The sequence below is a fragment of the Scyliorhinus canicula genome, chromosome 2 (assembly GCF_902713615.1).
Source record: "Scyliorhinus canicula chromosome 2, sScyCan1.1, whole genome shotgun sequence".
Lineage (NCBI taxonomy): Eukaryota > Metazoa > Chordata > Chondrichthyes > Carcharhiniformes > Scyliorhinidae > Scyliorhinus > Scyliorhinus canicula.
Genome location: NC_052147.1, coordinates 132,455,831 through 132,527,919, shown reverse-complemented (window position 1 = coordinate 132,527,919; position 72,089 = coordinate 132,455,831). Strand labels below are relative to the sequence as shown.

The window sequence follows — 72,089 nt, the reverse complement described above, 5'->3', positions numbered from 1 at the left end:
TTTCCCCCCCCCTTTTTTTGGTTTTTGTTTTTTTTTGTGGTCTCTCTTGTTTCTTATGGGGGGGGGGGGGGGGGGGGGGGGGGGGTTGGGTATATATTTATGTGCTTTTTCTCTTTTTTCTGTGGGTTTTTTTCCTGTTTGGGCTGGTTTGTGCTTTTTGTGCAGCTCGCGGAAGACACTGGAGCCGGCTTGCCCCAGTGGGTGGGGAGGAGGACGGGGAAACAAGGGGAATGGGACAGGAAGGCGCCGGAGTGTTGAGTCACCGGGCTAGCAGATTGGCTAGTGAAGGGAGTCAGATGGGGGGGGAAGTTACAGCCAGTAGATGGCAGGGGTGGGGGTATCAGGGGATAGGGTTAGGGGAGGGGGGGGGATTGTTCTGCTGATGGGAGAGGGACTTGAAATTGGCACTGGAAAGGAGGTCGAGGGTGGAGGCAGCCAAAGGGCGGGCCAGGAATGGCGCGACGCACGGGTCAGGGGCCGGCCCGAGAAAGGCTATGGCTGAACGGCGTGGTGGGGGGGTGGGATGTGCCCCCCGACCAGGCTGATCACCTGGAACGTCAAGGGACTGAATGGGCCGGTTAAGAGGGCGCAGGTGTTCGCGCACTTGCGGGCCCTGAGGGCGGACGTAATTATGTTGCAGGAGACACATCTGAAAGTGTCAGACCAGACCAGGCTAAGGAAGGGCTGGATTAGCCAGGTCTTCCACTCGGACTTGGACTCGAAGTCCAGAGGGGTGGCAATCATGATCAACCAGCGCGTGCAATTTGAGGCAGAGGGCATATCCGCAGACAGGGGGGGCAGATACCTGATGGTACGGGGCAGACTGAAGGGGAGAAGAGTGGTGCTGGTGAATATATATGCCCCGAACTGGGATGACGTGGACTTCATTAAAAGAATGCTGGGGAAGATCCCGGACCTGGACTCTCGCAGGCTAATAATGGGGGGGGGGAACTTTAACATGGTCCTTGACCCAGCTTTGGATCGGTCGTGTCCCAGAACGGGTAGACTCTCAGCAATGGCAAGGGAGCTGAAAGGGTTTATGGAGCAAATGGGGGCAGTGGACCCCTGGAGAGATAGACAGCCAACAGGAAGGGGCTACTCGTTTTACTCGCACGTCCATAAAGTATATTCCAGGATAGATTTCTTTGTACTAAGCAGGGACTGTATGGGGGAGGTAAAGAACACGGAATACTCAGCAATTACCATTTCAGACCATGCCCCGCATTGGGTGGACCTGCAGTTCGGGGGAGCGAGCTATCAACACCCTCAATGGAGGCTAGATGTGGGACTGCTGTCGGAGGAGGGGGTCTGCGAGAGGCTGCGGAAATGCATAAAAAATTACCTGCAGGTGAATGACACGGGGAGGTCTCAGCGGCGACCGTGTGGGAGGCGCTAAAGGCAGTAGTGCGGGGGGAGCTGATTTCAATTGGGGCCCACAGAGCCAAGGCAGACCGGGCAGAGATGGATAGATTGGTCAGGGAAATGGGTCGGATAGATGAAGAGCACGCGGAGTCCCCGGGGGAGATTTTGCTCAGGGAGAGGCAGAGACTACAGGCAGAACTGGGGGCACTATCCACGAGCAGGGCCGTGGAACAGCTTAGGAAGGCGAGGGGAGTGGTGTACGAGCATGGGGAAAAGGCTAGCAGACTGTTAGCGCAGCAACTCAGGAGGAGGGAGGCGGCCAGGGAAATAGGTAGAGTGAGGGACGAGGGGGGGGCGCAAAGTGGAGGACCCGGCAGAATTGAATAGGGTATTCCGGGACTTCTATCGTAAGCTGTACACTTCGGAGCCGCCGGAAGAACCGGAGGGGATGAAAAGGTTTCTGGACGGGTTAACATTCCCAAAGGTTGGTGGGGGGCGAGTGGAAGAGCTGGGGGCCCCGATTAGAGTAGAGGAGGTATTGGGGGGGCCTAAAGGCCACGCAGTCGGGGAAGTCCCCGGGGCCGGATGGATACCCAGTAGAGTTTTATAGGAAGTTCTCTGAGCTGGTGGGCCCGGTCTTGGCGAATGTTTTCAATGAGGCAAGGGACAGAGGGACCCTGCCGCCGACAATGTCGCAAGCCACCATATCACTGATATTGAAGCGGGGTAAAGACCCGGAGGCGTGCGGGTCCTACAGGCCAATCTCCCTGATTAATGTAGACGCCAAGCTCCTGGCAAAAGTACTGGCGGGTAGAATGGAGGACTGTGTACCGGAGATGATTGGGGAGGATCAAATGGGGTTCGTGAAAGGTAGGCAGCTGGCGGCCAATTTGAGGAGATTACTCAATGTGATAATGATGCCCCCAGCGGGTGGAGAGGTGGAGGTAGTGGTACAAATGGACGCCGAGAAGGCCTTTGACCGGGTGGAGTGGGACTATCTATGGGAGGTGCTCGGACGGTTTGGGTTCGGGGAGGGATTGGTGGATTGGATCAAATTATTATATCAGGCCCCGAGGGCCAGCGTCAGGACTAACAGAGAAGTGTCGGAGTACTTTAGGTTGTACCGAGGGACCAGACAGGGCTGCCCGCTCTCCCCGCTGCTGTTTGCGCTGGCCATAGAGCCGCTGGCGATTGCGCTGAGAGCCGCAGAGGGTTGGAAGGGGATGGTGAGGGGCAGGGTTGAACACAGGGTTTCTCTTTATGCAGACGACCTGCTCCTGTACGTGTCGGACCCAGTGGCCGGGATGGGAACTATACTGGGAATGCTGAGGGAGTTCGGCCAGTTCTCAGGATACAAATTAAATACAGTCAAGAGTGAAATGTCTGTGGTCCAGGCAAGGGGCCAGGAGAACAGATTGAGAAGGCTACCGTTTAGGCTGGTTGAGGAAGATTTCCGGTATTTGGGATTCCAGGTGGCACGAGACTGGGGCAGGCTGCATAAGTTAAATTTGGCCAGGGTGGTGGAGCAAATGAAGGGAGAGTTTCGGAGATGGGATGCACTCCCGCTGTCGCTGGCAGGGAGGGTGCAGACTGTAAAGGTGACAATCCTCCCTCGATTTTTGTTTATTTTTCAGTGCCTCCCGATCTTTATCCCACAGTCCTTCTTCAAAAGAGTTAACGGGCTGATCGTGAGCTTTGTCTGGGCGGGAAAATCCCCGCGGGTGAAGAAGGCGATGCTGGAGAGGAACCGCAGCGAGGGAGGGCTGGCTTTGCCGAGTCTGATTAATTATTACTGGGCGGCCAACATCGCTATGATAAGGAAGTGGATGGTGGGTACGGGGTCTATTTGGGAGTGGGTGGAGGCGGCTTCGTGCAGGGGCTCCAGCTTGGAAGCCCTGGTCACGGCTCCTCTACCGCTGCCGCCGGCCAAGTACACCACCAGCCCGGTAGTGGTGGCGACCCTGCAGATATGGGGCCAGTGGAGGAGGCATGTGGGGGAGATGGGGGCGTCTGTCTGGGCGCCAATCTGCGACAACCATCGGTTTGCCCCCGGCAGTATGGATGGGGGGTTCCAAGTATGGCGGCAAGCAGGGGCGGGAAGGGTGGGTGATATGTTCCTGGAAGGGAGCTTCGCGAGTTTGAGGAGCTTGGAGGAGAAATTTGGGTTGGTAAGGGGAAATGATTTTAGATACCTACAGTTGCGGGACTTTGTTCATAGACAGGTCCCATCTTTCCCACGCCTCCCGCCAATGGGGATCCTCGACAGAATAGTCTCTAGGAGGGAAGAAGGGGAGGGCAGAGTCTCGGGTATATATAAGGTGCTTATGAGGGAGGAAGGGTCCCAGACAGAGGAACTGAAACTTAAATGGGAGGAGGAGCTAGGCGGGGAAATGGAGGATGGGCTGTGGGCAGAGGCCCTGAGTAGGGTAAATTCGACCGCGACATGTGCTAGGCTCGGGCTGATCCAATTTAAGGTCGTTCACCGGGCCCATATGACGGTGGCTCGGATGAGCAAATTTTTCGGGATAGAGGACAAATGCGCTAGGTGCGCGGGAGGACCAGCGAACCATGTTCACATGTTTTGGGCATGTCCTGAGCTGAGGGGGTACTGGGAGGGATTTGCGGGGGTCATGTCCCAGGTGCTAAAAACAAGGGTGGTGATGAGTCCAGCGGTGGCAATTTTTGGGGTTTCGGAAGACCCGGGCGTCCAGGGGGAGAAAGAGGCCGATGTTTTGGCCTTTGCTTCCCTGATAGGCCGGTGACGAATATTATTGGCGTGGAGGGACTCAAAGCCCCCGAAGACTGAGTGGTGGCTTGCGGACATGTCGAGTTTCCTGGGGATGGAAAAAATTAAGTTTGCCTTGAGGGGATCTGTGCAGGGGTTCACCCGGAGGTGGCAACCATTTATTGACTTCTTTGCGGGAGAGTGAGCGTCAGCAGGGGGGTGGGGGGGAGGGGGGGTAGAGTAGAGTAGGAGGGAAAATATGGCGGGTAGTACCGGTAGGAGGGGAGCGGGCTTGTGCAATATGTTACGATGGAAGTATTGAAAGTACGTGGATGTTTGCACATTTTTGCCTTTTTTGCTTCCTTTCTGATGATGTCTGTAACTGTTATAAAGCCAAAAACTACCTCAATAAAATTGTTTATTAAAAAAAAAATGAGTACGGTCTCAACCGGGACCTTGGATTCATGTCACATTACATTCACTCTTTCCTTCTGGCCTGGGCCTGCAAAATCCTACCAACTGTCCTGGCTTGAGACAATTCACACCTCTTTAACCTGGGATTAGCTCTCTCTCCAGTTGCTCTGTCTGGACCTGTAAAGACTTAATTACCTGCAAAGACTCACATTCAAATTATCGACTTGGATCTTTGACATTGTCTATATATATATTTCTGGAACCCACCTCTTCATTCACCTGAGGAAGGAGCAGTGCTCCGAAAGCTAGTGATTCAAAACAAACCTGTTGGGCTTTAACCTGGTGTTATAAGGCTTCTTACTGAATTTTTATAGTTAAACATATATAAGAGATTATTGCCTGGAAGGAGTTTACTTGTGGATCTGATGAATTAGAGAGTCTTTTGGAGACTAGACTGTGTAACTGTAATTTTTGTGTGCTTAAGTTTTATTTTCTTCTTGTCAATAAACCTTTTTAATTTTTAAAATCCCCAATGTGTTACTGAATTTCATGCTGCTAAGATCAATGCGTTTTCTTCGCATTTTTAGAATGTAAGAAAAGCTGTGGCTAGTAAATCAAGTTTCACCCTGGGATTTGATTTGCTCAGCAATTAACATCTACAGTGGCCATAACACTAGCCATGCAAATACTGTAGCTACAAGAGCAGATCAGAGGTTGGGAATTCCACAGAAATTACCCACCTCTTGACTCCCCAGAAACTGTCCATAACGTCCAAGGCATAAGACAGGAGCATGATGCATTATTCTCCACTCGGCACTCAAGAAGCTTCACACCATCCAGGACAAAGCAGCCCACCTGATTTGGACCCTATTCATAAACATTCACTCTGTCCGTCATCAATGCACAGTGACAATGTTGTTGGAGCATCGTCGGGGGGAGGGTGGGTTGGCGCTGCCGAACTTCTGCAACTACTGCTATAGCGATGATTAGGAAGTGGGTAATGGGGGAGGGGTCGGCATGGGAACAGATGGAGGTGCCGTCATGCAAAGGCACCAGTTTGGGAGCACTAATAATGGCACCTCTGCCGTTCACGCCGGCCCGGTACTCCACGAGCCCGGTGGTGGTGGTGGCATTGAGGATCTGGAGGCAAAGGAGGAGGTATAAGAAGGTGGAGGGTGCGTCAGTTTGGACCCCAATTTGCAATAACCACAGGTTCGTGCCGGGCAGGATTTGGCGGGTTCCAAAGTTGGCAGAGAGCAGGAATTAGACAGATGGGAGATCTATTCATAGACGGGAGTTTTCCCAGTCTGAAGGCGCTGGAGGGCAAATTCAAGCTGCCGCCGGGGAAGGCGGGACTTTCTGAGGAAACAGGTGTTGGCTTTCTCGCTGATCCTGCCACAGGGGATACAGGACAAAGTAGTGTCTGGTACCTGGGTGGGGGAGGGGAAAGTGTCGGATATCTATCAGGAATTGTTGGAGGCGGAGGAGACCCTAGTGGAGGAACTGAAGGGCAGGTGGATGGGGAGCTAGGTGGGGAGTTAGAGGCGGGTCTGTGGGCAGACGCCCTAAGCAGGGTCAATTCCTCCTTATCATGTGCCAGGCTCAGTCTAATACAGTTTAAGGTGGTACACTAGGCATACGTGACGGCAGCGAGGATGAGTAAGTTTTTCGGGGTAGAAGATAGATGTGCGAGGTGTGCGGGGAGCCCAGCAAACCATGTCCATATGTTTTGGGCATGCCCAAAGCTTGGAAGGTTTTGGCAGGGGTTTGCCAAGGCAATGTCCAATGTGCTAGGTACGCGAGTGGTACCGAGTCCAGAGATAGTGATCTTTGGAGTGTCAAAAGACCCGGGAGTTCAGGGAGTGAAAGAGGCCAACGTTTTGGCCTTTGCCTCCCTGGTAGCCAGGAGATGGATCCTTTTAATGTGGAGGGACTCGAAGCCCCCGAGTGTGGAGACTTGGGTCAGTGACATGGCTGGGTTTCTCAAGCTGGAGAAAATAAAGTTTGCCTTGAGGGGGTCAATGCTGGGGTTCTCCCGGAGGTGGCAGCCGTTCGTCGACTTTCTCGGGGAAAATTAAAAGGTCAGCAGAAGCAGCATTCTGAAGGGGGGGGAGATGCAATTTGGTTGAGGGATGTACAGAAGGGGTTGGGTGGGAAATGTCTAGTTTACCATGTTGGTGTTTATGCTATTATTGTTTTGTTTGTTATTGTTATAAAAATTTTGCAAATGCTTCAATAAAAATATTTTCAAAATACAAAAATCAATGCACAGTGGCAGTGGGATGTACCATCTACAAGATGCAACGTAGGAACTCACCAATTCTCCTCAGACAGCACCTTCCAAAGCCACAAGCATTACTATCTAAAAGGACAAGGGCAGCATACATGTAGAAACACCACCACCTGGAATATCCCCTCCAAGCCACTCACCATCCTGACTTGGAAATATGCTGCCGTTCCTTCACTGTCGCTGGGTCAAAATCCTGAAACTCCCAACCTAACAGCGCTGTGGGTGTACCTACATCAGCAATTCAAAAAAGCAGCTCATCACCACCTTCTCAAGGGCAATTTGGGATGGGCGATAAATGCTGGCCTAGCCAGTGTCACCCACAAGCCATAAATACATTTAAACATTTTCCCCCTGGAATATTTAATGGGACAGTTGTTATGGGCCAGGGTTTAGAGAACCCCAAAGTGTATCATGCAGTTCACCTGACCCACAACTTTAAATAGATTGTGGTTACAGGGAGCACAAGGGCCCGCTCTACAGGTGTGATGCAACAGAGAGCTAAAAGTATTTTTAAAACAAAACAATGTTTATTCTATGAATCCAGTTAACATTTTATAAACACACAGTAAACATCTTACCAACTACCAACACTGATAACCCCCCCAAAAAACGTACAGTACTCTATAGACAACCCTTAGTAACTTTCCTAACCGCCATAAGTCAAAACACTTTTTAACAGTGACAGTAGGTTTGAATTCTGTAAGAGAACAGTTATCACTTTTAAATTATCAAGTGATTTGAACACCTTGTTTAACATGCAGAGAGAGAGAGACCAGTGTGCATCTGCTTGGTTTGAATGCAGCTCTCCAACTGAAAGCGAAACTGAGACTCAGAGCCAAAAAGAGCTGCCAGCTCAAAATGAAAGTAAAAAGCAGAATTACATTCCAGCTCCACCCACACAATAACATCAGCGCAGCCATTTGAAAAAACACACTTTTCTTAAAGGAACTCTCACATGTCACAGTGGAGAAGCAAATACACACAAATTAACCCATTTTATACCTGTCCTGGAAGGATTTAATGAGATACTGGGGGCATGATTCTGTGGTAGCGAGAGGGAATGGCCACAAGTTTCTCAGCGCCTAATTTCGCTTGAGGAAGAGCACGGCAAGGCCCGAGAATCAGGCCCTAGGTTCCTGAAATAGATCGAGCGGGATTCTCCGGCGGCCGACACTGGAATCGCTAAACAAGGAGCATCAGTCCTGATGCCGATATCGTGGCAGGCATCGGGTTCACGCAATTTTCTGACGCCAAAGCATTCTACTCCACAAGTACAGTAACTGCCGTTTACAGATCATTAGTGGGCCTTGATGTGTTGGGTACTCTGGATCTGTGGAGACTGCGTTTACCTCAGCAGCAACACATACAGGTTACCAACACTTGAAATAGTACAACACTATTTTACGAAGCTAGAAACTGTTGAACATACTTTCACTGTGGGTAGACACTATGTTAGATTAAACTAAAGACCTATGCCTATCCTAACCAGTCTATACTCTCAGCACATGGTAAAGATCTGTGCTACAAGCTGTGAGCTCTGTCCTTAGAGGCTGCATCCTGAATGAGCGGGAAAAGTAGTGCCCTCTGTCTTTATAGTGAGTGTGTTCTAACTGGTGATTGGCTGCGGTGTTGTGTGTGTTGATTGGTGCAGTGTGTCAATCAGTGTGTGTCTGCACCATGATATACTGATGTGTATATTATGACAGGCCTGACTCGGGGCCTCTGCGATCCTCCTCCTCCACCGGGGAGAATTCCTGACAGCTAGATTCACTTCTGCTTTTAAGAATCGAGAAGCAGATGCCGTGGCTGATGAGGGAGAGAAATGAAAATGAAAAATGAAAATTGCTTATTGTCACGAGTAGGCTTCAAATTAAGTTACTGTGAAAAGCCCCTAGTCGCCACATTTCGGGGAGGCTGTTACGGGAATCGAACCGTGCTGCTGGCTTGCCTTGGTCTGCTTTCAAAGCCAGCAATTAGCCCTGTGAGCTAAACAGAAAAGGAGGTAGGACATGCAGAGGCACGACCATGAGCTGCCGGTCCTGACACAGGCCGGGCTGGCAGGGGGAGGAGTACCCCAGGGGACCAGGGTATCCTGGCACGGACCGCCATTGCCGTGGCCTGCCAGGCAGCCATCTTTCTGTGCACCCCACTGACCACCCACTATGGCCCCTGGTCGTGCAGAGTGACACTGGCTGTTTAGGTGCCCCCATCCTCCAACCCCAACCACGCTCGCAACCCAGACCCTGCAATATCACCCACCAACTGGCCACTACCCGCCGGCGGGTCATCATGCGACACACCCAAGGGCAATGCCCACAGTAGCACCTACAATGGGCTGCCATGGAGCGTACAACTGGCATGGGTAGCACCAGCCAATGGGAAGTCTGGCAGCAGGGACAGGCGCCAGGGCCAGAGGACCATATGGTGCCAGGCACTAACAGGGCAGGGGTGCAGAGCCAGGGGAGGAGGGGAGGGGGACATGGGGGGGCAGGATCTGCAGTTCCAACCAGGGCCGCTATGTAGCCCATTGGACTTAATTGGGAACGAGGGTATACTCCACACTAACATGGCGGCCTTTCGCCCCCTGCAGACAATGGATATTGGAATTCAACCAGCAATGGTGGCCTTCCTCCTAATCACCGTAGCCCTGAGGGTGTTACTGAGGCTGGATGAGCTGGAGCTGCTCGAGGAGGACACAACAGCAGTGAAGCTTACCTCAGAAGAACAGGGGGCAGTCAGTGAGGATGAAATCCGCCCATCCAGTAGGCCGAGGAGGAGGAGGTGCAAAGGGGGAGCCCTGTGAGGCCTCATTCGAGGACCTGCCGAACTGAGCCGAGACTCCAAACTGAGCAGGGGGACAGTGCTACGTATCTACCGAATCATGGCACACCTGACACTACAGAGGAATGCCGCAACCAGGGCTGTGATCAAGCGGTGCTTCGGCATCCTGAAGATGCGGTTCAGGTGCTTGGACCACTCTGGAGGCGCCCTTCAGTATAGCGCGGGGAGGGTTTCCCACATCGTGGCGGCCTACTGCATCCTCCACAACATCACGCAGCAGAGAGGCGACGTGCTGGAGGAGGAGGATGAACACCAGACCTCGTCCAACAAGGAGGATGCGGTGGAAGGCGAGGGTGGGCGAGGAACATGGGGCCCGGGCAGACACAGGAGGCCGCATAATATGTGCGCATTGGTCAACACGCACAGAATGCTTGGATCGTCTCCAGGTTCACCGACTGAGGGGTGAGCACTGGCTGAACTGTGGTCCCTGGGCCAAGCCCACCCACAACGTCCACCTATTTCCCTCCCCCCCCACCATCCCTGTGCTCCCTCTGCAGCCAGCCCAGGCCAGTCCCTCCCTCACACCTTCTGACAGAGCACCGAGGCAGGTTGTAATGTTGTGCACAGGTGTTTAATGTTAATAAATATATACAGATCCGTGCCCAAGCCCCTATCGCTATACTGTGCCCTGCACCCATGCCAACCTAACTGGTGTCTGCCTTTCTGGCCTTAAGGGCCCTAACACTACAGCTCTGTGTATCCCAAAGTGGTACAGCAATTCTCGCCCTGTGACCTGGGCTCCCTTTGCTGATAGTCTTCTAAGGCGACCAGGCCTGGATGGGCCCGGCTGCTGCTCCGGTGTCCTAGGTGACATGATGCAGCCTTGTTCTGCCCGCTGTCCATGTGATGCACAATGGACAGGAGAAGGGGGCGGGCCTCGAGGCTCTGCAGTGTTCCGGCACCTCCCCTATGGGAGCCACCGGCACAGGCCCCATCACCTCTTCCTCCCTCAGGGTGTCTGATGCCCCCCAGGCTTCTCCATGGGATATGGATGCGAGCAGAGATGCCCCCTGGGGCCCCACCACCACCGAGCTCTGCCAGTTCTGGAGAACCGCTCTGGTCTCGACCTGGGTCCGCATGCTCGTGGCGATGGAGAACAGGGAGTGGACCATCTCCATCTGGGACTACACCATATCACCCAGTGACTGCCACCACCTTCTGATTCTGTGCCACATCAGCCAGAGACTGTGTGAAAGAGATCTACCATGTGGATCTAGTGGCAATTGCGAACACTAAAACTCAGTAGAGATTTGAGTTAAAACTTCTCCGGTGCAAATAAGAATGTTTTATTGCCTCTATTTGATTACAATTGAGAATCACTTAAATCTTATTCTCTAATAAGCAAAAAAGGACTTAAAGAGAAGCAACTTGTACACAATTTAACTTTGAAAATAATACAATATGGTTTCTTGCTTACGGCAAACAGCTTGCATTTACTTCAAGAGTCAGAGTGGAAAAATGAAAGTATAGAGATAGAAAATAGTTTAGATCAAAGTATAGAATGATCCGGATAAAAAAGGTAGTACGGACCCTCATGGTTATCTCAATCATATCAGTCTTTAGCCATCTATCTACACCCCTATGTTATCCTAATTGATTTGGGTAATATCAGATGGGTTAGCTGTCAATCTTCAATGTGCAACATTAGTTTTAATTGTTACATGTCTGAATACTTGCGCATGTTTGGAATGCGATTCTGTACTAGTATCGTGACCAGTTTAAACTGGTCTTCTGCTGACGTAGCTGTTACCTGCATTGTGAACAATGGTGCCTTCATATTACTATGGCATTGCTATGGTGTTGCTCTGCCCTTGATCTGACAGCACAAGTATAGTGTCAAACTGTCTTGCTGGGGGCACGGGGGAGGTCGGGTTATGGGTGTGTGGGATGGGGGTTGGTGCCAGGGACACAGTGCTGCCTACTCACTCTCGCCGTCCTAAGGAGGTAGTTCAGTTTCTTTCGGCACTGCTAACAGGTCCTCGCAGTGCTGCCCACGGTGCCGACAACCTCTGCCATCTGCGCCCAGGCCCGGTGAAAGAGGTACAGGGTCACCTGCCTCTCCTCCACGACATCCAGCAGGGTCTCCAGTTTGGCATTTCTAAACCTTGGTGCCACTCATCTTGCTGCCAACTTGTTGACTGGGGTGAGTTGTTTGTGGGGAGTGCAGTGTGTATGTGCAGCTGTAGATTGTCAGCCTCCCGAGTGTCAATCTCAGACCCGGCGAACCCCTCATCATTTCTCATTGGAATGGATTGTGATCCACCTGGTGCCAGTGCTAGGCCCTTAACGGTCGGTAATTTGGTCCAGGTGCGGTGTCAATTTTGTCCAAGTGTCTCAGGAACGGAGAATCCAGCCCAACATTAAAGATTAGAGGGCTGCACGGTGGCACAGTGGTTAGCACTGCTGCCTCACAGCGCTGAAGACCCGGGTTCAATCCCGGCCCCGGGCCACTGTCCGTCTGGAGTTTGCACATTCTCCCTGTGTTTTTGTGGGTTTCGCCCTCACAACCCAAAGACGTGCAGGGTAGGTGAATTGGTCACGCAAAATTGCCCCTAATTGGAAAAGAATAATTGGGTACTCTTAAAAATCCTTAAAGAGCAAAATATTCAAAAAATCTAAACTGTGGGCAGCACGGTAGCATGGTGGTTAGCATAAATGCTTCACAGCTCCAGGGTCCCAGGTTCGGTTCCCGGCTGGGTCACTGTCTGTGCGGAGTCTGCACGTCCTCCCCGTGTGTGCGTGGGTTTCCTCCGGGTGCTCCGGTTTCCTCCCACAGTCCAAAGATGTGCGGGTTAGGTGGATTGGCCATGCTAAATTGCCCGGAGTGTCCTAAAAATAAAAAAGTAGGGTTAAGGGGGTTGGGTTACGGGTATATGGTGGATATGTGGGTTTGAGTAGGGTGAATATTGCTCGGCACAACATCGAGGGACGAAGGGCCTGTTCTGTGCTGTACTATTCTATACTGTTCTATAATTCTATAGGATTTTAAAAGTACAACTGATTGATAAAGTTGTGTAAATCAGGCAGTGTGAACTCAGTCTAACTGTTCTGCTGCTTGGTAAGAATGGTGCAGCTCTGAATGTGTCAGCATCAACAAACTGGGAAGTGCTGCAAGATTGTTTTATGAACAGTCAGTTGAAAATTACCTTTGTCAGCCTCCCACATAGTATTGTTTTCTGGGTTGGGGCGTCTACTGGAAGCGACCACATCCTGTCAGCTGACAGGTTTTATCGTGACTATAATACTCATTGTGCCAGCTCCCCACAGAGCAATAGGAGCATCATGCAGCACCTGGGTCAGTTTGCCATCTTCATCATCTGCCTTCTGGAGGCCTTCAACATGCCAGGTAATTATCCTTGCTCTTTTCGACTCGTCTCCTCCTCAGTCTTGTTACCTTCCAATGTTCAGACTCCCTTGCCATAACGGGCAATCGCCCTCTTTTCTTTAAGAATTACTGCACAGTCAGCTTTTTCTGCACCCTGTGGCAAGTGTTACTTCCCATGGGCTATTGGAGAGCTGCTTAGCTGGTTTAGCTGGTGGACACAGTCAAGCCGCACAGACCTAGAAATTCCCAGACTGTCTCATGTCTGTATTGACTAAACTGATTACTGCATCAGCCTTAGCTCCATGGTAGTCAGCAATGGGACTCGAGACCCATTCCAGGGATTTAAGGCCACAATCCAGGCAGATACTCCTTAGCGCAGTACTGAATACGTGCTGCATTGTCAGAGGTACCAGCAGTCAGGTAGGGAGTTAAACTGCCCCAGCAGGCGGACGCAAGCAATTCCATGGCACCGCTTTGAAGAAGAGCAATGGCATTTTCCCCGGTCAATATTTATCCCTCAACCAACATACCAGATGCAGATTATCCAGTCATTATCACATTGCTGTTGGTGGGATCTTGCTGTGTACAAAATGGTTGCTGTGTTTCCTAGCACACTGGGCTAAATCGCTGGCTTTTAAAGCAGACCAAGGCTGGCCAGCAGCACGGTTCAATTCCCTTGCAGACCTTCCCGAACAGGCGCCGGAATGTGGCGACTAGGGGCTTTTCACAGTAACTTCATTGAAGCCCACTCGTGACAAGAAGCGATTTTCATTCATTTTCATTTTTCATTGCAACAGTGACTTCAACACCACTGAATTGAATGTAAAGCACTCTGGGATGCTCTTAAGATCTTGAAACTTGCTATATAAATATAAGTGTTTCTCATTTCATCCAGAGGAGAAAATGGGGTCCATGTGGAGGTGATGATGGTGTGTTACGGTTCACTCAGGGAGCCCGTGTTGCTGTGGCAGCTTATACATTTACAGGCATGTTATAGTCCGGAGCTACGCACGGTGTCAGTAAAGGCTCCAACTTTCTCCCCGTCTCTTGGCTGACCAGGAATCTCGCCCACTCATATCGCTCACCATTGGTGTGCGTTGGAAGGATTTACAGGTTGATACTCAACCTGTTCGGCCATGTTATGAACTCACCTATCCGGGTCATCTAGATCTGGGGCGGGACTTGAACGCAAAGCTTCTAATTCAGAGGCAGGAATGATGCCCACTGTGCCACAAGCCCTCCATATTACCCACATGGTATTGAATGTTAAATCAAGGACGTTCTGGTGCATTTGTAAGCTGTTCTATTTCTGAGCATGGCTATGTAATTGAAATATTAGAACCATGGAAAGAGGTGGAGTTCTCGAAGAATGAGAGATTAGGCTGAAGAGGAAAGACTTCATCCTTTTCCCTCATTAACAGAAAAGATTAAAGGGAGAATGGACGGGGAGTTTGAAACTGTTGAAAAGTTTTGCGCAAGTAAATAGGGAAGAGTGACTTTCAGATGGTGACATATTGTGAACATTGGGAAACAAAACACAGGACAGAGTTAGAAGAAATGTTTCCACACAAGATTATTAAAATGTGGAATTAGTAAGTATTTGGAAAGGAAGAATCTAAAAGGACACGAGGAAAGGGTAGGAAATTGGGATTAAAGCCGATAGCTCCAGATGGGGCAACAGGCAACCAGCTCAATATGCCTATGCTGCATTAACAATGATTTATCAATTAGCCTCACGTCCTGACCTCGGGTTAGGTCCCTCCACCCAAAAGTGATCAAGTGATTCCAGCTGATTGGGATTGTGAGCAGGAGACAGATTCAGAATTATGATGCTCCCCAAACCGGTTACCATTAACCCCCATTGGAAACAAAAGACTTGAATTTAGAACGGTAGAATCGTAGAAACGTTATAGTACAGAAGTACTATAGTATAGTATAGACATATAAGATAGTCAGAGGGTTAGATAGGGTGGACAGTGAGAGTCTTTTTCCTCGGATGGTGATGACCAATACGAGGGGACATAGCTTTAAATTGAGGGGTGAGAGATATAGGACAGATGTCAGAGGCAGTTTCTTTACTCAGAGAGTAGTAGGGGTGTGGAACGCCCTGCCTGCAATAGTAGTAGACTCGCCAACTTTAAGGGTATTTAAGTGGTCACTGGATAGACATATGGATGAAAATGGAATAGTGTAGGTCAGATAGGCTTCAGATGGTTTCACAGGTCGGCGCAACATCGAGGGCCGAAGGGCCCGTACTGCGCTGTAGTGTTCTATGTTCTATGTTCTAAGGAGGCCATTCGGCCCATCTTGTCCATGCCAGCCCGAGGACACCCAGGTGCTCTTTCTAAGTCCACCTTCCTGAACTCAATCCGCAGCCCTGTAGCTTACAGCACTTAAGGTGCAGATCCAGGTACTTTTTAAAAAATGTTTAGGGTTTCTGCCTTTACTACCACCTTGGGAAGTGAATTCCAGACTTCCACTACCCTCTGCGTAAAAAGGTTCTTCCTCATTTCCCTCTACATCTTCTGCTATTTATCTTGAATCTATGTTCCCAGTTCTAGAATTATTCACCAAGGGAAACAATTTTATCCTGTCCGTTCTATCGCTTCCCCTCATAGTTTTGTACACCTGAATTCAGTCACCCCTCAGCCAGCACGAGGGCGCAGTGTTTAGCACTGCTGCCTCACGGTGCCTAGGACCTGGGTTAAATCCCGGCCCTGGGTCACTGTCTGTGTGGAGTTTGCACATTCTCCCCGTATCTGCAAGGGTCTCACCCCCACAACCCAAAAAGATACGCAGAGTAGGTGGATTGGCCACGCTAAATTTCCTTAATTGGAAAAAAAAAGAATTGGGTAGGCCAAATTTATTTTCAAAAAAGTAACCGCTCAGCCTTCTTTGCTCCAAAGAAAATAAGGCCAACCTATCCAAGCTCTCCTCATAGCTGCTCTTCTCTGGCCCTGGCAGTATTCTTGTAAACTTTCTACAGCATCTTTCTCCAGTTCTAAGTGTCCCAAAGTCTTTTGAAGTCAATGAAACACAATGTAGGAAGCACAGCAGCCACTTCGCATGTAACAATATCCCACAAACAATAACTGAGATAAATGATTGAATAATCTGTTTAGTGATGTAGGTTGAGAGATGAATACTGTGCTTGCAGAGTCGAGGCCCTGGAGTGGAGAATGGGTGTGGTATTGGGGACAAGGTGATTAGCTGGTATCTCTGGAACTGGACACCCGACCATGCTTCACAAAATGGCCTAAAATACTCCAATCTGAAGAATCATCCTTTGTGACAAATGTGGCTGCTGTTTCAGCTGGGAGATCAGATTTCATTGCTGGAGAACAATTCATTGCATACAAATCGTAGGAACCACAGGAACTTTTGAGCGGGGTTCGCCAATACTGCTGTGTCTCAGCACTGTTAAGTGGCAGCACCATCTCTGTCCTCTCCTGGAACACCAGGAACACAGTTCCAGCAGTGCCTTGTCCAGATGGTCCTCCATCGTAGCTCAGCTATGAGCCATTTGCAGGCTGTAAAGTCGTGGCTGTATCAAGGATGAGGAGCCACAGTCAACCATTAATCCAAGAACCACCTCCTGTCCGGGTACAAGGAACCCTGTATGATTTTGGTCCATGTGAGATCAAGCCCAATTGTAGGGCCCCTCTGGTTTTAGATTGCAGGGTACGCACAACCTACAGATGGGGCTTCTGGTTTGACATCACATCAAAACGTATTGCACAAACTTTTCACCTCAAGTTTTAATCCCTTACTTGGAAGTAAAAAGCCAAACATAGTTACTTAAAGGTGTGATTGTAGAATTTCAAAACAAACCTTTTGTGAGGCAAGGATATTAAAGGGTTAAGGAACCAAGGCTGATAGATGGAGTTAAGATATGGATCAGCTCAGATTGAACTGAATGGCAGAGCTGCTGGGAGTATTTTAACGTATCTGAATCAGTGGAGATTATCTTTGTGAGATCAACAGAGCTTTGCATATGAGCGAGACGGCAGCAATTGAAGCAATGCAATAATTCCATTCATGTTCGAACTTATGGAGGCAGCATTTGCCATACTGAATGTGATATTTACGCCACCCACAATGAGAAGTGCTATTGGTGGACTAGAAAGGGTTTGAAATAGAAACAACAAGCATAGTTACATGATATAACTGAATATTGGAACAGAGGACGGTTTGCTTTTCATGTTTCACATGTGCAAATTGTACAGAGGCAGCTGGTCATTTAAATCACCAGCTGCTTCCACTTTAGTCTTGGTCACCGAGGAGTGTGAAACCCAAAGTCTGCAGCGTTAACCTGGTAAGAGCAGATCTGAACTTGATGTATTGCTTTGGTTACCCGGGGACCCCTTTGGCGAGGTAGAGTATTCCTGTTGGATTGCCACTCAGAAGTGGCACAAAATCAATTCCAACCAGCTTCCCTTAACCCAAGGTGGTGGGGCTGCTGCTCGCGGGGCTGCCCCATCTGGCTCCTGCATCCAGGTGCCAGAAAGATCTTTTTTGCTGGAGAAGGGTACTTTGTGCAAAGGATGGACATGGCACCCTCGCAGGAGAGGCTGTTGAAGCCAGTCACCGTGAGTAACCGGAGGCTAGAGGGAGGGAAGATGGTCAGGAGGAAGAGGCTGCTGTGTGCACACCAGGAAGGAGGGGGAAGAGAGGCAGCAAAATCAGGTGTTACCCTGCGAGGCGGGTATACACATCATTGACATCCTACCTCAATATGATGGAGAACCGCTGCAAAAGGCGACCGAGGCTAAGCCGTGAGTTGGTGACAGACGTATGCCGCATGGTCCAGCAGCATCTCAAGCCACAATCCAACAGCCTCTCTCTCCTGCAAAGATAACCATCGCTCTCAACGTCTGTACCTCAGGATCCTTCCATCAGAAGATGTGTGGGGTATATCGCAGTCACCACATACAGCTTCATTGCCCTGATTGCTTGTGTGGGGGCTCACATTAATTTCTCTAATTGAACGTCTCAGATTCAGAGAGTCACAGTTTTTGACCAATTGGGAGGCTTCCCTCAGCTGCAGGATGTTATTGATTGCACCCACATTGCCACAAAGCCCCAACTCAACATGGGGACACCTCTATCAACCAAACATCCTCCCACTCACTCAATGTCCAGGTAATTTGTGACCACATAAGGTCTTCCTTCATTGTGTGTGCAAGGTTCTCTGACAGCTACTATGACTCCTTCATACTAAGGAGTTCCCAACTTCCTGTTTCAGCAACTAATGCTGATCTCTGATTGGCTACCTTTTAATAATGTGGATAATGACACACTTTAGGAGCACACAAATAGAGACATAGCAACTACAACAATAGCCATGTAGTCACCAGGAGTACCATCAAGCAGGGACTTGGCATTTTAAAGATGCGCCTCAAAGGCTTCGATCGCTCAGAAGGAGCTCTGTAATATGCTCCAGCAAAGGAATCAAGAGCAGGAGTGGTGCACTGCAAGCTGCACAATGTTGTGCAGCAGACGGGCATATAAACTGATGACAATGAGGCCAGGAGCAGAGCTGCAACCTTTGAGGAGGAAGAAGCCCCTGTCCATTCAGAAGATTCCAGAACTGATGAGGAACAGCCAATGGCAGAGCTGTTGGGTGGCAGGACCATGTAGCCAGGGCTGACTCTGTGGAGAGGGATCACCGCCAGATGGGTTCTTGTGCAAAATAGAATCTCATTCCATCTTCCGATATCACAACTACTTTCAGCAAGTCCCTGGTGACAATTGGGGTCCAATTTAGCTCATTTGGCTGGACGGTTGGATTGTGACGCAGGAGGAGGCCAACAACGTGGGTTCAATTCCTGTAATGGCTGAGGTGATTCATGAAGGCCCTGCCTTCTCAACCTTGCCTCTCGCCTGTGGTGTGGTGACCCTCAACCCTCAGGTTAAATTACAACATGTCAGTTCTCAAAGGGGAAAGCAGTTTATGGTGAACTGTGACTATGGCTACTCTGAACTAAAAAAACTTGTAGATCGGCTCCACAACTATTCAATGGATTGCACATCTCCAACAAGGGAGAGGAAAAACATCAATGAGTTTGACTCAGTCACATCCTTATTCTGAAACTCTCGCCATCATAACCATGGACCTCATCATATTGCAAACACACATGGTAACAAGTTATTCACAAACTGACTCCCTCATATGTGCACTAATGACTATAAATGAGGGACTCATATGGCCAAATAGTGCATAGTTAAACCATGCTCACAAAGCTGAGTGAAACACAATGTCAGTTTTCAAACCTTATGCACGCTGGGTACGATCTACTGGCCGCATCATGGGAGCGTGACACGGCGAGTAGATGCCGGGAGAAGCTTTCCGCGGGCTTCCCGGTAGCCAGTAGATCTCACGAGGTCGGAATCAGGATCCCACCCACAATGGGCACGACCAAGCCTCGTCCGCCTAAGTCAGGTTTAAACCCACTTAGGCATGCTCACCGGGCCCCCGGAATCAAACAACCTCTGCAGGGGGTCACCAGCCGGGCACCACTCAGTACTGGTCCACACAAACATGGACCAGGTGAACGGCCCCGGGGGAGAGAGGGGGGGGGGGAGTCTCCCGGGCCATCACATGCCCCTGTGTAGTCAGGGACAGGGCATGGTGTTTCTCTGGCCCTCCCTCTGGATCTACCAGGCTGGCACATTGGCACTGCCACCATGGCACTGGGAAGGTGTCCAGGTGGCACTGTAAAGCCAGCAGGACCACTTCCAGTTTGGCGGTGCCTAGGTGTCAGGGTTGCACTACCAAGGGAAGCCTTGCCCATGAAAAGAGGATGGAGGGAGGGGGAGGGTTATGAAAGGTGGAGGGAGGTACAGGGTGGGTATGAAGGGGCCTTTGGAAGTTTGGGGGATGAAGGTTGGGGGTCCTAAAACGGAGGTCATGGTACCTGAAAAGGGGGGCCCTCAATGGCCCCATAGCGGGGTGTCATCACTTGGGGGGCAGGGGGTAGTGCCAATGTGTGTGAGGGTGGGTGACATTGCCCATGGGTGGGGGGTGGACCCACAAGCCCACTTCGAGATCAGGGCTACCTTCCAAAATGGTGGCCCGATCTCTGAGGAGCCGGTCTGGCCAGAGGGTTCAGCTCCCCAGTGATAAAAATCATTCTAAGTGTAGGTTTGAGCGGGAAGAACCTCCCCAAGGCCCCAAGACTAAGTGTAGTTAGACAGTGGTGAGCAACTCGCCAACAGAGCCGGAGGGACTCCCCCAGCAAAACCTGTCACAAATGACACTTGGAAACTTTTCCATTCGATCACGCCCACTGATAGGATTGTATCTTGCAGCATTCATGCAAATAAAGCATCTCGCACAAGAGGAACCAATAACATTGTGATCGTCCTGTTAACAATATGCGGCTTCTCAGGTAATCCAGGGATGTCAGTGCTCATATTCTGAACTGGCTGATCCAGGATACTGAGTGAGATTTGCATCCTTTCCTGGTCAAGTAACTGCTCTTGCATCCACTCTGAGTGCTGCTGCATGAGTCTCTCCATGAGCCTGGTCAATCTCTCATGGTCAGAGCTCATGTGGTTGAGCCCAGGGACAATGTGGAGCTGATGACAGTGATGATCTCCTCCATTTCCAGCCCTTGAGCTCTCACTGACTCACAACCGCTGATTATCTAAATACCATGTTCCAAATAGTGACCTGTGAGGCTCCAGATTCCCGCCCACTGGAGCATCATCATGACTTTCCACCGTCCTCCGAAAGGGACTGTGCACAGACGTCTCTCACTCTGACACCTCCTCCTGCACTCTGGTACAGTGACTTTCACCCTGTGCCACTAACTATACACACACTCTACATCCCTGAATAGTGTCTGTAACAGAGCTGGCAGAGTATGGGCTAGTAAGATGTGCCACTGCTTCCTCGGGCAACTCTTTCTCATCTTGATGCCTGAGGGATGTTCTGGCCCAAGGGGGATGCGTGGGTAGAGTTGGCTCCTGTGTGAGTCTCAAAAAGACTTATAGAAGTATAACTCTTCTCACTGCGAATGCACTCTCTGATTCCCTCTTGAATTGGTAACAACGATTCACCATCACCAGCAGACAGCTGTTCAGGTCTGACATAGAAACATACATAGAAAATAGAAGCAGGAGGAGGCCATTCGGCCCTTCGAGCCTGATCCACTATTCATCATGATCATGGCTGATCATCAAGTTCAATACCCTGAACCCGCCTTCCTCCTTATCCCTTGAACCCTCAGAAGGCCCAGAAGGGGTCCCTGGTCGTGCACTCAGATTCTGCGCGGACCAGCTGGCAGAGGTGTTCGTGGACATCTTCAGCCTCTCCCTTCTCTGTTCCAAGGTTCCCACCTGCTTCAAGAAAACCACCATCATACCGGTGCCAATGAAGAACCAGGCAACGTGTCTCAATGACTATCGTCCGATGGCCTTGGCATCAAACATAATGAAGAGCTTCGAGAGGTTGGTCATTAGATACATTAACTCCATACTCCCTGAATGCAATTCGCATACCGCCACAACTGGTCCACAGCAGACGCCATCTCCCTGACCCTACGCTCATCCCTGGAGCATCTCAACAACAAGGACTCCTACATCAGACTCCTATTTATTGACTACAGCTCCGCCTTCAACACCATAATCCCAGCCAAACTCGTATCAAAGCTCCAAAACCTTGGACTTGGTTCATCACTCTACAACTGGATCCTTGACTTTCTGACCCACAGACCAAAATCAGTAAGAATGAACAACAACACCTCCTCCATGATAGTCCTCAATACCGGGTGCCATGCAAGGCTGCATATTTAGCCCCCTACTATACTCCCTGTACACACACGACTGCGTGGCAACATTTGGCCACAACTCCATCTAAAAGTTTGCTGACGACACGATCATAGTGGGTCCGATCTCAAACAATGATGAGTCAGAATACAAGAGGGAGATAGAGAACCTAGTGGAGTGGTGCAGCGACAACAATCTATCCCTCAATTCAGCAAAACTAAAGAGCTTGTCATTGACTTCAGGAAGCAAAGTATTGTACACACCCCTGTCTTCATCAACAGGGCCGAGGTGGAGTTGGTTGACAGCTTCAAATTCCTACCAGCAAACTGTGACCCCTAGTTCTGGACTTCCCCACCACGGGAACATTCTTTCTGAATCTACCCTGTTTAATTCAGTTAGAATTTTACATGAGATTCCCTCTCACTCTTCTAAACTCCAATGAATATTCTGACAATCTCTATGGCCATCTGTTCCACAGAACAGATACATCTCAGCCAGGCTGGCCAACCACAAACCTCGGCCATCACTGCATCAACAACATGAATTTATGTTAACCTAATATGAAGACATTCACTGTGTTCTCGGCATTACACTGCTCATTCACTGTATCTGTGCATCACACTGCTCATTCACTGTGTCTGTGCATCACACTGCTCATTCACTGTGTTCTCTGCATCACACTGCTCATTCACTGTGTTCTCTGCATCACACTGCTCATTCACTGTGTCTGTGCATCACACTGCTCATTCACTGTGTTCTCTGCATCACACTGCTCATTCACTGTGTCTGTGCATCACACTGCTCATTCACTGTGTTCTCTGCATCACACTGCTCATTCACTGTGTTCTCTGCATTACACTGCTCATTCACTGTGTCTGTGCATCACACTGCTCATTCACTGTGTCTGTGCATCACACTGCTCATTCACTGTGTTCTCTGCATCACACTGCTCATTCACTGTGTTCTCTGCATTACACTGCTCATTCACTGTGTTCTCTGCATCACACTGCTCATTCACTGTGTCTGTGCATCACACTGCTCATTCACTGTGTTCTCTGCATCACACTGCTCATTCACTGTGTCTGTGCATTACACTGCTCATTCACTGTGTTCTCTGCATCACACTGCTCATTCACTGTGTTCTCTGCATTACACTGCTCATTCACTGTGTTCTCTGCATCACACTGCTCATTCACTGTGTCTGTGCATCACACTGCTCATTCACTGTGTTCTCTGCATCACACTGCTCATTCACTGTGTCTGTGCATCACACTGCTCATTCACTGTGTTCTCTGCATTACACTGCTCATTCACTGTGTTCTCTGCATCACACTGCTCATTCACTGTGTCTGTGCATCACACTGCTCATTCACTGTGTTCTCTGCATCACACTGCTCATTCACTGTGTTCTCTGCATCACACTGCTCATTCACTGTGTTCTCTGCATTACACTGCCCATTCACTGTGTCTGTGCATCAAACTGCTCATTCACTGTGTTCTTGGCATCACACTGCTCATTCACTGTGTCTGTGCATCGCACTGCTCATTCACTGTGTCTGTGCATCACACTGCTCATTCACTGTGTCTGTGCATCACACTGCTCATTCACTGTGTCTGTGCATCACACTGCTCATTCACTGTGTTCTCTGCATTACACTGCTCATTCACTGTGTTCCCTGCATCACACTGCTCATTCACTGTGTCTCTGCATCACACTGCTCATTCACTGTGTTCTTGGCATCACACTGCTCATTCACTGTGTCTGTGCATCGCACTGCTCATTCACTGTGTTCTCTGTATCACACTGCTCATTCACTGTGTTCTCTGTATCACACTGCTCATTCACTGTGTTCTCTGCATTACACTGCTCATTCACTGTGTCTGTGCATCACACTGCTCATTCACTGTGTTCTCTGCATCACACTGCTCATTCACTGTGTTCTCTGCATTACACTGCTCATTCACTGTGTCTCTGCATCACACTGCTCATTCACTGTGTTCCCTGCATCACACTGCTCATTCACTGTGTCTGTGCATTGCACTGCTCATTCACTGTGTCTGTGCATCACACTACTCATTCACTGGGTTCCCTGCATCACACTGCTCATTCACTCTGTCTCTGCATCACACTGCTCATTCACTGTGTTCTCTGCATCACACTGCTCATTCACTGTGTTCTCTGCATCACACTGCTCATTCACTGTGTCTGTGCATCACACTGCTCATTCACTGTGTTCTCTGCATCACACTGCTCATTCACTGTGTTCTCTGCATCACACTGCTCATTCACTGTGTCTGTGCATCACACTGCTCATTCACTGTGTTCTCTGCATCACACTGCTCATTCACTGTGTCTGTGCATCACACTGCTCATTCACTGTGTTCTCTGCATCACACTGCTCATTCACTGTGTTCTCTGCATTACACTGCTCATTCACTGTGTTCTCTGCATTACACTGCTCATTCACTGTGTCTGTGCATCACACTGCTCATTCACTGTGTCTGTGCATCACACTGCTCATTCACTGTGTTCTCTGCATCACACTGCTCATTCACTGTGTTCTCTGCATTACACTGCTCATTCACTGTGTTCTCTGCATCACACTGCTCATTCACTGTGTCTGTGCATCACACTGCTCATTCACTGTGTTCTCTGCATCACACTGCTCATTCACTGTGTTCTCTGCATTACACTGCTCATTCACTGTGTTCTCTGCATCACACTGCTCATTCACTGTGTTCTCTGCATTACACTGCTCATTCACTGTGTTCTCTGCATCACACTGCTCATTCACTGTGTCTGTGCATCACACTGCTCATTCACTGTGTTCTTGGCATCACACTGCTCATTCACTGTGTCTGTGCATCACACTGCTCATTCACTGTGTTCTCTGCATCACACTGCTCATTCACTGTGTCTGTGCATCACACTGCTCATTCACTGTGTTCTCTGCATCACACTGCTCATTCACTGTGTCTGTGCATCACACTGCTCATTCACTGTGTTCTCTGCATCACACTGCTCATTCACTGTGTCTGTGCATCACACTGCTCATTCACTGTGTTCTCTGCATCACACTGCTCATTCACTGTGTCTGTGCATCACACTGCTCATTCACTGTGTTCTCTGCATCACACTGCTTATTCACTGTGTCTGTGCATCGCACTGCTCATTTACTGTGTCTGTGCATCACACTGCTCATTCACTGTGTCTGTGCATCACACTGCTCATTCACTGTGTCTGTGCATCACACTGCTCATTCACTGTGTTCTCTGCATTACACTGCTCATTCACTGTGTCTGTGCATCACACTGCTCATTCACTGTGTTCTCTGGATCACACTGCTCATTCACTGTGCTCTCTGCATCACACTGCTCATTCACTGTGTTCTCTGCATCACACTGCTCATTCACTGTGTCTGTGCATCACACTGCTCATTCACTGTGTTCTCTGCATCACACTGCTCATTCACTGTGTTCTCTGCATTACACTGCTCATTCACTGTGTCTCTGCATCACACTGCTCATTCACTGTGTTCCCTGCATCACACTGCTCATTCACTGTGTCTGTGCATTGCACTGCTCATTCACTGTGTCTGTGCATCACACTGCTCATTCACTGGGTTCCCTGCATCACACTGCTCATTCACTCTGTCTCTGCATCACACTGCTCATTCACTGTGTTCTCTGCATCACACTGCTCATTCACTGTGTTCTCTGCATCACACTGCTCATTCACTGTGTCTGTGCATCACACTGCTCATTCACTGTGTTCTCTGAATTACACTGCTCATTCACTGTGTTCCCTGCATCACACTGCTCATTCACTGTGTTGTCTGCATCACACTGCTCATTCACTGTGTTCTCTGCATCACACGGCTCATTCACTGAGTTCCCTGCATCCCATTTTCATTCATTGTGTTCTCTGCATTACACTGCTCATTCACTGTGTTCTTGGCATCACACTGCTCATTCACTGTGTCTGTGCATCGCACTGCTCATTCACTGTGTTCTCTGCATCACACTGCTCATTCACTGTGTCTGTGCATCACACTGCTCATTCACTGTGTCTGTGCATCACACAGCTCATTCACTGTGTCTGTGCATCACACTGCTCATTCACTGTGTTCTCTGCATTACACTGCTCATTCACTGTGCTCTCTGCATCACACTGCTCATTCACTGTGTTCTCTGCATCACACTGCTCATTCACTGTGTCTGTGCATCACACTGCTCATTCACTGTGTTCTCTGCATCACACTGCTCATTCACTGTGTTCTCTGCATTACACTGCTCATTCACTGTGTTCTCTGCATTACACTGCTCATTCACTGTGTCTGTGCATCACACTGCTCATTCACTGTGTCTGTGCATCACACTGCTCATTCACTGTGTTCTCTGCATCACACTGCTCATTCACTGTGTTCTCTGCATTACACTGCTCATTCACTGTGTTCTCTGCATCACACTGCTCATTCACTGTGTCTGTGCATCACACTGCTCATTCACTGTGTTCTCTGCATCACACTGCTCATTCACTGTGTTCTCTGCATTACACTGCTCATTCACTGTGTTCTCTGCATCACACTGCTCATTCACTGTGTTCTCTGCATTACACTGCTCATTCACTGTGTTCTCTGCATCACACTGCTCATTCACTGTGTCTGTGCATCAAACTGCTCATTCACTGTGTTCTTGGCATCACACTGCTCATTCACTGTGTCTGTGCATCACACTGCTCATTCACTGTGTTCTCTGCATCACACTGCTCATTCACTGTGTCTGTGCATCACACTGCTCATTCACTGTGTTCTCTGCATCACACTGCTCATTCACTGTGTCTGTGCATCACACTGCTCATTCACTGTGTTCTCTGCATCACACTGCTCATTCACTGTGTCTGTGCATCACACTGCTCATTCACTGTGTTCTCTGCATCACACTGCTCATTCACTGTGTCTGTGCATCACACTGCTCATTCACTGTGTTCTCTGCATTACACTGCTCATTCACTGTGTCTGTGCATCGCACTGCTCATTTACTGTGTCTGTGCATCACACTGCTCATTCACTGTGTCTGTGCATCACACTGCTCATTCACTGTGTCTGTGCATCACACTGCTCATTCACTGTGTTCTCTGCATTACACTGCTCATTCACTGTGTCTGTGCATCACACTGCTCATTCACTGTGTTCTCTGTATCACACTGCTCATTCACTGTGCTCTCTGCATCACACTGCTCATTCACTGTGTTCTCTGCATCACACTGCTCATTCACTGTGTCTGTGCATCACACTGCTCATTCACTGTGTTCTCTGCATCACACTGCTCATTCACTGTGTTCTCTGCATCACACTGCTCATTCACTGTGTCTCTGCATCACACTGCTCATTCACTGTGTTCCCTGCATCACACTGCTCATTCACTGTGTCTGTGCATTGCACTGCTCATTCACTGTGTCTGTGCATCACACTGCTCATTCACTGGGTTCCCTGCATCACACTGCTCATTCACTCTGTCTCTGCATCACACTGCTCATTCACTGTGTTCTCTGCATCACACTGCTCATTCACTGTGTTCTCTGCATCACACTGCTCATTCACTGTGTCTGTGCATCACACTGCTCATTCACTGTGTTCTCTGAATTACACTGCTCATTCACTGTGTTCCCTGCATCACACTGCTCATTCACTGTGTTGTCTGCATCACACTGCTCATTCAGTGTGTTCTCTGCATCACACGGCTCATTCACTGAGTTCCCTGCATCCCATTTTCATTCATTGTGTTCTCTGCATTACACTGCTCATTCACTGTGTTCTTGGCATCACACTGCTCATTCACTGTGTCTGTGCATCGCACTGCTCATTCACTGTGTTCTCTGCATCACACTGCTCATTCACTGTGTCTGTGCATCACACTGCTCATTCACTGTGTCTGTGCATCACACAGCTCATTCACTGTGTCTGTGCATCACACTGCTCATTCACTGTGTTCTCTGCATTACACTGCTCATTCACTGTGCTCTCTGCATCACACTGCTCATTCACTGTGTTCTCTGCATCACACTGCTCATTCACTGTGTTCTTGGCATCACACTGCTCATTCACTGTGTTCCCTGCATCACACTGCTCATTCACTGTGTTCTCTGCATTACACTGCTCATTCACTGTGTCTGTGCATCACACTGTTCATTCACTGTGTTCTTGGGATCACACTGCTCATTCACTGTGTCTGTGCATCGCACTGCTCATTCACTGTGTTCTCTGCATTACACTGCTCATTCACTGTGTCTGTGCATCACACTGCTCATTCACTGTGTCTGTGCATCACACTGCTCATTCACTGTGTCTGTGCATCACACTGCTCATTCACTGTGTTCTCTGCATCACACTGCTAATTCACTGTGTTCTCTTCATCACACTGCTCATTCACTGTGTTCTCCGCATCACACTGCTCATTCACTGTGTTCTCTGCATCACACTGCTCATTCAATGTGTTCTCTGCATCACACTGCTCATTCACTGTGTCTGTGCATCACACTGCTCATTCACTGTGTCTGTGCATCACACTGCTCATTCACTGTGTTCTCTGCATTACACTGCTCATTCACTGTGTCTGCATCGCACTGCTCATTCACTGTGTTCTCCGCATCACACTGCTCATTCACTGTGTTCTCTGCATCACACTGCTCATTCACTGTGTCTGTGCATCACACTGCTCATTCACTGTGTTCTCGGCATTACACTGCTCATTCACTGTGTCTGTGCATCACACTGCTCATTCATTGTGTCTGTGCATCACACTGCTCATTCACTGTGTTCTATGCATCACACTGCTCATTCACTGTGTTCTCTGCATCACACTGCTCATTCACTGTGTCTGTGCATCACACTGCTCATTCACTGTGTTCTCTGCATCACACTGCTCATTCACTGTGTCTGTGCATCACACTGCTCATTCACTGTGTTCTCTGCATCACACTGCTCATTCACTGTGTTCTCTGCATTACACTGCTCATTCACTGTGTCTCTGCATCACACTGCTCATTCGCTGTGTCTGTGCATCACACTGCTCATTCACTGTGTCTCTGCATTACACTGCTCATTCACTGTGTTCTCTGCATCACATTGCTCATTCACTGTGTCTGTGCATCACACTGCTCATTCGCTGTGTCTGTGCATCACACTGCTCATTCACTGTGTCTCTGCATTACACTGCTCATTCACTGTGTTCTCTGCATCACACTGCTCATTCACTGTGTTCTCTGCATTACACTGCTCATTCACTGTGTTCTCTGCATCACACTGCTCATTCACTCTGTCTCTGCATCACACTGCTCATTCACTGTGTTCTCTGCATCACACTGCTCATTCACTGTGTTCTCTGCATCACACTGCTCATTCACTGTGTCTGTGCATCACACTGCTCATTCACTGTGTCTGTGCATCACACTGCTCATTCACTGTGTTCTCTGCATTACACTGCTCATTCACTGTGTCTCTGCATTACACTGCTCATTCACTGTGTCTGCATCGCACTGCTCATTCACTGTGTTCTCCGCATCACACTGCTCATTCACTGTGTTCTCTGCATCACACTGCTCATTCACTGTGTCTGTGCATCAAACTGCTCATTCACTGTGTTCTTGGCATCACACTGCTCATTCACTGTGTTCTCTGCATCACACTGCTCATTCACTGTGTCTGTGCATCACACTGCTCATTCACTGTGTTCTCTGCATCACACTGCTCATTCACTGTGTTCTCTGCATTACACTGCTCATTCACTGTGTCTGTGCATCACACTGCTCATTCACTGTGTTCTCTGCATCACACTGCTCATTCACTGTGTCTGTGCATCACACTGCTCATTCACTGTGTTCTCTTCATCACACTGCTCATTCACTGTGTCTGTGCATCACACTGCTCATTCACTGTGTCTGTGCATCACACTGCTCATTCACTGTGTTCTCTGCATCACACTGCTCATTCACTGTGTCTGTGCATCACACTGCTTATTCACTGTGTTCTCTGCATCACACTGCTCATTCACTGTGTCTGTGCATCACACTGCTCATTCACTGTGTTCTCTGCATTACACTGCTCATTCACTGTGTTCTCTGCATCACACTGCTCATTCACTGTGTCTGTGCATCACACTGCTCATTCACTGTGTCTGTGCATGACACTGCTCATTCACTGTGTCTGTGCATCACACTGCTCATTCACTGTGTTCTCTGCATTACACTGCTCATTCACTGTGTTCTCTGGATTACACTGCTCATTCACTGTGTCTGTGCATCAAACTGCTCATTCACTGTGTTCTTGTCATCACACTGCTTATTCACTGTGTCTGTGCATGGCACTGCTCATTCACTGTGTTCTCTGCATTACACTGCTCATTCACTGTGTCTGTGCATCACACTGCTCATTCACTGTGTCTCTGCATCACACTGCTCATTCACTGTGTTCTCTGCATCGCACTGCTCATTCACTGTGTTCTCTGCATCACACTGCTCATTCACTGTGTTCTCTGCATCACACTGCTCATTCAATGTGTTCTCTGCATCACAATGCTCATTCACTGTGTCTGTGCATCACACTGCTCATTCACTGTGTCTGTGCAGCACACTGCTCATTCACTGTGTTCACTGCATTACACTGCTCATTCACTGTGTCTGCATCGCACTGCTCATTCACTGTGTTCTCCGCATCACACTGCTCATTCACTGTGTTCTCTGCATCACACTGCTCATTCACTGTGTCTGTGCATCACACTGCTCATTCACTGTGTTCTCTGCATCACACTGCTCATTCACTGTGTCTGTGCATCGCACTGCTCATTCACTGTGTTCACTGCATTACACTGCTCATTCCCTGTGTTCTCTGCATTACACTGCTCATTCACTGTGTCTGTGCATCACACTGCTCATTCACTGTGTCTCTGCATCACACTGCTCATTCACTGTGTTCTCTGCATTACACTGCTCATTCACCGTGTTCTCTGCATTACACTGCTCATTCACTGTGTCTGTGCATCACACTGCTCATTCACTGTGTCTCTGCATCACACTGCTCATTCACTGTGTCTCTGCATCGCACTGCTCATTCCCTGTGTTCTCTGCATTACACTGCTCATTCACTGTGTTCTCTGCATTACACTGCTCATTCACCGTGTTCTCTGCATCACACTGCTCAATCACTGTGTTCTCTGCAATACACTGCTCATTCACTGTGTTCTCTGCATCACACTGCTCATTCACTGTGTTCTCTGCATCACACTCCTCATTCACTGTGTTCTCCGCATCACACTGCTCATTCACTGTGTCTGTGCATCACACTGCTCATTCACTGTGTCTGTGCATCACATTGCTCATTTGCTGTGTCTGTGCATCACACTGCTCATTCACTGTGTTCTCTGCATCACACTGCTCATTCACTGTGTTCTCTGCATCACACTGCTCATTCACTGTGTTCTCCGCATCACACTTCTCATTCACTGTGTCTGTGCATCACACTGCTCATTCGCTGTGTCTGTGCATCACACTGCTCATTCACTGTGTTCTCTGCATCACACTGCTCATTCACTGTGTTCTCTGCATCACACTGCTCATTCACTGTGTTCTCTGCATCACACTGCTCATTCACTGTGTTCTCGGCATCACACTGCTCATTCACTGTGTCTGTGCATCACACTGCTCATTCACTGTGTCTGTGCATCACACTGCTCATTCACTGTGTTCTCTGCATTACACTGCTCATTCACTGTGCTCTCTGCATACACTGCTCATTCACTGTGTTCTCTGCATCACACTGCTCATTCACTGTGTTCTCTGCATCACACTGCTCATTCACTGTGTTCTCTGCATCACACTGCTCATTCACTGTGTTCTCTGCATCACACTGCTCATTCACTGTGTTCTCTGCATCACACTGCTCATTCACTTGTTCTCTGCATCGCACTGCTCATTCACTGTGTTCTTGCATCACACTGCTCATTCACTGTGTCTGTGCATCACACTGCTCATTCACTGTGTTCTCTGCATCACACTGCTCATTCATTGTGTTCTCTGCATTACACTGCTCATTCACTGTGTCTCTGCATCACACTGCTCATTCACTGTGTCTGTGCATCACACTGCTCAGTCACTGTGTCTGTGCATCACACTGCTCATTCACAGTGTTCTCTGCATCACACTGCTCATTCAATGTGTTCTCTGCATCACACTGCTCATTCACTGTGTCTCTGCATCACACTGCTCATTCACTGTGTCTCTGCATTACACTGCTCATTCACTGTGTTCCCTGCATCACACTGCTCATTCACTGTGTTCTCTGCATTACACTGCTCATTCACTGTGTCTGTGCATCACACTGCTCATTCACTGTGTTCTCTGCATCACACTGCTCATTCACTGTGTTCTCCGCATCACACTTCTCATTCACTGTGTCTGTGCATCACACTGCTCATTCACTGTGTTCTCTGCATTACACTGCTCATTCGCTGTGACTGTGCATCGCACTGCTCATTCACTGTGTTCTCTGCATCACACTCCTCTTTCACTGTGTTCTCGGCATCACACTGCTCATTCACTGTGTTCTCTGCATTACATTGCTCATTTACTGTGCTCTCTGCATTACACTGCTCATTCACTGTGTTCTCTGCATCACACTCCTCATTCACTATGTTTTCCGCATCACACTGCTCATTCACTGTGTCTCTGCATCACATTGCTCATTCACTGTGTTCTCTGCATCACACTGCTCATTCAATATGTTCTCCGCATCACACTCCTCATTCACTGCGTCTGTGCATCACACTGCTCATTCACTGTGTTCTCTGCATCACACTGCTCATTCACTGTCTGTGCATCACACTGCTCATTCGCTGTGTCTGTGCATCACACTGCTCATTCGCTGTGTTCTCTGCATCACACTGCTCATTCATTGTGTTCTCTGCATTACACTGCTCATTCACTGTGTCTCTGCATCACACTGCTCATTCACTGTGTCTCTGCATCACACTGCTCATTCACTGTGTTCTCTGCATTACACTGCTCATTCACTGTGTTCTCTGCATTACACTGCTCATTCACTGTGTCTGTGCATCACACTGCTCATTCACTGTGTTCTCTGCATTACACTGCTCATTCACTGTGTTCTCTGCATTACACTGCTCATTCACTGTGTTCTCTGCATCACACTGCTCATTCACTGTGTTCTCTGCATTACACTGCTCAATCACTGTGTCTGTGCATCACACAGCTCATTCACTGTGTTCTCTGCGTCACGCAGCTCATTCACTGTGTCTGTGCATCACATTGCTCATTCACTGTGTTCTCTGCGTCACGAAGCTCATTCACTGTGTTCTCTGCATCACACTGCTCATTCAATGTGTTCTCTGCATCACACTGCTCATTCACTGTGTCTCTGCATCACACTGCTCATTCACTGTGTCTCTGCATCACACTGCTCATTCACTGTGTTCTCTGCATCACACTGCTCATTCACTGTGTTCTCTGCATCACACTGCTCATTCACTGTGTCTGTGCATCGCACTGCTCATTCACTGTGTCTGTGCATCACACTGCTCATTCACTGTGTTCCCTGCATTACACTGCTCATTCACTGTGTCTGTGCATCACACTGCTCATTCATTGTGTCTCTGCATCACACTGCTCATTCACTGTGTTCTCGGCATCACACTGCTCATTCACTGTGTTCCCTGCATTACACTCCTCATTCACTATGTCTGTGCATCACACTGTTCATTCACTGTGTCTGTGCATCACACTGCTCATTCACTGTGTCTGTGCATCACACTGCTCATTCACTGTGTCTGTGCATCACACTGCTCATTCACTGTGTTCCCTGCATTACACTGCTCATTCACTGTGTTCTCTGCCTCACACTGCTCATTCACTGTGTTCTCTGGATCACACTGCTCATTCACTGTGTTCTTGGCATCACACTGCTCATTCACTGTGTCTGTGCATCACACTGCTCATTCACTGTGTCTGCATCACACTGCTCATTCACTGTGTTCTCTTCATCACACTGCTCATTCACTGTGTTCTTGGCATCACACTGCTCATTCACTGTGTCTGTGCATCACACTGCTCATTCACTGTGTCTGTGCATCACACTGCTCATTCACTGTGTTCCCTGCATTACACTGCTCATTCACTGTGTCTGTGCATCACACTGTTCATTCACTGTGTTCCCTGCATTACACTGCTCATTCACTGTGTCTGTGCATCACACTGCTCATTCACTGTGTTCTCGGCGTCACGCAGCTCATTCACTGTGTTCTCTGCATTACACTGCTCATTCACTGTGTTCTCTGCATCACATTGCTCATTCACTGTGTCTGTGCATCACACTGCTCATTCACGGTGTTCTCTGCATTACACTGCTCATTCACTGTGTCTGTGCATCACACTGCTCATTCAGTGTTCTCTGCATCACACTGCTCATTCACTGTGTCTCTGCATCACACTGCTCATTCAGTGTTCTCTGCATCACACTGCTCATTCCCTGTGTTCTCTGCATCACACTGCTCATTCACTGTGTCTGTGCATCACACTGCTCATTCACTGTGTCTGTGCATCACACTGCTCATTCACTGTGTCTGTGCATCACACTGCTCATTCACTGTGTTCCCTGCATCACACTGCTCATTCACTGTGTTCACTGCATCACACTGCTCATTCACTGTCTTCTCTTCATCACACTGCTCATTCACTGTGTCTGTGCATCACACTGCTCATTCACTGTGTTCCCTGCATCACACTGCTCATTCACTGTGTTCTCTGCATTACACTGCTCATTCACTGTGTTCACTGCACCATACTGCTCATTCACTGTGTCTGTGCATCACACTGCTCATTCACTGTGTTCACTGCATCACACTGCTCATTCACTGTGTTCTCTGCATTACACTGCTCATTCACTGTGTTCTCTGCATTACACTGCTCATTCACTGTGTCTGTGCATCACACTGCTCATTCACTGTGTTCTCTGCATTACACTGCTCATTCACTGTGTCTGTGCATCGCACTGCTCATTCACTGTGTCTGTGCATCACACTGCTCATTCACTGTGTTCTCCGCATCACACTTCTCATTCACTGTGTTCTCTTCATCACACTGCTCATTCACTGTGTTCTCTGCATTACACTGCTCATTCACTGTGTCTGTGCATCACACTGCTCATTCACTGTGTTCTCTGCATCGCACTGCTCATTCACTGTGTTCTCTGCATCACACTGCTCATTCACTGTGTTCTCTGCATCACACTGCTCATTCAATGTGTTCTCTGCATCACAATGCTCATTCACTGTGTCTGTGCATCACACTGCTCATTCACTGTGTCTGTGCAGCACACTGCTCATTCACTGTGTTCACTGCATTACACTGCTCATTCACTGTGTCTGCATCGCACTGCTCATTCACTGTGTTCTCCGCATCACACTGCTCATTCACTGTGTTCTCTGCATCACACTGCTCATTCACTGTGTCTGTGCATCACACTGCTCATTCACTGTGTTCTCTGCATCACACTGCTCATTCACTGTGTCTGTGCATCGCACTGCTCATTCACTGTGTTCTCTGCATTACACTGCTCATTCACTGTGTTCTCTGCATTACACTGCTCATTCACTGTGTCTGTGCATCACACTGCTCATTCACTGTGTCTCTGCATCACACTGCTCATTCACTGTGTTCTCTGCATTACACTGCTCATTCACTGTGTTCTCTGCATTACACTGCTCATTCACTGTGTCTGTGCATCACACTGCTCATTCACTGTGTCTCTGCATCACACTGCTCATTCACTGTGTCTCTGCATCACACTGCTCATTCACTGTGTTCTCTGCATTACACTGCTCATTCACTGTGTTCTCTGCATTACACTGCTCATTCACTGTGTTCTCTGCATCACACTGCTCATTCACTGTGTTCTCTGCAATACACTGCTCATTCACTGTGTTCTCTGCATCACACTGCTCATTCACTGTGTTCTCTGCATCACACTCCTCATTCACTGTGTTCTCTGCATCACACTGCTCATTCACTGTGTTCTCTGCATCACACTGCTCATTCACTGTGTTCTCTGCATCACACTGCTCATGTCACTGTGTCTCTGCATTACACTGCTCATTCACTGTGTTCTCTGCATCACACTGCTCATTCACTGTGTCTCTGCATTACACTGCTTATTCACTGTGTCTGTGCATCGCACTGCTCATTCACTGTGTTCTCTTCATTACACTGCTCATTCACTGTGTTCTCTGCATCACACTGCTCATTCACTGTGTTCTCTGCATCACACTGCTCATTCACTGTGTTCTCTGCATCACACTGCTCATTCACTGTGTTCTCTGCATTACACTGCTCATTCACTGTGTTCTCTGCATCACACTGCTCATTCACTGTGTCTCTGCATCACACTGCTCATTCACTGTGGTTCTCTGCATCACACTGCTCATTCACTGTGTTCCTCTGCATCACACTGCTCATTCACTGTGTTCTCGTGCATCACACTGCTCATTCACTGTGTTCTCTGCATCGCACTGCTCATTCACTGTGTCTGTGCATCACACTGCTCATTCACTGTCTGTGCATCACACTGCTCATCACTGTGTCTGTGCATCACACTGCTCATTCGCTGTGTTCCCTGCATTACACTGCTCATTCATTGTGTTCTCTGCATTACACTGCTCATTCACTGTGTTCTCTGCATTACACTGCTCATTCACTGTCTGTGCATCACACTGCTCATTCACTGTCTGTGCATCACACTGCTCATTCACTGTGTCTGTGCATCACACTGCTCATTCGCTGTGTTCCCTGCATCACACTGCTCATTCATTGTGTTCCCTGCATTACACTGCTCATTCATTGTGTTCTCTGCATTACACTGCTTATTCACTGTCTGTGCATCACACTGCTCATTCACTGTGTCTGTGCATCACACTGCTCATTCACTGTGTCTCTGCATCACACTGCTCATTCACTGTGTCTGTGCATCACACTGCTCATTCACTGTGTCTGTGCATCACACTGCTCATTCACTGTGTTCTCTGCATCACACTGCTCATTCACTGTGTCTCTGCATCACACTGCTCATTCACTGTGTCTCTGCATTACACTGCTCATTCACTGTGTTCCCTGCATCACACTGCTCATTCACTGTGTTCTCTGCATTACACTGCTCATTCACTGTGTCTGTGCATCACACTGCTCATTCACTGTGTCTCTGCATCACACTGCTCATTCACTGTGTTCCCTGCATCACACTGCTCATTCACTGTGTCTGTGCATCACACTGCTCATTCATTGTGTCTCTGCATCACACTGCTCATTCACTGTGTTCTCGGCATCACACTGCTCATTCACTGTGTTCCCTGCATTACACTCCTCATTCACTATGTCTGTGCATCACACTGTTCATTCACTGTGTCTGTGCATCACACTGCTCATTCACTGTGTCTGTGCATCACACTGCTCATTCACTGTGTCTGCATCACACTGCTCATTCACTGTGTCTGTGCATCACACTGCTCATTCACTGTGTTCCCTGCATTTCACTGCTCATTCACTGTGTTCTCTTCATCACACTGCTCATTCACTGTGTTCTCTGCATTACACTGCTCATTCACTGTGTTCTTGGCATCACACTGCTCATTCACTGTGTTCTCTGCGTCACGCAGCTCATTCACTGTGTTCTCTGCATTACACTGCTCATTCACTGTGTCTCTGCATCACACTGCTCATTCAGTGTTCTCTGCATTACACTGCTCATTCCCTGTGTCTCTGCATCACACTGCTCATTCACTGTTCTCTGCATCACACTGCTCATTCACTGTGTTCTCTGCATCACACTGCTCATTCACTGTGTCTGTGCATCACACTGCTCATTCACTGTGTCTGTGCATCACACTGCTCATTCACTGTGTTCCCTGCATCACACTGCTCATTCACTGTGTTCTCTGCATCACACTGCTCATTCACTGTGTTCTCCGCATCACACTGCTCATTCACTGTGTTCCTGCATCACACTGCTCATTCACTGTGTTCTCTGCATCACACTGCTCATTCACTGTGTTCTCTGCATCACACTGCTCATTCACTGTGTTCTCTGCATCACACTGCTCATTCACTGTGTTCTCTGCATCACACTGCTCATTCACTGTGTTCTCTGCATTACACTGCTCATTCACTGTGTCTCTGCATCACACTGCTCATTCACTGTGTTCTCGTCATTACACTGCTCATTCACTGTGTCTGTGCATCACACTGCTCATTCACTGTGTTCTCTGCATCACACTGCTCATTCACTGTGTTCTCTGCATCACACTGCTCATTCACTGTGTTCTCTGCATTACACTGCTCATTCACTGTGTTCTCTGCATCACACTGCTCATTCACTGTGTTCTCTGCATTACACTGCTCATTCACTGTGTTCTTGCATCACACTGCTCATTCACTGTGTTCTCTGCATTACACTGCTCATTCACTGTGTTCTCTGCATCACACTGCTCATTCACTGTGTCTCTGCATCACACTGCTCATTCACTGTGTCTGTGCATCGCACTGCTCATTCACTGTGTTCTCTGCATTACACTGCTCATTCACTGTGTTCTCTGCATTACACTGCTCATTCACTGTGTTCTCTGCATTACACTGCTCATTCACTGTGTTCTCCGCATCACACTGCTCATTCACTGTGTCTGTGCATCACACTGCTCATTCACTGTGTTCTCTGCATCACACTGCTCATTCACTGTGTTCTCTGCATTACACTGCTCATTCACTGTGTCTGTGCATCACACTGCTCATTCACTGTGTTCTCTGCATTACACTGCTCATTCACTGTGTTCTCTGCATCACACTGCTCATTCACTGTGTTCTCTGCATTACATTGCTCATTCACTGTGTTCTCAGCATCACACTGCTCATTCACTGTGTCTGTGCATCACACTGCTCATTCACTGTGTTCTCTGCATCACACTGCTCATTCACTGTGTCTGTGCATCACACTGCTCATTCACTGTGTTCTCTGCATTACACTGCTCATTCACTGTGTTCTCTGCATCACACTGCTCATTCACTGTGTTCTCTGCATTACACTGCTCATTCACTGTGTTCTCAGCATCACACTGCTCATTCACTGTGTCTGTGCATCACATTGCTCATTCACTGTGTTCTCTGCATCACATTGCTCATTCACTGTGTTCTCTGCATCACATTGCTCATTCACTGTGTTCTCTGCATCACACTGCTCATTTACCGTGTTCTGTGCTCAGCTACATGAGCTGCGTACACATACAAGCCTCAATGCTGAGGATATGTGATATGACCCCCTTTAGCTGCTACCATTTAGATATTCCTTGGAGCTCTGTGTGAATGAGCCAGGTTTCTCACCTTGCCTGAACGCAGTAGGTCATTGAACCTTTTCCTGCACTGAATCCATGGCACTGATGGTCTCCTGCTGTGCTCACTGCAGCAAGATTGGATTGGATTGGTTTATTGTCACGTCTATCGAGGTACAGTGAAAAGTATTTTTCTGTGAGCAGCTCAACAGTTCATTTTTAAAAATAAATCTAGAGTACCCAATTCATTTTTTCCAATTACGGGGCAATTTAGCAGTGGCCAATCCACCTACCCCGCACATCTTTGGGTTGTGGGGGCGAAACCCACGCAGACACGGGGAGAATGTGCAAACTCCACATGGACAGTGACCCAGAGCCGGGATCGAACCTGGGACTTCGGCGGCGTGAGGCAGCAGTGCTAAGCACTGCGCCACGCTCAATTGGTCATCAAGTACATGAAAAGAAAAGAACATGAAAATAAAATATAAAGCTGTTATTTGAATCCAAGCCTTCTTGTTGCTGCAGGGACATTATGGGGGCCAGTAGGGAAGAGGACCCCTCTCCTCTTCTCAACCTCGTCCATCAAAACATGAAGGTCCTGATCAGAACAGCATCGGGTAGCTGGACCTATCCTTTCCCCTGTGTCCCCTCTGTGTGATATTCTGAGAATAAAAATGTCCGATAAAAAGGGTCATGAACCATCCAGATTGCAATGTTCTCATTCATTTTTGTGTGCTTACAAGCATGAATGCTTTTCACCATATTGTCAATGATTATTGGTGAGGTTTGGAGGAGAAGATGACTCTGTAGAAATGCTTGGTGCCATGTATATCGTGGTTGTGACTCCAAGGTAGCATCCTGTGCTTCACGACCACTGACAGCCCAACTGGTTTCCTCCCTCCTAACCCCACCTCTTGGCTGAAGGTGTTTGGGGAACAGCAGCAACATCAACCTGTCTCCAGTGTGATGTGAAGACACAGAGGGGAAAGCCCAGGTTTGATAGCGGGTCAGTATTCAGTTAGCTGATCTCATCCAGGGCTTCTCAGTTCCTGTGAACTAGCCACCCCATCACTCCAGTGGAAAGTGCAGTTGTGTGAACCGTGGTGAGGATGAGTTTGAGTTGGGTAAATAGTGGGTGAGTAGCCTATCAACCACATCCTGAAATCTATATTATCCTTCAACTCCACCTACACATCACGGGCGTGATTCTCCAACCCCCCCGCCGGGTGGGAGAATCGCCGGGGGTCGGCATGAATCCCGCCCCCACCTTCCTCCCAATTCTCCCCCCCCCCCCCCACCAAAAACCGGCCACCCGCCTCAGAGAATTCTCCGGCCCGCGATGGGTTGAAGTCCTGCCCGTCTGTAGCCGGTCCCGCCGGCGTAAATCAGAGAAGGTCCCTGACCGGCGGGACCTGGCAACGTGGGTGGGCTCCGGGGTTCCTGGGGAGTTGTGGGGAGATCTTGCCCCGGGAGGTGCCCCCAGGGTGGCCTGGCCCGCGGTCAGGGCCCACCGATCCGCGGGCGGGCCTGTGCCGTGGGGGCACTCTATTCCTTCCCTATCGGCCGTTGTGGTCCTCCGCGATGGCCGATGCGGAGACGAACCCTCCCGTACGTGCGCAGGGATGACGCCAGCACGCGCTGGCGCTCTCAGCGCCAGTTGGCGTGGCGCCAGGCCCCTATCCCGCCGGCCGGCGGGGCGCCAACCACTCCGGGGCGGCCCTAACCCCTGAAGGGGCAGAGGATTCTGCACCTTTGGGGCGGCCCGACGCCGGAGTGGTTCACGCCACTCCATCCGGCCGGGACCCGCTGCCCCGCTGGGGAGGGGAGAATCCCGCCCCACATTCTTCATCCACATTTACCCTCGATGTCCCTCAAACTACCCACCATCTCTGTAAAGCCCACCTACCCACTATTTTCTTCCACCCCCTCCTTTCCCCCTTCCAAAATGACATTACCCACTTTTACGTTCTTCCCTGGTGCCTTGGTCTATGATCTGATTGCCCATTGGTTGAAAACTCTACTCCCTGGCTTCCCTCCTTGACCTCCTCATTTTGAAGCCGTGTCACGTGGGATTTAAAACATTTGTCTTTGTGAAATATTGGTCTGGATTCAACTTTTCAGTGAGTGTTCAGAAGCATGTTCACTTTGATAGGATCATCCTGAACCCCCCCCCCCCCCCCCTGAGTAAGAGCAAACATAACTCCCTCAGAGATGAATGTTGCTCTCCTAAAGGTCAATAAACCCCTTCCGAGGCAGTGCTCCAGATGTGGCTTTTTACTGTAACAACATCACCTTTCTTCCCTCTCTCAACTTTTCTCACCTAATAAAGAATGTCAGAACATAGCATTTACATTCTCATTACGTTTTGGAGTTGATGCGCTTGTGACTCATGAATAGATTATCGAGAATATAATTTGTTTCCCAGATTGATTTGCATGTGGCTTTACTTAAATGTCACTCACGCTAAACTGTTGCACATGGCCCCATTGGTGGCCCAAATATAGTTCATCAGCCAGTTGGTTGGTCTACACCCAGTTCACCCAAGAAGCATGAACTATCTCAGCGAGACATTCCAAACATGTCCAGTGTCACGGAACATTGGAACTCTGACCCGTGTCATTCACTCCCACCTCCTCCACACACAAAGCCTTTTAGTTTCAATGGAGGCCTTTCACAGCTGCGTTGAATGATGGGCTAGTCCCAACCCCATAGCAGTCACTTGCTTTCTCCCAATCTCCATCCACAGCCATGATGTGATGTCACAAAGGGGTGACAGGAAACAGAAGAATATTGAGGACAAGTCATCTGAATGATTGCCTGGGGAGGGGAGAAGGGGGGGGGGGGGGGGGGGATGGGGTGAGGAATTGGCGGCTGGGGGGCAAAGGTCAGCAAGTTACAAGTTGCTTCTTAATGAGCGCCTCGGGCACATTATCAAAGTCCTCACACGATACATATAAAGTACAGCACAGAATGAGATCACTCAGACTAACTGATAAAAGCAAATTACTGCAGATGCTGGAATCTGAAACAAAAACTGAAAATGCTGGACAATTACAGCAGGTATGACAGCATTTGTGAGAGAAAAGGGAGCTAACGTTTCGAGTCTAGATGACTCGATGGCAAAGCTTTTTCAAAGCTCCACAGATGCTGTCAGACCTGCTGTGATTGTCCAGCATTTTCAGTTTTGGTTCAGGCTAATTGGGCTGAGCCAGTGTTCATACTCCACGTGAACATCCTTTTTAAAAATTCATTCATGGGATCTGTCCGTCTCTGGCTGCGCCTGCAATCCAATTACCCATCTCTAATTGTCCTTGAACTGAGTGACTTGCTAGACCACCTTAGAGGGCATTTTCAGAGTCAGCTGTGGATCTGGAGGCCAGAGCAGATAGGAACAGCAGACATCCTTCTCTACAGGACATTAATGAACCAGATGGGTTTTTACAACAGTCGACAATGGCTTCATGGTCATCAATGGACTTTTAATTCCAGATCCATTTAAAAATTGAATTCAAATTTCACCATCTTCCCTGGTGGGATTCGAACCCAGGTCCCCAGAGCATTACCCTGGGTTTGCTAGATTACTAGTCCAGTAACATTACCACAATGCCACCCACCTCCTCTTACCCCAATTCACAGTTATCCCTCTGTCTCTGTATTCCTCTACTCTCTTCTCCATCAAAGGGAATCCCTCTTCCCCCCCCCCCCCATACTTCCCTTCCTCCCCCAGCTCCACACACGCCTCCCCCCCCCCCCCTCAACCATTGAATACATCAAAAGCCATGTTGAGATACCTCACACACTACTCCAATCCTCCTGGGTCTGAGCAAACCTACCCTGTTAGGCACCCCCTGTGGCCGAGGTTCAGCATTGGGACCACACATTAGATCAATCGTCCCTCCAGTATACTTCCTGTCACTGACCCTGGAGCTCCTGGGAACGACATTGCCTTCTCCCGTTGACCTTCTAACCACACATGAAACCAGCCCCGTGAGCACCCAGCTTTCACACCAGGCCTAAGCCCTTGTTGACAGCTCTCCTGTGAGGTTCAGATTCACCAAAGGGGCACGTCCGTTTCTCAGTATGAGATGGCAACCCAGCTTGCTGCACCACAAGTTGCGAAACCCAATATTAGCTCTGTGAAAGGGCAAAAGAAATTGCCTCCAATCACGACATTTCTAAGCTGCCCACACATAAACAACCTCCCCAGCTGGTTTGTCAACACCATGCTTTGTTTTGTGGTTGGAGATTTGTGGTCTTTTTGTGGCTAACAAACAGTCAAAACCTGTAGAAAACCACTCAGAAGTCTCGACTGACCAGCATATTTTTTTTTAATATATTTAGAGTACCCAATTCTTTTTTTCTAACTAAGGAGCAATTTAGCATGATCAATCCATCTACACTGCACATCTTTGGATTGTGGGGGTTAAACCCACGCAAACACGGGGAGAATGTGCAAACTCCACACGGACAGTGGCCCAGAGCCGGGATCGAACCTGGGACCTCGGCCACTGCGCCACTGTTCCACCCTCAACCAGCATATTGTTACCTAGACATCCATTTCGGAATCAATCATATCATTTATCTTCCTGCTCATTGTCTCCCTTCAGGACAAGAGGAAAATGGTTTGTCACTCTTCAGCAACAGTATTTTCATGTCTCCCCACTATCTGATTGAACATAGTGCTGTTCGGATTTTCTCTCCGAATATCCTCGTCCTGTACACATTCTCACCCTGGATTGTAATCAAGAGCTACCACACCCTCTCCATCCCAAACACATTCTTTCCAAGGAATTCAAACTGTTTCATTTCTCACCTTCTTACAATCTCATTCATTCATATGTGCACTTCCCGAAGACACAGGCCCTTGGCCCACAGGCTGCTGATGCTTCATGGGGACGTATTATCTTGACAATTTTTTGCCTTCCACTCTCAAGGCCAGGGCAAGGCCTCAGGTCCCAAGTCTACCGCTGGCAGAACTAGAACTGAACTCATATTGTTGGTGTTATTCTGAATGGCACGCTAACCATCTATCCAACTGAGCCAACCAGTACAATATACACACTCGAAACAAAACTTGACATCAAAGTCACACTTGCCAATGATTTACACTGTCTTATCTCCTCAGGCCCACACTTATCCTGTACTGCTTCTTTGTTCTTTTGATATGTTTTGAAGATCCCTCCTCGAAGGGATTGGTACCATGAACATAGAACATAGAACATAGAACAGTACAGCACAGAACAGGCCCTTCGGCCCTCAATGTTGTGCCGAGCCATGATCACCCTACTCAAACCCACGTATCCACCCTATACCCGTAACCCAACAACCCCCCCCCCTTAACCTTACTTTTATTAGGACACTACGGGCAATTTAGCATGGCCAATCCACCTAACCCGCACATCTTTGGACTGTGGGAGGAAACCGGAGCACCCGGAGGAAACCCACGCACACAGGGGGAGGACGTGCAGACTCCACACAAACAGTGACCCAGCCGGGAATCGAACCTGGGACCCTGGAGCTGTGAAGCATTTATGCTAACCACCATGCTACCCTGCTGCCCCATGAACCATGGTTCCCAAACCTTTCTGATCATGTACTCCAATTCAGATTGACCAACATTATGCATAAACAGACTGTTCACTTTCTAACTAGCCCCCAATGAACCCATGTTTTGTGATGTACCATCAATTGAACGCGAGACACGATGAAGATCCAAACTTAGGCTTTAATCAGCTAGTTGTTAGCCCGGTGGTCGACTACAGAGAAAGGCCGACCGCCGGGAACTCTGGGTACTTATACCCCGCCTCAGAGCAACTCCTCCCCCACTCACTCAGCAACCCTTCCCCACTCACTCAGCAGTCACCCTCACTAAATCCCACTCCCAATCACTCAGCAACCCCTCCCCTAAACCCCACCCCCACTCATTCAGCAGCCCCTCTCCCCAACTTCCCCTCACTCAGCAGATCCTACCCCTCAACCCCTCCCCACTCACTCGTCAACCTCTCTCCCCAACCTCCCCTCCCCCACTGAGCAGCCCCTCTCCTTAAACACCCCCCTTCACTCAACAGCTCCTCCCTCACTGAGCAGGTCCTATCCCTAAGCCCCACCCCCAGTCATTCAGCAATCCCTCCCCACACTAAGCAACCCCTCTCTCTAAACCCCTCTCCAACTGACTCACTCAGCAGCCCAACTTGCTGACCCCCCGCCCGGTAGTCTTGTGAGATGGCTTCCTCAGGGTGATGACCTGGGCTGGGTAGGCCTTGTCCGCTGATCTGCAGGTTAAGCAGCTGCCTCTCCCACTCGCATAATGCTTCTGGGCCAGTCGCTCCTGCTCTCACACCATCATGAGCTGCCACTAACCTTCCCACTGCTTGCTGCTCTTCCAATCACAGGTTCCTTCTCTCCCAGTCTTGCCACAAATAGACACAACTGCACCTCTATAGTGACACTATTAGCAGCAAACACCAGAGAGAAGCAGCCTGTGATATAACTGTACAGGCCTCAGCGAGACTGCAGCCAGAGTTCTGTGCACAGCTTTGGTCTCCTCATTTAAGAAATCATATAATTAAATCAGAAACAGTTCAGAGAAGGTTCACTCCACTGATTCCTCGGATGAGGGGATTCTCTTATGAAGAAAGGTTGAACAGGTTGGCCATAAACTCATTGGAGTTTAGAAGAATGAGAGGTGACCTTATTGAAACATGTAAGATCCTGAGGGGACCAGATAGATGGACACTGAAAGGGCGTTTACCTTGTGGGGGAATCTAGAACTGAGGGACACAGTGCTAACCACCGTGCCGCCCCAATGCCGCAAAGTTTAAAACTAAGGGCTGCCCTTTAAGACTGAGGTGAGGAGAGGTATAGGCAGCAGACAAAAAAAATCTTGTTCGTCTGTGTTTGAGCCTAGGTTCCTCAGGATAAGGGACAATGTTTGACCCACTGCTCAGTAGCTATTTATCTCCATTTAAGAGTAAATCTGTGCTCTTTCTTCTCCCCCTAGCTCTGGCATTGCAAATTATTCAACCTAGATCAATCCTGGCTGAGAGCCACAACGCCACTTTCGCATGTGCATACAACAACACAGGAGAAGGACCATTGGAGGAGTTCAGGATCAGCGTACATAAAGGAGAGATCGGACGCGACACTGAGGTCTGTGCTTTTTTCTTTAATACCACCATCAATTACTTGGAGACGACAATGGCTCTGCATTGCCAGGGATGGTCCCGGAATGGCAGCGTGTCAATAACAATCAGTGAGATAAACACATCTCAAAGCGACTTGTATATTTGCCAAATAGAAAAAATGCATCCACCGCCCTACATTAAAAGCAACGGGAATGGGACTTGGATTTTCATCAGTCCGAACACAACTGGTGAGTACGGAGATCCGGAATGAAAACAAAAAACAGCAGATCAGGTGGCATCTTTGGGGAGAGTGACAAAGTTAATCTTTCAGGCTGATAATCGTTCGTTTGGAACGAGACAAGTTTGAGATGATCAGCTTTTAAGCAAAGAGAAGAGGGGTGAAGCAGGGAATGAACAAAGGGGGAGGCCTGTAATGAGGTAGTGAATTTCCTGTGTATGTTTGCGATCATTTGCTGCACCACTGTGCCCTACAATCAACAAGTGGGCATGTCATTTTAGATTGAGGAATGGGTACAGGGCCAGATTTAGTTACGGCCTAATGGTGAATGAACATCATATGATTGCATTCAGTATAATATTTGAAAGGGAGAAACAAAAATTAGCGACAAAGGTCGGGATCTTCCAGCCCACCATGGTGGGAATCCCCGGGTGGTGCGGCATGCCAGCCAATAGTCCTTGACCTTAGGTGGGACCAGAAGATCCGGTTGCCAGGCGGTAAACCAGGTCCTTTAAAAGGTTCTACGTTTAGATGAGGCTGACTTTGTTGCAATGAGATAGAAGCAGTCTGTACTAAACCGGGGCCGGAATTCTCTGGCCATTGGGATTCCCTTTTTTCTCCGCCGAGAAATTTGTTAATGACAGGTATGCAGGTTTGGTGGATTGGCCATGATCAATGCGTGAGGTTACGGGGATAGGGTGGTGGAGTGGGCCCAGGAGAGTGCTCTTTCTGAGGGTCAGTGCAGAGTCAATGGGCTGAATGGCCTCCTTTTCCACTCGAGGGATTCTATGGATATACCTGTCTCATATCTCTTCATAACCTTGGCTAACAAAAATCTATCAATCTCAGTTTTCGAATGAACAGTCCATTTAACGTCAATTCCCATTTGATGTTGAGTTCCAACTTTGTGCCACCCTTTGTCTTTTACATGTGTTTCCTACTTTCATGTCTGAAGCTTCCTTACTTTTAGACTATCACCTAGTCTAGGGGCAGCACGGTAGCACACGTGGCTAGCACTGTGGCTTCACAGCGCCAGGGTCCCAGGTTCGATTCCCTGCTGGGTCACTGTGCAGAGTCTGCACGTTCTCCCCGTGTCTGCGTGGGTTTCCTCCGGGTGCTCCGGTTTCCTCCCACAGTCCAAAGACATGCAAGTTAGGTCAATTGGCCATGCTAAATTTCCCTTAGTGTCCAAAATGGTTGGGAGCGGTTTTGGATTATGGGGATGGGGTGGAAGTGGATCGGTGCAGACTCGATGGGCCGAGTGGCCTCCTTCTGCATTGTATGTTCTATGTTCTATGTCGTCCTAGATTCTCCAACTAACTGAAATAGGTTCGCCCACAGTCTGTTCCTCTTAATACCTTGAAAACTTTGATCAAATCTCTCCTTATTCATCTAAATTCCAGGAAATATAATCCTAGTTTGTTTAATCCCCCCCTTTAATTCAGCTCTTCAAAGTCCAGATATTATTCTGGTAAATTTACACTGAACTCCCTCTAAGTTTAATATACTCTTGAATTCAAGTCTAGCGTATGCTTCGTACGGTATGGTGCCCAACTGCTTATTGTATTCCAGATATCATCTAACCAGGGTTTGTAAAACTTCTACTGCCTTGTATTCTAGACCTCTCAAATAGTCTTTCTAACTAAAAGTTATTATCCTATTCATGACATTTTAACAATCTGAGTACCTAAACTACCTAGTCTCTTTGGATATCCACTGTACCTAGCTATTCACAATTTGGAGTGTGCCCTGTTTCTGTCTTTTTCAAGTTCAAAGTGGATGATTTTACATTTACCTACATTATAACCCATTTGCTGTGGTTTTGCCCATTCAATTAATCTATTGATATCTCTTTGTAATTTTACACTTCCATCTACTCACAGTGATAAGATGCTGTCTGTAATTCACCAGCAAATTGGTATATGTGCCATTCTATCCTATCTTTAATAAATATAGTGAATAGGATATCAATATAGTAATAGTAGCAAAGATCCTTGCAGGACACATCCTGCCAATTTGTGTGCCTGCCCATTATACCGACTCTGTCTCCTGTCACTCAGACAGTTTCCTAACCAGCTCAATAACTTGCCTTCAATACAATGTGTTTGGCTTTTGCTGACAGTCTCTTGTGAGTGATTTTATTGAATACTTTCTGGATGGCCATGAAAATATCATCTTTAGACATTCCCCTGTCCACTACTCGAGTTGCCTCTTCGAAATATTCAATCAGTTCTTTAGGCGTAACCAGGGCCGGCTCAAGGCACCGGCAACTCGGGCAGTCGCCCGGGGCGCCATGTGCTAGGGGGCGCCAGACTCGGGTCCCGCGCATGCGCAGTTGGGCCGGTGCCAACCAGCGCATGCGCGGTGGCCGCCCTCCCCCGCTGTGGCCGCCCTCCCCCGCTGTGGCCGCCCTCCCCCGCTGTGGCCGCCCTCCCCCGCTGTGGCCGCCCTCCCCCGCTGTGGCCGCCCTCCCCCGCTGTGGCCGCCCTCCCCCGCTGTGGCCGCCCTCCCCCGCTGTGGCTGCCCTCCCCCAGGGGAATGGGACAGTTCAGCGCCGACGTTTCAGCGCTGCCGTTTCAGCGCCTGGACGTTTCCAGCGTCAAAAAATTTCAGCGCTGCCGTTTCAGCGCCAAAAATTTCAGCTGGCCAGCGCTCATTCATTCACAGGTCACTTTACAAGCGCAACGAGATTAACAGGGGAGCCAAAAAGCTGCAGTGCAAAAGTGGTGACACAGGTATACTTAGTTATAACATTTAGTTATTTGGCCTTTTTTTGGAGTTTTATTACTGTGTGCTAAGTGGTGTGCAGAACCCAGATACAGAAGCCTCACCCCCAAGGTCTGCTTAAATGTCATGTCTGAAGCTTTTAAAATTTGCTTCTCTTTAAACATGGGGATAAAAATCCCATGCTCTTTAAACATAGGGGAGAAAAAGCTGAAACTGTCAGTGAGAGTTTTGAAAAACCCTCCGTTGAACTACATGTCATCTGGTGTAGGTTAGAAAACAATTTACCATCTGCTCATGCGGTTTCAATAATCAATAATCAATTATCACTCCCCCCAAGGACTATTATTATGACTGCATCCCGCTCCTTTCATTCTTTTCGTCTCTCTTGAGGATGTTATTTCTAATCATGGTGCACTCTGTTGGTTGGGTTAGTTTCCCGGGGTCCCCCTGGCTGGGGCTGGAGTGATTATCCTTTTCCTCTTAATATGAATGGGGACAGTACATTTTCCCTGCTGGGACGGGAGAGGTTTGGATTTGGATGGGGTGCAGGTCCAATGATATGGCCAGTATCCTGTTGTCCCTGGGTACTTGGGATGTTCCTTCTGGAGGATGCTTATGAGGGGCAGTTCCCCAAGGTCTTGTTTTTCCTGCTGTATGATTTTTTTTTTCTGGCGCTGAAATGTCCTGTCGCTGAAAAGTCCTGGCGCTGAAGCGGCGGCGCTGAAACGTACCCACCCCTCCCCCCGGGCGGCACCCCCCCCCCCCCCCCCCCCGGTCCGCCCCCCCCTCGGGTCCGCCCCCCCCGCGGGTCCGCCCTCCCCGCGGGTCCGCACTCCCCTCCCAGGCCCCGCCCCCCTCTCCCCCCAGGCCCCCCCCCTCCCAGGCCCCGCCCCCTCCCAGGCCCCCCCCCCCCCCCTCCCCAAGGGCGCCGAAGTTCAGCTTGCCCGGAGCGCCAGCAACCCTAGGGCCGGCACTGGGCGTAACCTACCCTTCACAAATCCATGCTGGATCTCTCTGATCAGCTGAATATCTTCAAGGTTCTCTCACTTTGCCATTAATGATAGACTTACAGTGATGGCATGTAGGTGGAGGTCCTCCTCGAGGCTCTGACGTTTGGACTTTAATGTCCGGTTTCAGGGGCGGTTTTGGATGAGCTGTTGCAGGAAGGTATGAGGAAGGTGGGAGATGTCGAAGACCCGGACGGACACTGGAAAGAATGGGGGCATGCGAAAGTCCGCCATCCAGTAAGTTGCTGTGCCCGGCAGGAAGAAAGATGGTGGAGGCTGGATCGCGGGGTGGGGCCACTCCCTCACAGTGGAAACTCTGACCGAGGTGATGACCAGAGAATTTGAGAGGCTGTTCACCAAGCCTATGGAGGTGCTGTGGAGGGAGATGACGACTGCGATGATAGAGTGGATGCAGGAGGCGATGACCCCGGTGAAGGCGGCAGTGTCGAAGACATCGGCCGAGGTACTGGAGCAAGGAGAGAATTTGAAGGGGGTAGAGTGACCAGTTCACCTCGATGGGTGAGGAGCTGGGAAGGGTGGCGGAGGCCAGCAAATGACTCAGAGCCACGGTGGAGGACCTGGAGAACCGGTCAAGGCAGCAAAACTTATGGATCATGGGCCTGTCTGAGGGGTTGGAGGGCCTGAGGCCGACCGAGTACTTTGCAAAGATGTTTGCAGAGCTGTTGTGAGAGGGGGAATGACCCTCCTGATATGGGCTGGCCGGGGCACATCGGTCACTCAGGCCCAAGCCGAAAGCAAACAAGCCGCCGGGGGCAGTTATAATTTGCTTCCATAAGTTTCCCATTAGGAGAAGGTCCTGAGTTTGGCGAAGCAAAAGCGAGAGGTGAAGTTTTACACATTTAAAGATGCTGCAGGAGACCCATCTGAGGGTGAGGATCAGGTGAGGCTCAGGAAGGAGTGAGTCAGGTGTTTCACTCGAGGTTCGATAGCAGGGCCTGGGGAGGTAGCGGTATTGGTGGGCAAGAGGGGAGGTTTCAGATGGAGAAGATGGTGGCGGACCGGGGGGAAGGTATGTGATAGTGACGGGGTCACTAGAGAGGAGGTTGGTGACACCGGCGAGCGTTTGTGGCCCCAACTGGGATGATGCGGGGTTTGTGAAGAGGGTGCTGGGTGCCATCCCGGATCTGGATACCCATAAGCTGATGGTAGGGGGGGGGATTGGAACATGGGGTTGGAACCGAAGGTGGACAGTTCTCAACTGCGTTCGCTGACCCAGTCAGGGTGGGGGTGGAGGGGATGACAAAGGCGTTCGTTAGGTTCATGAGAGAGTTGTGAAGAGTGGACCCGTGAAGGTCCTTACATTCAAGGGAATGGGTGTATTCGTTTTTCTCTCTGGTACACAAGGTGTATTCGAGGATTGCCATTTTCATGGTGGGGACGGTGCTGTTGGCTGGGGTTCGGAGGTCGGAGTACTCAGCAATGGTGATTTTGGATCACGTGCCGCATTGGGTGGATGTGGTTTTGAAGAGGAGAGTAGCCCAGAGACCGGGGTGGAGAATGAATGTGGGGTTGCTAGCGGACAACTCTTCTGTGAAAAGATTGGCAAAGTGATTGAGGTGTTTTGGGCTTTAATTGCACAGGGGAGGTCTCCCAGTCGGGAGGCTCTGAAGGTAGCAGTGAGGGGGGGACGTGATCTCATTTCAGGCTAAGGTGGATAGGGAGGACAGGGAGGAATGCCAAAAACCGATAGAGGAGACTTTGAAGATGGATGGGAGATGTGCTGGGGACCGGGACTCGGGTCTCCTGGCTAAGAGGAAGGAGTTGCAGGCAAGGTTTGACCAATTGCCCACGGGAAAGAGGTGTGCCAGTTGAGAAGGGCGAGGGGGGCTGGCTGCGAGTATGGGAGAAGGCATGGCGTATGCTGTCCGGTAGCTCCGGAGGGAGGCAATGGCAAGGGAGATAGTGCGGGTACGGGATAGGACAGGGAAGTTGGTGGTGGCTCCGGAGCAGATTAATAAAGTATTTGAGGAATTTTATGGGGACCTGTATAGATCGGAGCCACCGGAGGAGGGGCTGGGGATAAGGGAGTTCTTGGATGGGTTGGAGTATCCGAGGTTGAGAGAGGAGAATAGACAGAATTGGAGGAGCTGGTGGGGGAGCAGAAGTTGAAGGAGGCGATTGAGAGGATGCAGGCAGGGAAGGTGGCGGGGCCCAATGGGTCCCCAGTTAAATTTTATAAGAAATTTAAGGACAAGCTGGTGCCACTGGTGATGGTATTGTTTGAGGATGTGATAGGCAAGGGTGTCTTGTTGTAAACGATGGGGCAGGCTTCCATCTCATTGCTTCTAAAGAAGGACAAGGAACCGGTGGAGTGTGGGGTTGTATAGACCCAAATCTCTGCTGAATGTGGATGCCAAGATATTGGCAAAGATGCGTTGGAGTCGAGATTGGAAGGTTGTCTCCGGAAGGTGATTGGAGAGAACCAGATGGGGTTCGTGAAGGGAAGGCAGTTGTTCTCGAACGTGAGGAGGTCGGAGGTTTCTGAATGTGGTCCTCTCTCCGGCGGAGGGAAGGGAGATGGAGGCGGTGTTGGCACTGGACACAGAGAAGGCGTTTTTGATCGGTTAAAGTGAGGTCATTTGATGGCAGTACTGGAGAGATTTGGGATTGGCCCGAGGTTTGTGGCGTGTGCAGCTATTGTTTAAGGAACCGATGGCGATTGTTCGCACTAACAGCATGAATTCAGAGTATTTTGCATTGCATCGGGATACCAGACAGGGATGCCCCATGTTCCCTATTGTTTGCATTGGCCTAAGAGCTCTTGGCCATTTGGCCATTGTACTAAGGAGCTTGGGGTTGTGGAAGGGGGCAATGGGGGGCGGGGAGCATAGGGTGTCCCTATACGCCAATAATCTGCTGTTGTGTTTTTGGAATCGAGCGCGTCGGTGGGGAGTGTATTGACGCTGTTCCAGAGAGAGATTCGGGACATTCTCAGGTTATAAATAAATTTAGGAAACAGCAAGTATTTTATGGTTACCCCGCTGGTAACCGTAGTGGAGCAGGGGTGGGGGGGCTGTAATTCCACTTGGCGACAACCTACTTTAGGTATTTGGGGATGAAGGTGGCCCGCGAGTTAGCTTGGTGGGGAGGGTGAAGGCTGATCTGTCGAGGTGGGGGATTAAGGAAATGAAGGATTTGTTCCTTCAGGGGCATTTCATGAGATTAGAGGAGCTGGGAGAGACATATGGGTTGGTGCAGGGAGAAGGGTTGAGGTAAATGCAGGTGTGGGACTTTGCAAGGAAAGTTTTCCCCGCCATTCCCTATAGCATCTATCTCCTCATTGTTGGAGGCGGTGCTCTCAGTGGGGGGGGTTGGAGATGGGGATCATTTTGTCAATCTATGGGAGGGTCCTGGAAGAGGATATGGTGTCCATGGAGGGGATTAAGGAAAAGTGGTAGGAAGAGCTGGGGGAGGGGGGGGGGGGGGGGCCTGGAAGAGGGAGTGTGGTGTAAGGTGCTGCGGAGGGTGAATGTCTCGATTAACATGTGTGAGATATGACGTCTGCCACCGTCATCAAAGCCCTAAACACAATCTATGCTCTGTTCGGTTTCCCCGACTACATCCACAGCGACCAGGGATCCTCATTTATGAGCGATGAGCTGCGCCAGTACCTGCTCAGCAAGGCATCGCCTCGAGCAGGATGACCAGCTACAACCCCCGGGGAAACGGGCAGGTGGAGCGAGAGAATGGGACGGTCTGGAAGGCCGTCCAGCTGGCCCTGTGGTCCAAGAATCTCCCGGTCTCCCGCTGGCAGGAGGTCCTCCCCGACGCCCTTCACTCCATTCAGTCGCTACTTTGCACTGCGACTAACACAACCTCCCCATGAACGTCTCCTTGCCGTCCCCAGGAACTCCACGTCCGGGGTTTCACCCCCAACGTGGCTGGCAGCTCCAGGACCCGTTCTCCTCTGCAAGCACGTGCGGCCCCACAAGGCGGACCCATTGGTCGAGAGGGTACAGCTACTCCATGCAAATCCCGACGGCCGCCAAGACACAGTCTCCCTCAGGGACTGGCATCAGCTGGGTCCCCACCCCACCCCTGCCCCAGAACCACCCTTCCTCCCCCCAGCGCACCCCACCACAGCCCCCACTCCAGGATGATCCGTCCTCGCCTTGATCCCACCCGGGGATGAAGATGAGGGCTACACGCTCCTGGAGTCACCGGCGACCAAACCGACGCCTGCATCGCCACCGGGACTGCGGCACTCACAACGGAGGATCAAGGCACCCGATCATCTTACTTTGTGAACTTTCCCTAAAATGTTAACCTATGCATGTAAATAGTCTTCCACCACCCCCGCTGGACTCTTTGTTAACAGGGGGTGAATGTGGTAGTCACCACTGTTGTATATATATCACATATGAGGTGTAATACGTGAAGGCTCCTGTACTACAGGTATGGGGGTAGATCCCGGCCTGCTGGCTCCGCCCAGTAGGCGGAGTATAAATGTGTGGGCTCACCGAGCTGCAGCCATTTTGGCAGCAGCTGCGGGAGGCTACACATCTCTGCTTAATAAAGCCTCAATTACACTCTACTCTCCTCTCGTTGTAATTGATAGTGCATCAAGGAGGAAACCCACGCAAACACGGGGAGAATGTGCAGACTCCGCACAGACCGTGACCCAAGCCAGGAATCGAACCTGGGACCCTGAAGTTGTGAAACAAATGTGCTAACCAGTGTGCCACCGTGCTACCACAGGTGCTTATTCAATAGCGGAGCAGGTTCAATGGTCTAAATGGTCTCCTCCTGTTTCTGTGTAATAGGGTAGAGGGCAGAAGTAATTCAATGATCAAAGTGTGGAGATTGCATTTATTTATTGTCTCCCACTTTATTGAAATGCAACGGAATGGAGGCAGTGATAACATTACTCCAGTTCATGATAGCTGATCCACATTATACAAACATGGAGAGGGGAGATTGGGTACAAACTGCTTCTGAAGACCTTTTAAAAGGGAAGAATTGTTAACATAGCCAAACCAGAGAGGATGAGAGAGGCAGAAAGGGGAGTCAGAAACTGAGAACAGAGAGAGAGAGGAGACAAGGAAGAGCAGAGGAGAGCAGGAAGACAGATCCGGAGATCTTGGGAATTGCTGGCTCGGCCGAGATTTACTGTCCACGAGAAGGTGGTGGTGAGCTGCCTCCTTGAGTCTATATGGTGTAGGTGCACCCACTGTGTTGTCAGGGAGGGAGTTCCAGGATTTTGACTCAGCAAAAGTGAAAGATCAGTGATTATAGCTCCACGACAGGATAATGTGTGGTTTTGAGAGGGAAAGATGGAGGCAAAGAAAGGCTGAACCAGAGGGGAGAAAGAGTGAGAAAAAGATGAGAAGTGAGAGAAAGAAGACAGAACAAATAGAGAAAGAGTAAGAGCAAAAGTAAGAGAAAGAGAGAATGAGACAAGTTGGGAACAAGAGGAAAAACATAGTGGTCTGGATTCCCTGGTCGGCGATGCCGAAATCGTGTTCGCCAATCAGCTGGAGAATCAAAGTTCCCGACCAAATCGGGGGCGGCGCCGCTTTTGCGATGCTCCGCCCCCTCCAAAGCAGCATACTCGGAGACTACGTTGCCTGAGGCCCGCCCCCGATGCTCCGCTCCCGACTGGCCGAGTTCCCGATGGCGTGGGTCTCTCATCCGTCGGGAACTCGGCGTGGCGGCTATGGGACTCAGTCCAGCGCCTCGACAGTCGGGGGAGGACTGATCCGCAGACAGGGGCAACGTCGCCAGGGGCTGGGGGCACTGTGGGGGGGGATGGTCAGGGGCAAGCGAGCCGGCCAAAGGGAGTGCACTATTTCGCAGGCCGGGTCCGCGAGCGGCCGGCACCATGTCGCACAGCGTGCCGCTGCAGGCCACCGCCGTACACACGCATGGCCTCAGACTCGGCAATTTGCCGGCCTTATCAGCAGCTAGAGCCGCGTGCTCTACGCTACCTTCCTGCGAGCCCCCAGCCAAACAGAGAATCAGTGGCAGTTTTGCGCCATTTCTTCTGTCATAAAACACCACCGTTCCCATGCCGGTGTGTAGACATAGCCTCAAAATCGGAGAATCCAGCCCAGGGTGAAAGAAAAGGCAAAACCTTTTTGGGATTGAATCAATGGGTTTCCTGTGTAGTCTGTGTCACTGAGCTAGTATCTGCGAGAATTAGGGTTCTGATATTTCAATGCTCTAAGGCAATGCTTTCTGTGTCACTGCAGGAGTGCTGTCTGGGTAGAAAGCTGTGCTAACATTACCCTGTCTGTTTCAGAGATTAAACGATGTGGTCAATTCACTCAAACCACCCTGATTGTCCTGGCATTCACTGCAATCTTCATCTTATACAGTGTCTTCATTACCTGCCTGCACTGGGTAAGTATCACAAGGCTTGGGAATGCTCTCTGGAACTGGCATAACCAAGCTTGGCTTCTCTGAGTACCAACTACCAAGTAACCAAGAGTTGCATACAGGCTACTGAGTACAGGGTATCGAGTACATGCCAAGTCTAATTTCATCAGACAGGTTACCAAGTTAAAATTACAGGGTATCAAGTACAGGTTACCAGACACTGGTTACTGAGAGTTGAGTACAGCTTAATGAGTATCAACTACAAACTACCAGGTATTGGGTGCAGCATATCAAGTAGCACATACACATTATTGAGTATTGAATATAGGTTAGCAAACACTGAAGACAGCTTATCTAGTGCAGTGTACAAGCTGTCAAATATCAAGGACAGGTTATCAAGCAGACTCTAACCCACAACTTCATGTAGCTGTCCTCTTCCCCCACTTCAACCCGCTCACCCCCTCCACCAGGTCCCTCACTCTCTCCCAACCCCACCTCCTCACCCTCTCTCCAATCTCCCTCACTCTCTCCCCCACTTCAACCCACTCACCCTCTCTCCAACCTCCCTCACTCTCTCCCCAACCCCACCTCCTTACCCTCTCTCCAACCTCCCTCACTCTCTCCCCAACCCCACCCCCTCACCCTCTCTCCAACCTCCCTCACTCTCTCCCCAACCCCACCTCCTCACCCTCTCTCCAACCTCCCTCACTCTCTCCCCAACCCCACCTCCTCACCCTCTCTCCAACCTCCCTCACTCTCTCCCCAACCCCACCCCCTCACCCTCTCTCCAACCTCCCTCACTCTCTCCCCAACCCCACCTCCTCACCCTCTCTCCAACCTCCCTCACTCTCTCCCCAACCCCACCCCCTCACCCTCTCTCCAACCTCCCTCACTCTCTCCCCAACCCCACCTCACCCTCTCTCCAACCACCCTCACTCTCTCCCCAACCCCACCCCCTCACCCTCTCTCCAACCCCACCTCCTCACCCTCTCCAACCTCCCTCACTCTCTCCCCAACCCCACCCCCTCACCCTCTCTCCAACCGCCCTCACTCTCTCCCCAACCCCACCTCCTCACCCTCTCTCCAACCGCCCTCACTCTCTCCCCAACCCCACCTCCTCACCCTCTCTCCAACCACCCTCACTCTCTCCCCAACCCCACCTCCTCACCCTCTCTCCAACCTCCCTCAGTCTCTCCCAACCCCACCTCCTCACCCTCTCTCCAACCGCCCTCACTCTCTCCCCAACCCCACTCCCTCACCCTCTCTCCAACCGCCCTCACTCTCTCCCCAACCCCACCCCCTCACCCTCTCTCCAACCACCCTCACTCTCTCCCCAACCCCACCTCCTCACCCTCTCTCCAACCTCCCTCAGTCTCTCCCAACCCCACCTCCTCACCCTCTCTCCAACCGCCCTCACTCTCTCCCCAACCCCACCTCCTCACCCTCTCTCCAACCGCCCTCACTCTCTCCCCAATCCCACCTCCTCACCCTCTCTCCAACCTCCCTCACTCTCTCCCAACCCCACCCCCTCACCCTCTCTCCAACCGCCCTCACTCTCTCCCCAATCCCACCTCCTCACCCTCTCTCCAACCTCCCTCACTCTCTCCCAACCCCACCCCCTCACCCTCTCTCCAACCGCCCTCACTCTCTCCCCAATCCCACCTCCTCACCCTCTCTCCAACCTCCCTCACTCTCTCCCAACCCCACCCCCTCACCCTCTCTCCAACCGCCCTCACTCTCTCCCCAACCCCACCTCCTCACCCTCTCTCCAACCTCCCTCAGTCTCTCCCAACCCCACCTCCTCACCCTCTCTCCAACCTCCCTCACTCTCTCCCCAACCCCACCCCCTCACCCTCTCTCCAACCTCCCTCACTCTCTCCCCAACCCCATCTCCTCACCTTCTCTCCAACCTCCCTCAGTCTCTCCCAACCCCACCTCCTCACCCTCTCTCCAACCGCCCTCACTCTCTCCCCAACCCCACCTCCTCACCCTCTCTCCAACCGCCCTCACTCTCTCCCCAATCCCACCTCCTCACCCTCTCTCCAACCGCCCTCACTCTCTCCCAACCCCACCCCCTCACCCTCTCTCCAACCGCCCTCACTCTCTCCCAACCCCACCCCCTCACCCTCTCTCCAACCGCCCTCACTCTCTCCCCAACCCCACTCCCTCACCCTCTCTCCAACCTCCCTCACTCTCTCCCAACCCCACCTCCTCACCCTCTCTCCAACCGCCCTCACTCTCTCCCCAACCCCACCTCCTCACCCTCTCTCCAACCGCCCTCACTATTTCCCAACCCCACCCCCTCACCCTCTCTCCAACCTCCCTCACTCTCTCCCCAACCCCACCCCCTCACCCTCTCTCCAACCACCCTCACTCTCTCCCCAACCCCACTCCCTCACCCTCTCTCCAACCTCCCTCACTCTCTCCCAACCCCACCTCCTCACCCTCTCTCCAACCGCCCTCACTCTCTCCCCAACCCCACTTCCTCACCCTCTCTCCAACCTCCCTCACTTGCTCCCCAACCCCACCCCCTATCTTTTCCCCAAACTCCCCTTGACCCCTCCTCAACCCTCTCGCCTTCTCCTGCAATCCCTCAGCCTCTCCCCCATGCCAGCACCTCCCTCTTTCCCAATCCCAGTTCCTCACCCTATCCCCAACAGTACCTACCCACCTCCACACCCTATCCCTCACTTTATCCCTAACATACCTGACATTAAAAAAGGCAGTGAGAGACAGACAGAAACCGATAGTCATGGACAGAGGTACAGATGGTAAGAGAAAAAGAAAGGCAGAGAAACAGGTAGCTAGAGAGACAGACAGAGATAGAAAGAGGTAGAGAGACAGAAAGAAGTGAGAGAAAGAGACTCTGAGAGAAACTGGAAAAGGTCAAAGTAGCAGGGACCAGGGACCTGTTTCCCACATCACTCAGTCCATCTCCATGGAGGAGAAAGTCAGCAAGTGACAGAGACAAAGGAAGACATGCACCCAGCTAAGAGGAGCAGTGGTGGAAGGTCCTCCAATCCCTCCACCAACCCAACCAAGAGCCCTCAAACCCATAGATCTCCCAGCATAAACACAACAATGGAGCACAACCCCAAGGAATCCTTCACAAGCAATGTGTGCATTGACTTCAAACAAAATAGACAGGAATGGAGTTGAAGCCTCCATCCATTGCTCAAGGTGTCAGTGAAATACTGAGGGGCATCTCTCCCTCCTTGATCTCGCTTTTCACACTCACACAACTCAACAAACTCCACTCTCGCTTCTCTCCAGCCCTCTTTCTCTCATCTTGCCCCTTACCATTCCTCGTGCTCTGTTCTTTCTGTCTGTCCCTCCGTTGCGTTTTGTCGTGTTAATGTGTTTCTCCGCTCTGTGTTTAATTCCCCCTCCACAGCCTCTTGGTACCACCGCTTGCATTCTCAGGATGAAGGAGGCAGTTGACATGAAATGTGAACTGATTCACAATTCTGACGAACCCGCTACTGCTACATGGACTGGCCAGCGCTGGGAGACAGGCCCAAGGCAAGGCAAGTACGTCTCAGCTGGACTATCCCAATCTCTCAACACTCTGTGCCATCCCCCCCAAACACCACCCCCTCCCCCAAGGTGGCATTCCCAAAGATTAATCTTCAGGGTGTTCAGGGGCTGGTTTAGCACAGGGCTAAATCGCTGGCTTCGAAAGCAGACCAAGGCAGGCCAGCAGCACGGTTCAATTCCCGTACCAGCCTCCCCGAACAGGCGCTGGACTGTGGCGACGAGGGGCTTTTCACAGTAACTTCATTTGAAGCCTACTTGTGCCAATAAGCGATTTTCATTTCATTTCATTTCACATCACTGGCAAGGCTAACATCAATTACCCTTCTCCAGTCACCCATGTGAAGATGGTGACCATCCTCCTCAAACCACTGATACCTGAGTGGAATGCTGGCTTTTATATCCAGAGGATTGGATTATAAAGACACAGAAGTTATGCTGCAGCTATACAAAACCCTGGTTAGACCCCACTTGGAGTACTGTGAGAAGTCTGGGCATCACACCTCATGAAGGACATATTGGCCTTGGAGGGAGTACAACATCGGTGTAAATAAATGATAGCTGGATTACAGGGTGAGATACGAGGAGACATGACACAAATTAGGCCTGTTTTTGCTTGGCATTTAGAAGGTTGAGGGGTGATCTGATCAAAGTCTTCAAGATATTAACAGTGAAGAACAGGATAGATGAAGATAAACTATTTCCACTGGTTGGAGATTTTAAAACTAGGGGACGTAGTCTAAAAATTAGGACTAGACCGTTCAGGAGAGATGTTAGAAAGAACGTCTTCACTCAAAGGATGGTGGAGGTTTGGCAATCTCTCCCACAAACAGCAGCTGAAGCTAGAACAGTTGTTAATGTTAAATCTGAGATAGATAGATTTTTGTTGAGCAAAGATGTAAGGGATATGGGCCGAAGAGAGGTATGTGGGACAGCATTCTCCGCCAGGGTGATTCTCCATTTTGCCGCTGCCCGGGGGTTTCCCGACGGCGTGGGCCTGCCCCACAATGGGAAGCCCCATTGACCGGCCGGCGTAACAGAGAATCCCGCCGGCGGGTCGGGGTAGAAATGTGGCGCGGCAGGGCGAAGAATCCAGCCCATGGAGTTAGGTCACAGATCAGCCATGATGTCATTGAATGGTGGGACAGGCTCGAGGGGCTGAATGGCCTACTCCTGTTCTTATATTCCTGTATGTGGCCTGTTGGGCACTTAAGAGGGAAATTAAGAGTAACTACATTGGTGTGGGTCTGGAAGCAAGCTATTGATGGCATGATTCCTTCCCTCAGTGACATTAAAAAACCAGTTGGGTTCTTATAAGAATCCAGCAGCTTTATGGTCACCTATGCTGGTTTTAATTTCTAAAACTTTTATTCACTGAGTCCAAATTCTCAAGTTGTCACAGGGAAATTGAACCCGTGTTTCACTTGATCTCACGAACAATAATATGACTATTACACTGATGTGCCCTGCATACATGTCCTATGAGGGGGAATTTCATCGAAACATATAAAATTCTAATAGAACTAAGACAAGGTTGATGCAGGAAGGATGTACCTGATGGTGGGGGAGTCTAGTACCAGGGGTCCCATTCTGAGGTTACGGGATAGATCATTTAGGACAGAGGTGAGGAGAAATGTCTTCACCCAGAGAGTGGTGAGCCTGTGGAATTCTTTGCCGCACAAAGTAGTTGAGTCCAAAACATATGTTTTCAAGCAGCAGTTAGATTTATAGCACTTGGGGCGAAGGGGATCAAAGGATTTGGGGCGATGGTGGGATCAGGCTACTGAGTTGGATGGTCAGCCATGATCGTAATGAATGGCAGAGCAAGCTTGAAGGGCTGAATGGCCTCCTCCTGGTCCTGCTCCGATTTTCTATGTTTCACTGTTTGCTTTCTCTTGCTTGCTGCTTTCTCTCTCTTTTTTCTGCTGAAGCTCACATCTTGTGTCCAGGGTTTCTTTTGTCGGCTTCCCCTGCCTCCAGGCCCCCCTTAGCCACACCCATTTCCCAGGAAGGGCACCAATCAGGAACTTCCTCCCTGTTTGTGTCACCAAGAGGTATTACGATGCCTCAGTACTACACAGGGACCTGCTTCTTACCCATTTCGCCAATTGACTTTCTCTTTTACATTTCTTTCTGCATTTTATCCTTCTCCAGCACATTAACAGCTGGTTCCCAAACCCCATTCCGCTACATAGGTTTCCCTTTTCCAGTCTGCAGGCAAGTTCATTCTACTCTGGTGGGTGATGGAATGCTACATTATCATGTGGACGCAATGTAACATTTGTGTTAGTTCTGTAAGAAAATTTCTCAATAGCAACAATTTTAAATTACCTTATGAATTTTATAAGAATCGTGTTTGAGGTGTATCAATTTGTGTAAGCTGAATGCTAAAGTATCTGTTAATTCTTCAATATTATACAATATATATTCTTTATCTTAATTATTGCTTCGCCCATATTTCGGCAGGCATTGTTTAAAAATCAAAGATCCTACATTTTTAAAACCTAAAAAGTCTTTGGGCAACACCTTCCAAACCCATGGCTGCTACCATCTAGACGTGCCAGAGCAGCAGTCACATAGGAACACCACCACCTGGAGGTGCCCCTCCAAGCCGCTCACCATCCTGGCATTGGAAATATGGAATCATAGAATCCCAGAAGGAGGCAGAAGGGGGCCATTTGGCCCATCAAGTCTGCACCGATCCACTCCAGCCTATACCCATGTCTTAGTAACCTAATCTATACATCCTTGGACACTGAGGGGCAATTTAGCATGGCCAATCCACCTAACCTGCACATCTTTGGACTGTGAGAGAAAACTGGAGGACCCGGAGGAAATCTACGCAGACACAAGGAGAAAGTGCAAACTCCACGCAGTCACCTGAAGCCGAAATTGAATCCGGGTCCCTGACGCTGTGAACAGCGGTGCTAGACACTGTGTATCGCCGTTCCTTCACTGTCGCTGGGTCAAAATCCTGGAACTCCCTCCCCGACAGCACTGTGGATTTACCTTCTGAAAAACAATTTGGGATGGGTATTAAATGGTGGTCTAACCAGCGATGCCGATGTTCCACAGAATAATTTGAAAAACAAAGAATTGTGGCGGGATTCTCTCAGCACTGGACGGCCGGAGACACGTTGGGCCGGGCGCAAATCGCGAAACCCCACCCCGATGCCGGTCCGCCGATTCTCTGGAGAGCAGAGAATCGGCGCCATTGGCGCCGGCGCGGTGCTGGCCGGGGGCCGCTCTACGCGCCCCCCCCCCCCCCCCCGGGCGATTCTCCGCCCAGGATGGGCCGAGTGGCCGTAAAAAAAATCCGAGTCCCACCGCCGCCGTCCACGTGTGGTCTTACCCGGCGGGACCTCAGCGTGCATCCATCCGGGGGGGGCGGCCTGGTGGGGGGGGGGGAGGGGGGAGGGGGGAGGGGCTCCGACCCCAGGGGAGGGCCTCCGCTATGGCCTGGCCCGCGATCGGGGCCTACCGATCGGCGGGCCGGCATCTCAGGCTGGGGGCCTCTTTTGGTTTACGCCGGCCCCTATAGCCCTACGCCATGTTGCGTCAGGGCGGCGTGGAGAAGGGAGCCACTGCACATGCGTGCAATCGCGCCGGTCCCACTGCGCATGCGCAGACCCGCGGCGCCCATCTGACGCTGGTATTGGCAGCTGGAGCGGCGTGGGTCGCTCCAGTGCCGTGCTGGTCCCCTGTAGGGGTCAGATTCGCTGCTCCAGAGGGCATGTTGATGCCGTCGAGAAACGAGACGGCATTTTCGACGGCGTGAACACTTAGCCTCAGGATCAGAGAATCCCGCCCATGATGAGAAATGAGGGAACATGGAAAATAATTCAGATTTGGGAGTTCAAGTGCACAATTCATTAAAAGCCAGTAGACAGCATTAATAAAATCAATCAGCAGGCTAATTAATGAATGTTGGTCTTTATCTAAAGAGCCAGAAATTATGCTACAAATGGCCTCAGCCAAATCCCATCTGAAATGTAGCATTTAATTCTGGAGTTCAGGGAAGGTATATTAGGCTTGGATGGATTGTAGCACAGATTTACCAGAATTCCACTGAGACTTAAAGGGTTGAAGTATGAGGATAGTTTATGTATAAACTATTTATTTGAGTTTAGAAGGTGAAGGTGTTCTAATCAAGGTGGTTACATTTTTTTAGGGTTTGATAGGACAGAAGTAGAGACAATTTCCTCTGATATGGAAATCTGGAGCAAGGGGCAAAACCTTCAAATTGGAGTTAGGTCGTCTGGGAGCTGAATCAGGAAACACTCTTTCACAGGGCAGCAAGGGGAAATCTGGATCTCTCTCCCCAAAGAGAATGTGGATGTTGGTTCAATTGGAGCTTCAATTGATAGATTATTATGAAGTAAGGGAAGGAAGATGGATCTAAAGCAGGAAAATGGAGTTGAGGTGCAGATCAGCCTTAATCTAGCAGAATGATGTAGCAGGTCTGAGGGGCTGAATGGGCTCCTCCTGTTCCTACGTTCCTGCACATTTGGAATGATTGTAGCATCTGTACCCCCTACTCTGAGCTGGGACCGGCCAATTCATTATAAACTGTGGCCACCCAGCGAGAGCTTAGCTCCATACTAAATAGGGATCTCTTCAGTTTGAATTTGATGTAATTTTTTAGGTAAAGGTCACGAACCTAAATCCAAAATGGCAAGAGATGGTGCAAATCTGCCCAGCTGTCGTCTCGTGGGGCTGAAGGACCACCTTATGTTCAAACCACAGTTGTGTTGATTGAAGCTACTTGGATTTACAAAGTCTTCCTTTCTCTATTATCTTCTTCTTCAGATGTTGAAAAAGAACCAAGAAGAACAAAGCAATGAATATGTGAACATGGAACCTCCTAAACTCAGCTCTGGAAGAAGGCGAGGGAACCACATTGGCTACCGCACATAACACAATGTCTCATAAACCCATTTAAAACTCACCAGGAATGTAACTGAGGCTATTCCTGAAGAGGGCTGAGCCAACCCAGGAAGGCCCCCAATGGGACATAGCTCTGTTCCTTATTTCTCCTTGCCTCATCGAGTTGATGTAAAAGCCATTAACAGACTTTGGGTGTCATTTGAATTCTCTCCACGTTTGTAGTAGGATGCACGTTTGTGCAGTACTGTAGCATTTCAGAAATTATGCAAAAACAAGGTACAACTTAACCTCCATCACACATGAGCAAAGGTGGAACGGACAAATCCTGCCAGAGGCTGAGGCTCCATTGCAGTTTAGCCAGGCTTGCCGCATTTACATACATGAGGTGGGAGTGGGAATCCTGTTAATTGAGGCTGAATATCCCTCTTTCAAGGCACTTTTCACTATTTCTTTCTCAACACCCCTCCCTAGCCAGTTTTCTGTGGGTGAGCTAAGACCAGAAATCTCCAATCAGTTACTCCATGAGTTGAGAATAACCCTCTCCACTTTCCTTTTTTCTTTCTTTTTCTCCGCTCTCTCTCTCCTTCCATATCCTCTGTCTCCCCTCTTTCAGTCTTTCATTCCATTCCTCTTTCTTTCACCCCTTTTCTCCCTCATCCCTGTCTTCTATACTAAAGGGAATACCAGCGATGTTTATCTGACCTGTCCTCACAATTTAACCCTTTTAGCCCTGATATCATTCTACGCTGCACTGCGCTGAGGTGTGATACCCAGTAATTGAACATGGTCCTCCGGATGGGATCTAACCAGAGCTTTATGCAATTGTACCATAATTTCCATTCCTTTATATTCCCAGCTCTCATCAGATAAAGGCTAACATTCCATTAGCCTTTACGATTATTGGTTTTGGACTTGCCGATTGGCTTTATATGATTTGTGTACCTAGCCTCCCAAAACTCTTTGCTCCTCTACAACTCCTACTTACTCACTATTTACAAAATACTTTGATTTTTCTCTTAAGTTAAAAGTGGATGACCTCACACTTGCCCACACCAAATCAATTTGCCATAGTTTTGCCTTCTTGTTTAATGTGTCTATGTCCCTTTGTAAATTGCTGCTCTTATCTACACTAGTTACTACCCTGCCAGTCTACAGTCAGACACAGTCAGATACAATCTGATACAGTTGGACACAGTCAGACACAGTCAGAGTCATCAGCACAAGGAGACACAATCAGCAACAGAGTGAGGTCTGCTTGAGTTCGAGTTCAAGCAACATTCAATTAGCTGATCATACCATTGTACCATACATAGGTACGGTATGTGTTCTTGTACATCATCTGGGCATGTATGTCTGTTTGCGTGTGTGTTTCTCTGCTTGTGTCTGTGTTGTTGGGTCTGCATCCATGCTGTGTCTCTACGTGTGTCTATATCTGTACATGTGCCCCATTACTTTCATATTTTATTATTCCTGCGAACTGATAAAAAATGTTAACAGAGCACTATATGTATTCACCTCTACATGTGTCTATGAGAAGCCTCACCAATTCTGAAAATGTCTCAAAATTCCTTCGAAACAGTAAAAAGTATGAAAGTCAGTATTAGTTTGTAAATACATGAATGATGGAGCAGTGTATTTGCTTGCTTACAAATGATCCACTATTTATAACAGGTTATTGCAGGGTTTTATATCAGAATTTCCACAATCTCAAACATTGTGTTGCTCAAATGTTGCTCCGCAGATTCTTCCATCAACCAAGTCCAGGCTTCTCAATGTACCCCATACAGACATATGAACATACAAATATACAGACATACAAAAATACAAGCATATGCTGCCTCACGGCGCCGAGGACCCAGGTTCAATACCAGCCCTGGGTCACTGTCCGTGTGGAGTTTGCACATTCTCCCCATGTTTGCGTGGGTTTCGCCCCCACAACCCAAAGATGTGCAGTGTAGATGGATTGGCCATGCTAAATTGCCACATAATTGGAAAAAAATACAAATATATGAACATACAAACATACGAACACACAGACATACAAAATTACAAACATGAACATACGAAGATACAAGCATACGAACATGCAAACATATGGACATACAAAATACAAACAAATTAACATATTGGCAAGCAAAAATCCAAACATATGAACATGCAAACATATGAACATACATACATACAAAAATACAAACATATGGACATACAAACATGTGAACAAACATACACAATTGATGGAAAAGACTAGCTGGTCTATCAAGCCTGCCACAAAACAGATTGTGCTGAGGGAACTTGCTCATCCAAACAGACTGAGTTGAGGAACTTGCCCATGGGTGGATGGGTGGTCATTGGCCACCAGTTTTGAAAAGAATATCACTCCAGAACAGGCTTACTATGGCCAGAGACTGGAGCTGAGAAGGTACAGTTCTGAACACCAGCTCCAGTGATACCTGCCCAACTACTTGGACCATCAATAAATGTTCAGAAACATGTGAACTCACTCCAACAAAGCTATAGCCTCAATGATATTACTAGCAGCTCAAATTACTGTCTCTTTTCTCCAGCTGGAACCTGATGTTGACAAATTAACGTTTCCATGATAATTGCTCATTTTAAGCGTCTGTTTCTCACCCATTCAGCAGATTGTAACATTGAATTCATTCTATCTGCAATGTAAATTCAGACTGATTATCCAACTTTGTGCACTAAACAATAAATGGATCCTTGACTTCAGCAAAACATCTCTATTTCTTCATGTTGCTCATAACACCATGGGTGGTATCTTACAGAGGCAACAGAGGTCTTTCCACTGCCTGAGGAGCTGGCAAGAGCCCCATGTCACTTCTTTTCAGGAAAACCCACCACAACTTGTTTCACTCAAACACAGTGGTCTGTCTCCCAGGATTAAGGGCCCGGGAGTAAAAAGTCCTGCCTACTGAGAGCTGCCAACCTATCAGAGATCTATTGCAGTGTGTGGTGATCCACTGTGTAATTGTGTGTGTGCCTGTATTAGGAGATGTACAGTAGTACCTGTGCTACAGGTTCGCTGGTAGCCCCTGCCGGCTAGCTCCGCCCACAAGGAGCCGTATAAATATGCATGAGTTCTCCTGAGCAGCCATTCTACCAGCTGCAGTCGGAGGATAAACATCTAACTGTAATAAAGCCTCTATTGTACCCATTCGAGTCTTCAGTACGATTGATAGCGCATCACAGTGCAGCACCACTGGGAGCTGGTGGCAGCTACTGGTACGACATCCACCTGAGGCCTAAGATCGTCGCTGGTCCTCCTGCCTGATTAAATGTTTCCCACCAGCAGCAAACCCACATGGGAGAGGGCACAAGATTCCTCCCATAGATTCTCAATGTGATCTGGACTAGGAGGTGAGAGAACTGGCACTACAACCAGCCAGACATGGACACCTCTGCCACTAGGATTGAAACCTAACCCAGATTCAAGGAATGAAGGTCTTATGGGCCAAGTTCTGGGCCTGTAGGAATTCTGTAGGACATTTGTGCTGAGTGAACAAACGTCAACAAAACTTTAAAAATAAATTTAGAGTACGCAATTCTTTTTTTCCCCAATTAAGGGGCAATTTAGCGTGGCCCCTTGATTGAGAAAAAACCCTGCATATCTCAGGGTTATGGGGGTGAGACCCACGCAGACAGGGGGAGAATGTGCAAACTCCACACGGACAGTGACCCAGGGCCGGGATTCGAACCCGGGTCCTCAGTGCTTTGAGGCAGCAGTGCTAACCACTGCGCCACCATGCTGCCAAAACCGCCCTAAATTCAACGAGAAATTGGTAATCAGGTTCAAAGAGAGCATAGATTCGAAATATAAAAATATCTCACACGATGAGTCATTATAGATAGTGTTTTACTCTGGGCATGATATAACAGGAAGGTATCCAAAGGCAAAATTTATCCAAAAAGTTCCTAAGTGTGGTAGTGAACGGCAACTGTCGTGAGCTTGCCGACGCTCGGCCTAGCGAGGCTGTCACCATTATAAATTGGACATTTAATGAGGTCCCATGGGCTTCACGCCATAAATGACTGGCCAGCCGGCTGATTCACCAGGACCATGCTCGGCAGCTTTCTGCAACAAGGGAGAGCAGCACTTAAACCCATCCTGCACAGACAACCCACTCAGCTCGCAACCATGTTACCGAGGAGACAACCCCATGATTCAGGGATGCTGACCTGGCCAGACTGTTGGATGTGGTCGAAATCAGGCAGAATGCCCTGTTCCCCCGAGGGTCTCAGAGGATCAGCCACAGGGCAGCCAGTGCCGCCTGGGAGGAAGGGGCAGCGGACGTCAGCTCGGGTAGTCTCACCAGGGGGACGGGAACCCAATGGCGTAAGAAGGTCAACGATCCCCAGCTCCCCGGACATAGAGGTCCTGGATGCCTCATCCCCCATCCCCCAAGGCACACCATGTATAGGGAAGGGGGCAAGGGGTGGAGAGGAATGGCAGGAAAGGAAGGAGATAGTGAGCAGTGTGGCGAAGGAAGGAGATGGAGGGGGAAGGGGAAGGCTGAGGGATGGGTGAGGAAGTGGGAAGGAGGGAGAGAGGGGAAGGGTGAAGGAGGTGGAAGATCACCGAGGCGATGACATATGTGGTGGCCGTAGATGAGGGCCTCCCTGGCCCTCCAGGCTTTGCCGTACCCTTGCCGCTGCCCCCTGTCCAGCGGGTCCTCCCCGGGCATATCCTCCAGTTCCTCCTAGTCCGGCGCCTTCTTGTCCTCCTCCTCCTCATCCTCAGAGGTGGTCACATGTTCCTCCTCCTCCAGCATGTCGCCCCATTGCTGTGCCAGGTTGTGGAGTAGACCAAGACAAAGTGGGCAACCTTCTGGGGATGTACTGCAGTGCATCACCAGAGCGGCCGAGATATCAGAACCGCGAGGACATGGCACAGGCACCGCACTGTCCCCTTGTTGAGGCGGAGCCTCCTGCGTCACATGATGTCCGTTATCTGTTTGAAAGTCCAGCGATGCCTATACACCTTGGGTTGCTGCTGGTCGCTCCCTCTGGGTCCCTCCCTGGTCTGATGGCCGGCCGGCTCCTTAGGGTGTGGGGCAGGGCCCTGCACATGGGCCGCTGCCTCAAGTCTCTGTTGACGCTGCTGCCGCCATTTTCTCCGGCGTCTGGCCGCCTGTCCTGCCAGCAGCCCCACGTGGGAGCCATTCACCCAATTATTCCAGGACCTGTTTGTAGCCAACGAATAAGCTAAAGAATAATCAAGCAGCCAAGAGCCAGGGGAAAGTAGCCAAGGCGTGAGAAGGAGGGATGGGGGGGGGGGGGGGGGGGGGGGGGGGGAGGGGGAGCAGTGCAAGGGGATAGCAAACTCAAGAGAAAAGAAAGGTGAACTGCAGGGAAGGAGGGGGGTGGCAAAGGGGGAGGAGGCACAGGGCAATAGAGGGGAACCAGAGTTGGGGGGGGGGGGAGGACATGGGAACACCAACTGGAAGGAAACACAGGAAACAACAACAACCACAGCAAACACAGTAACAGAGAGTAAGAAAGTACAGGGGGAGATCCATTTTCGTATTGCTGAGGGTGTGTTCAATCTCTCTGTACTGGACAAAAAAAATGTATCAAGATGAAAGGATGCACAAGATGGGCATACAGATGTGGTGTAATTGTCTCCTCAGTACCTCGATGTACATATACCCCCCCAGTCCCCCCCCCCCCCCCCCCCCCCCCCCCCCCCACCCCCACAACGACATGTTTTTCGTTACTTGTTAGTCAGGTGATTTTGCTAACTATATAGCATTGTTGTTTTTATCTTGTGTACAATATCTTCTTAGCTTTTCCTTTCTCTTGTGTGTACATCTCTAAATACACTGGGCGGGATTCTGTAAGAATGGGGCTATTTCCCCACGCCGCCGTGAAAACCGGCGTCAACGACTCCGGTGTCTATGGCCCTCGAAAGTGAGGAATTCTCACCTTTCTAGGGGGCTAGGTTGCCGCCGGAGACGTCCCCGCAACTCCAGCCTGCAGGGAATGGCCCTCACGAGTCTGCGCATGCGCGGAGCAGCAGGCGTATTCACGCGCATGCGCGGAACGGCCATGCGTATTCCCGATCACGGGCCAGGCCACCATAGGGGCCCCTCGGGGTCAGATGTCCCCGCCCCCCCCCCTTCCAGGACGACCCCCGCACACTCACCTTCCAGGTCCCGCCGTGTCAGAGGTGTGTACTCCACGCCAGCGGGACTCGGGCAAACCCATCGGCCATTTGGCTCATCGGGGCCCGGAGAATCGGTGGGGGGCGCGCTGTCAACAGCCCCCGACTGGCGTGCCACCGATCCCCCCCCGCCACCCGATAAACGGCGCCAGAGAGTGGGGAAGCCAGCATCAAGGCAGCGGGGCGCGATTCTCACGTCCCCCGGGGATTCTCCGCCCGGCCACTATGTTCGAAAACCTAATAAAAAACATTTATTTTTAAAAATACCCTGATCCCCCTCTCCTCCCTGAAACCTCCCGCCCAGCTTCCCCAGCTCAAACCTATGATTCCCTCTGATCGGCATCTCCCCTGACCCAGCCCCAAGCTTAAAGCGCTGCCTCCAAATCTTCAGTGTTGCCACCACCACCACCGGACTCCCAGAGTATTTACCCGGGGCCATCGGGAGCGGGGCCGTTGCCAGTGCCCTCAACCCCAACCCCCTACACAGACCCTCCTCCATTCTAACCCACCCCGGGACTCTCCCCTTCCAACCCAACTCCTTACCTTTTTCGCATTCGCCGCCCAATAATAATATAATAAATTTGTGAGGACCACCTTCCTGACCCTGGCTACCTTCCGCCCACCCCCAAAGTAAACGAGGTGATTGACTTGTCCACTTCCTGAAAGAATGCCTTGGGCAAAAAGACCGTCAGACTGAAATAAAAACAAAAGTCGCTGCGGCACATTCATTTTAATCGCTTGCACCCGAACTGCCAATGGCAGATGGAGGATGTCCCACCTTGCCAAATCCGTTTTCACCCTCCCCACCAAGCTAGTAAAGTTGTCCCTATCAAGCCCCCTCCCCCAATCCTGGGCCACCTGCACCCCCAAATACCTGAAGTGAGTTGCTACCCTGCGAAATGGCAGCCCCACCCCCCGGCTGGGATACCACAAAATATTCACTC

The 72,089-nt window shown here is 49.8% G+C and overlaps 1 protein-coding gene across 1 annotated transcript; it reads left to right on the top strand.

The window, feature by feature from the left end:
• The first annotated feature begins 12,895 nt into the window (after positions 1-12,895).
• On the top strand, positions 12,896-67,700 carry LOC119958447 (T-cell-specific surface glycoprotein CD28 homolog). Its single transcript, XM_038786990.1, has 4 exons — positions 12,896-12,978; positions 46,106-46,477; positions 56,464-56,564; positions 64,884-67,700. The coding sequence occupies exons 1-4, from the start codon at positions 12,915-12,917 to the stop codon at positions 64,989-64,991; spliced, it is 645 nt and encodes a 214-aa protein (XP_038642918.1). The 5' UTR covers positions 12,896-12,914; the 3' UTR covers positions 64,992-67,700.
• Positions 67,701-72,089: the final 4,389 nt, after the last annotated feature.

Bases quoted from the DNA above. Each gene is read 5' to 3' on its own strand.
- LOC119958447 (XM_038786990.1), top strand. From the start codon at position 12,915: ATGCAGCACCTGGGTCAGTTTGCCATCTTCATCATCTGCCTTCTGGAG. The intron at 12,979-46,105 runs GTAATTATCCTT...TTCTCCCCCTAG, and splicing joins GGAGGCCTTCAACATGCCAG to CTCTGGCATTGCAAATTATT. The intron at 46,478-56,463 runs GTGAGTACGGAG...TGTCTGTTTCAG, and splicing joins CATCAGTCCGAACACAACTG to AGATTAAACGATGTGGTCAA.